Source organism: Mustela erminea, chromosome 5, assembly GCF_009829155.1.
Source record: "Mustela erminea isolate mMusErm1 chromosome 5, mMusErm1.Pri, whole genome shotgun sequence".
Classification (NCBI taxonomy): Eukaryota; Metazoa; Chordata; class Mammalia; order Carnivora; family Mustelidae; genus Mustela; species Mustela erminea.
The window spans coordinates 145,564,505-145,631,762 of NC_045618.1; the positions used below are offsets into that span (position 1 = coordinate 145,564,505).

Consider the following 67,258-nt stretch of genomic DNA (forward strand, 5'->3'; position numbering starts at 1 on the left):
TTTTACACTAGCGTATGAGAGGATTCAATTTTCCCTTGGAGCCACTTTGGCTCGGACCGCCAGCATGGCGATGGGTCCAGGTCGGTCGCTCTCCCTGTAATGCCCGCTGGGATTTTCTCTGCCATCATTCGGAAGTATATTTTTCCTTTTATCTACCTTTCTGAATTAAACAAATCATTTTTAGGAAACTGGAATGTAAACACATATATAATTGAAGACGTCAAACAGTAATTACGAGGCTCGTGGAGAAACACAGGAGCCTCCGCGCTCCGCTCGCCCGCCCCGTGCGGGCGTTTGCTGTGTTCGCCGCGATTGTACTCTGATGTGCTCTGCTTCCGCTTCTGGATTTTTTGAAAAAATAATTACCTCGTTTGAAAAATTTGCATAGTTTTCTATGTAATTGTGAGTAACTCCACGCTCTTTGATGTTTAAACCTTTGAAGTTTAAATGTTCCCTAATGTGTTCAAATACAGTAAATAATTTATTTTCTTCTTTCCTTCCCCCCTCCCTTGCTCATTCCCCGAGGGCCTCCCCTTAATGTGTTCTGAGCGCCCGCTCCCCTCTGCACCCCACAGGACCTGCTGACGCCCTTAAGCTCCTGTCACCACTGCTCCAAGATGTCCTTTGTCCCCTTCGCGGTTGGGCCACTTCCTTCCTCTCACAGCCTCTCCTTCCTTGGGTCAGGTCCTTGTCTGGGGGGGTCTGTCTGCGGAAACTTTGAGAAAGGAAAAAAAAAATCAAAGGTCAAGTTGTGTGTCTTTATGGCACTTTCCTGCTGGGTGATGGTGATGGGCCAGGCCAGGCCAGGTGCCGCGTTCCCGGTAAAGAGGCATTTCCCTCCGAGGGCCGCAGACTCCCAGCTTCCCGGGGGGGCCTGCTGGGACGGCCTCCGATGCCGACGTGCTTCTGGCTGGACGCGTGACTCCTGCCCCTACCCGCCTTGATTGTGCCAGGCATGGGAGATCCCTAGTCCTCAGTTCTGGCATTGTTGTCTGCTTGTTTGTCTTAAATTATTATTTCCTCACTCCGACTTCGTCTGTTCTCTCGTCCTATTACTTGGACTTCGCACTCGTGGCTTGAATCCTGTCCTGTCTCCCTCCTCCTCGTCTCTTTTCTCTGCTTTCTGTGAGATCTTCTGGACTTTGGCCTCCAACCCTTCTCTGGGGTTTTATTGCTGTTGCTGTATTTTTGTTTTCCAAGTGCTTCCTCACTGTTTTCTGGATCGTGTCTGTGCTTAAGTTCTGGGCTCCGGCCCGGATACCCTCTCCTCTTCCCCTGCCCACCGCGTCCCACCCCCTGCAGCCATGGCAACCAGGGTCAGCGGTGCAGGGGCCCCAGGTCTGGAGGGAGGGAGTGGCTCCCTCAGCGCCTCCCCCCCAGTCATTCAGTTCACGCTGTTCTTGCCAGGGCTGTGCACTCTTGCTAAAACTATGACACACGCGCACACAGGCACACCCAGAGAGCTTACATTCACGAGGCCGCCTTTGTGCCCAGCCTGGGTCCCAGAGCTGTGCTGCACCTTGCCCCTCCCCTGGAGAGGTGTTGGCAGTGTTTTGGATGAGCTCCTGGGGGGCAGTGAGGCCCATTCTGCCCTGCATTTTCCAGGACCCCCCCCCGCCACGTGGACCTCCGCCCATCATCGCCTGTGCCTGGAGGGAGAGACAGCAAGAGCGCCAGGGGCGAAGGGACTCAGCGGTGTGGGACAGGCGGGCTGAAGGTGTGGGGCGCGGTGGCAGGAACCCAGGAGGCCCCGAGAGGAGGCTCGTGAGGCCACAGGACGTCTTAGCGCACTCCTCACCCGCAGGGGTCTAGCGCAAGCCCCGGCCTCTCTCAGGCCTCAGTTTCTCTATCTGCATAAGTATCTTCGTTTGGTTCTTGGTGTTGATTTGAAATTTCAAAAAAAGGTGATGTCTTACTTTTCCTTCCACCAGAGACCGTGGCCAAGATGCGCCATCTGCTGGCCTCAGGCGGCAGTGCCCAGTCCTAGAGGCGGCAGTGTGGCTCCCCAGGCCTGCCTGTTCTGTGAGCCCGGGGAGCCTGGGGTCCGGGGAGGCGGGCGTCTGCTTCTGCTACCTGTCAATGCTTGGCCTGAGCAGGGCTCTGGGTGCCCAGACACGAGTCTAATTCCTGCTCTGCAGGGGCACGGGCACACGGCCGGTGCAGCGGGAGTATCAGGGCTTGGAGACGGCAGCTGTCTGGGGCTGGGAGCTTTCCTGCAAGGGAGGGCATCTGATGAGACCTGAAGGCGCAGTCGGCCAGCCCTGCGGGAGAAGTCCAGATGAAAAGGACAGAGCTACAGGGTTTGGCTCCTGGGGGCGTGAGAGTCGGAGGGAGAGGGGCTGAGCCGGGAGAGGAGGAGGTCCAAGCTGGCTGAGGGACAGCCATTTCTGGCTCAGATTTCTACTAGGGCTGGAAGGCCTGCCAGGCTGGGTGGGAGGGCCAGTGCTCTACTGTCACAGTGAGGGCACTGGTTGTGGTCTTTGGGGGCCACTTGGTGCTGCCTTGGGAAGGCCCAGATCAGGAATGCTTCCATCTGGGCCCGAAAGTGTCGTCAGGGTCGTCACCCTGGCTGAGCTGGAGGGGGCTGTTGGGTGGGCCTGGTCAAGTCATCCTAGGGATAGTGGGGTAGGGGAGGAGGAGTCAGTATGAGGCAGCGAGGAGGGGCAGAGATCCCAACCGGGGGTCCGGGGGGCTGGGCCAAGGTGAGGGATGGGGAGACAGGAGCCTTTCTGCAATGGGAAATCATGTGGGAACTGGCCACAAACACTGTACCCCGGATTCACTCATGCCTTTATTTCTTCAACAGGTGTCAAGAGGTATCTACAGTGTGCCAGGGACGTGGGGGACCGTTGATATTCTAATGGGACTGATGGACAATGAAAAAGACAGGGAGGAAACAGTTGTAGTAATTCACCATGGGAGCTAAGGAGGAAAAAGGTGAGCACGACCGGGAGGCGTTGGGAGGGGCTGGAGTTGCAGGTGTGGTGGGCAGGGAAGGCTTTGCTGAGGGACCTACCCAAAGACTCCTGAAGCGGGAGAGAGAGAGCCCCGTGGCTGTGTAGGGAGCAGCACCCCTGTAGTCACCCCAGCATCGGTGGGCCCTGAGTTTAGGAGCAGTGAGGAGGTCGGTGAGGGCTTGCGGGACACAAGGGCTCACAGGGAAAGAAGCGGGAAGTTGGGCTTTTGAGCAGAGAGGTGGTGTGGTCTCACCCACTTCTTAAAGGCTCCCCTGGTGGGGGCTGCTGCAGGATAGGAGGTTGGCAGACACAGGCGGTGGGAAGTGGGGTTTGACTCTGGACATGCTGCCAAAGTAGCAGGGACTGGAGGTCCTGGTGCATAGGACGTGAGGGCAGTGAGGGCATTCGGGAGTCAAGGCCGACTCTAGGTTGATTGCATGGAGTGAATGAGCAGATGAATGATGGAGAACCCCTCCCCCGCAGCGGGTCCCCCTTCCTGGAGCCCACCCCCACCGAGCGGAGGCGAGGTCTGCGGGCCCTGGAGCAGCCCCGCCCCTCTGCGGGCGCTGGCCGAGGTGCTGAAGCCGTAGCGCCTGCTGCGGTCTGAGTGCCCTGGGGCTGAGGCCCCTCCTGGCCTCTGGGTGCCAGGCAGGGGCGGGCACACAGCAGGAGGAGCAGTGGGACTGGCACAGTGAGGGTCCCCGTTCTTCTGGGAGTCGGCCGGACTGCCAGTTTCCCTCTCTACCTGACAGACCCTGATCCTGCGGAAGGCTGTGGGGCTGACCGCCTTGGGCTCCTGCATCTGCCCCCGGCTGGGAACTCCCCGGTGAGGGCCCCGTCCATTCGGCGCCTCCACAGCGGCACTCCGGAGGCCACGTAGGCCAGGCCCTGGGGGCGAAGGGGGCAAAGAGGCAGCAGGACAGAAGGGTTCTTGATCATGGAGGCCTGGCCTGGGACAAATTCTGGCCGGTTTCTTTGCCACTCGGTGCCTATTCCCTCGCTTCAAAACAGGGATCCCAAGAAGACGGTCAAGGGGGTCACGCAGAGTGTGGTCCACGCTGATGCCAGCAGAGCGGACTGCCTTCCCCCCAGCGCGCAGCGCCCCGAAGGAGGGCTGGGCCAAGTGGCCTTCTTCTCCCAACCCGAAGGTGCCCTCAGGGCTGAGGGGCTTCCCTCGTGGACACGGCTGGGTGGTCGTCCCTGGCTGCTCTCCTGGGGCATCCTTCCTCCACTGCGGACGCCAGCCCAGCCTCAGCAGGGGTGCCGAGGGGACCCTGGTGAGCCGACCGGCCCCCCGCGGAAGCGTGGGAGGGTCCCGAGGCTCCCTTGAGACGAGGGGGAAATTTCCTTCTCTCCCCCTCGTGGAGGAGATGAGTGCATCTCTAGGGCATGCCCTCAGATCCTCTGACCTCAGGCCCTCTGACGCTTCCCTGTCTCTTTATTAGATACTCACAGCCGCGGTTACGGTCCCGCAGGAGGTAAAACCACGCGAAGGGACGTGATGGGTAAGTGTAAGCTTCTCCCTGCCTGCACCATCTCCTCTTCTCGGAGGCAATGACTCTTCCCCAAAGGGTCCAGGCCTTTAGTGGCAGAAATCTCTAGAAAGATAAACCCGCCCCTACCCTACGTGTGTCTGGGGCTTCTTTCTAAGAGCTCTGGGTTTTGATCTGTGTGCGCTGTCACGGTGGGTCAAGTGTTAGGCTTTGGGTCCAGTTTTCCTCCACCGCAGAGACTGCTAGTTCTCCCGAGGGCACCGTGGGGCGTGTCAGGGTGCGAGGGGCTGCCCAGCCCTCCCACTGCTGACCGAGAGGACTGGCCCCTTCTTTTCAAGCCTGCTGTGGGGTTGAGCTGGAGGTCACCACAGGGCGTTGGGCCCAGGAGGGACTAGTCTGTGAGTAGAGGGGCAGGAAGGACTCCTACTGTCCCTGCGGTCCTGGGGAGATGCTGGTATGCTGGGCTCAGGGCTCCCCACACCTGATGCCGGAATCTGGCCACGCCAGGCCAGTGTCCTTCTGCCTCCCTGAAATAGATCGGAAGCTGAGTCCAGCAATTAATCCCATCAGAAGTCTGCGCGATTGCAGGGGGTTTTCTGTTTTGCTCCCTTGGCCTAGATTTCCCCAGGGACAGTTCTGACCCGTGCCTCGTGCTTGGTAAATTAAACATTAAAAAAAAATCTACACGATGACTTTAATCAATTCGTTGAGATGGCGGGCAGCCTCCTCCCAGAAGAGCTGGGTCCACTGCAGGGACCCCACCCCCAGGCTTGGGGTCTTAGAAGGGGGGGCCAGGACAGTTCTCCCCAGTGCCTGCCTCTGGGGGGGGAGGGGAGAAGGTGGGAGTTCCCCAGGGTGGCCTGTTGGAGCTCAGTGCCCCCTAAATCCAGACTTTAGGAACCCAGAGGAGGGGGCTGGAGATGGGGAGCTGGAGGGGCGGGACTCAGGCCCCTCCTACAGCTTGTCCTGATCTCTATCCCAGGCCCAGGGTGGCGATGGGGGTGGAGAGGGGACAGCTCCTCCTGGGGTGTCTCCCCTGACCTGAAGCCTGGGTTGGGGCAGGGTGCTGGCTGTCGCTGGCCTTGAGGCCCACAGATAAGATGTTGACCATGTGTTTGTTGGGTGCAGTCAGGTGGAAACTGTCTCCTTCAGCGGCCATCTATGGGGGTCAGGGGAGTAACCTGGGGAGCACCAGGGTCTCCTGGGCCACAGGGAATTTGGGGGGGGGTGGGAAGAGTCCATGGTCCTTCCATGGGGCCGAGGGGATGGCCTGGCTGGCCCAGTGATAGCACCCTAGCCAAGCTGTTGGGTCCTTCCATCTGCATAACAGGGCTTCTGGAAGGGCCAGCATGCTGACCCCCAGCCCCGACTGCTCTCCAATCTTTTCCCGGTTGGTGCTTACCTTCCAGGTCCTGTTCAAGGCCCACCCTCCTAGCACCATTCTGGACACCACCTCCCCTTAGCACTTGAAGACCTTCCCCAGGGACCCAGGTTATGTAGGCAACCTTGTCTGCCTGCCCAATGCCCCCCACCCCCAAGCAGGTGTCCCGCTGACCCCTTCTGTCCGCTCCTCCTGGGGACCGCACACAATAGGAGCCACGCATGGCTTGGTGTTGTTATCTGGGCAGATCTACCCCTGATCCATCCCCAGCTCCGACCATAATTTGGCCTGGCCAGGAGACCAGCAAGAGTCTTCCAGCCCATGGGGAGTCACCGGAGCAGCCAGAGGGGTCTGGTAGGGGCAGAGAAGCTGCTCGTGGTGGCGGAATTGGCGTTCTGTCCACAGGCGGAGGCTGGGGCTTGGGATGTGGGCTTCTGTGCAGCCACCCTAGACAGGGGCGTTCCCGGGCATGGCCAGAGTGGGGAGCACAAAGCCGCTGGGCTCCCTACGCATCTCCAGGGACTGAGACTCCCCGGGACGGACTCGAGAGGGGAAGAGCGGAGACGTGTCCCCTGTCCACAGAGGTTTCCAGAAGTCCTGCTCAGCGCCGCCTCCCCGAGCCCTGAGCTCCCGGGCCAGGCACCTGGCAGGGGCCCACGAGGCAGGGAGTGCGGCCCCAGGCCGGGTCCTGGTCCCCCGCCGTCCCCCGCCGCACAGCAACTGGGCCTACGGTTCCCTGCGCCCCCACTCCTCCTCCGGCCCGCACGGCCGGGCGTCTGGCTGGTCTGCCCGGCGGAGGGGGCGCTGTGGGCGCGGGCGGGCGGGGCCGGAGCGCGGGGGCGCGCGGCGCGGCGCGAGCGCGGGGGCCGCGGGCGCGGACCGCGGAGGACTGGGGGCCTGGCGGGCGGCCCTGCGCGGTGCGGGGCGCGGCGGCGGCGGCGGCGGCGGGCGCGCGTCCAGTGAGCGCGCGAGCGGGGAGGCGGTGGCGGTGGCGGTGGTGGCGGTGCTGGCGGTGGTGGCGGCGGCGGCGGGAGGAGCTCCCGGCCGCTCTTCGCGCTCCGCTCCCCGCGCTCCGCTCCTCCATGGCGCTGCCCGGGCCGCCCGAGCCGCCCCGCGGCGCGCCCCGCAAGGCGCCCAGCCTGCTGGAGATGGGGGCGCTCTGTCTGGACTCGGAGATCATCCTGGGCTTCACCAGCCACCTCCTGCGGCGGCGAGCCAAGGTGAGGGCCGAGCGGCGGGACCCGCGGGCGGCAGAGGCGCTGTCCCGCCACTTTGCCGCGCGCGGCCCCCGCGGCCGAGGAGGCGGCGCCGGGAAGGAGGCAGCAGGTCCGGCGGCGTCCCGCAGGCCGCGCTAGGCACCCGCGGCCACTCTTTCCCTGTCAGCGCTGCCCGCGTCTCCCTCTCCCCCGAGGCTGTGCTGGGGAGCCGAGGCGGTCAGCTGGCGCCGAGAGAGCAGCGCGGGGACTCCGGTCCCACTGCGCGCCTTGCCGGGGGCCAGGGGTCTCGCGGCAGACCCGGGGTCCCCGAGGTGACTCCAGGTCCTGCGTGCACCTGCGGGTTCTGCCCGGCTGTGTGCGGGCTCCCGGAGCGCGGGTGTGGGGTGTGCGTACGTGTGCTTCCCCGAGCGCGGCGGCGGTGCCGACCCGCGGAAGTTGCGGGCGAGACCGGCCCCGGGGGGCGTCGGCAACAGGGCGTTTCTGCGGGCGCCTGTGTGGGTTGTGTGCGTGGCTCAGAGCCGCACGCCCCGGGCCCGTGTGTGTGCGCGCGCGTGTGTCCCAGACTAACTGAAGGGCGGGGACCGGTGCTGTCTGAAGGCCATGCGGCGCGGGACGGCCCCGCGGCACCCAGACGCGGACGGGGCTGACGCCCGTTTCCCCCCCACGGCCGAGACGAGATAGGACACGGCCCGAGCTTCCGGGCCCCGGCTGGGGCGGGGGGGAAAGGCGCTGGAGGCCGTGGGACTGCGGAGACAGAGTGGGGAGCCCCTGCCCACTTTATTCCCCGCACCCCATCACTGGCGGACCACAAGAGACTCGGAAAGCAGGGCGGGAAGGTGTTACGAGCCACTGTTCATTTTGGGGGAGTGCGTGCGTGGACGGGGAGGACATTCCAAGTAAAAGGGTGCGGGGCAAGACGTAATTGGGGGGCGCAGGCCAGTCAAGGAGCAGTGCGAACTGCGTGAGGGTTTGCCTGCGCGGGGAGCCGCGGGCCGGGGTCTCCGACCGGACCACCGCCCGCCCGCGGCCCCTTCTCTGGCTGGGCCCTTCCTGGGCCCCGGACCGTCTTGCCGGGACTCGCGGCGCCGGGTCTCCCCGGAGCCGCGGGACGGAGAGCGCGGCGGGCGGCAGGGGGCGCTCGCGCCACGGGAAGCTCGCGGCCGCGCCCTGAGAGCGGGACCCGGGCTGTCGGGCTGACCCGGAGCCTGGACCCGGAGCGGCCTGCGCCTCGGGGAGCGGCGCCTCTTCGGGCCGGGCTGGAGCGGGAGCAACCGGTCGCCGAGAAGGGGGGCGACCTCTCAGCCGGAGACAAACAGGCAATTAATTCCGGAGCTAAGTCCCATCTGCCAGGCCGGCGACAACAGGTCCCCCGCGCATCCCCCGGGCCCGCCGCGCCGCCGCCTCCGGCCTCCCGGGCGCGCAGCGCGCACCCACTTTCCTGCACACGCGAGGCTGCCCCGTACGCGTGCCCCTCGCAGACTCGCCGAGAAGCAGACTCGGACGCAGGCGCTGCACGTTCCGAGGCGCACCCCGCGGCGACGAGCACCTACGTGCGATTGTTAGACCCCAAGGGTGGTCCGCGACCCGCGGAGCGCGCGGGATTTGCGGGGAAAAGCGAGGGGGAGTCGGGGTCGGGGTTCAGCTCCTTCCTCGTCCTCCCTAGCTGTGTGACCTTGGGCCCTTTCTCTCTGCCGCCTCAGTGTCCTCGCGCGTAAAGTGAGGCGCGGGTTGGGGCGTCCCCGGGGACGCGCGGACCCCACTGTCCCGGGAGAGGAGCAGGGAAGCGCATGCGCGCCAGTGCGCCGGCTATCTCCCGGAGGCCCTCCTGCGCCCCTCCCTCCGGCTGGGACTCGCCTAACAGGTTGGGGTCCTGGGAGTGGGAGGGGCCGCGTGTCGAGGAGGGCCCCCTCCCCCACGCGCCGCCGAGCGCCGGGCTGGGGCGGGGCGGGCCGGCCTTCCCGGAGCCCGGCTCCCCCGGCCCCGCCCCCGGAGCCCCGCCCCCACCCTGCCCCGCCCTCGCCTCCCTGGCACTCCCGCCGCCGCGGCCGCCGCGCGCTCTCCCGCACTCGCCGGCGCCGCCAACTTCGGAGCGGCCGGCCGGACCATGGGGGCTCCCCCGGGCCGGATCACGTAGCCGCGGCGGCCCCGAGAGCCCGCGCCGCCCGAAGCGCCCGCGCGGCCCTTCCCGCGCGCAGGCCATGGGCGGCCGCGGCTCCCCCCTGTGCGCGGCGGCACCCGCGGTACGCACGGCCGGGCCACGAGAGGGAGGCGGCGGCGGGCGCCCCGAGCCGGAGTCCCGGACGCCGAGGATGCTCGCTCGCGGGGTGCAATGCGCCCCCTGGGGGCCGCGCCTGGAGCGGAGCGGGGGGGGGGGGGACGCCGGGCCTCCTGCTGGGAGGGACCCCGATCCCGACCTCGCGGCTGCGCGCGGAGGGTGGGCGGCCGGCTGGCGGCCCGCGCTCCGAACTTTGCCGAGTGCCGCACTCTGCGTCCCGGACGCGCTGCGTCCTGCAGTCCGCGGGGCTGGGTCCCGGGGCGGCGCTGCTCGGGGGCCCAGGCTCACGTCCCCTTCTGCCCCCACCCCCGCAGGTGGCCGAGGGCGGCCCGGCCCGCGAGCCGCTGCAGCTGCTGGAGGTGTCCTCCCGCAAGAGGCTGCCCAGCGGGCCCGAGCAGGACCCATGCGGCAGCCGCCCTGCGCCCGAGGGCGCCGGTGCGGGCGCCGAGCAGGGCCACTCGGCGGGCGGAGGTGGCTGGTGCCGCCACTGCCACACGAAGCTCGCCGAGCTCAAGCGACAGGCGTGGAAGCTGGTCAGCGGGTCCGGGACGCCCCTCCGGGTAAGTGGACCTTCCTCGGACCGTCTTCTCCCGGGCTGCCACTTGGGAGACCCAGGGTCCCGGAGGGAGCGACGTTGCACCGAGCGTTTTTCGACTAGTTCTTCTGCTCCCTGGGCCTCGGTTTCCCCTTCTGTGACGCGCTGTGCGTGAGTTGCAGCAGTTCTAAGAGGCTCCGCGGTGGGATCGGAGGGGGGCTGGGCGGGCGTTTCTCCCCGGAGCCACAGATGTCCCACAGCTGGAATCCCAGTGTGTGTCTGGGAGGGGGAAGGGAGTCGGGGATGGCGTGGACTCCACCCTGGGCGGGACGGCTCCTGTCCTGCCAGCAGCAAGAGGTTACTCCGCGCCTTGTTGCCCTTGGGGCTCCTGGGCCCCCAGCCAGGTGTCTGAAAATTGCACACCTGGGGCCAGAGGGCTTGGAGGACCAGAGGGGGGCCTGGCGCTGTGAGGGGGGCCCTGCCTTCCCCCTTTCCCTGGGTCATGAATAAGAATTGTGTGTGGGACACAGCCTGGGGCTTTGCCACCTTAGGTGGTGGCCACCCATTTGGGAACGGAGGGGCTGGGCCCCAACAGCCTAGGTGTTTGCCGGTGAAGGGGGCTCTGCCAGATTCTCCAGCCAATGGGTTCGCCCTGGTCTTGGAAGGAGCTGGGACCATTGTTCAAGGAACAATGAGCCCTGGAAGTTTGCAAAGCCTGGGAAGGTGGGGGTCTCCAGAGGAAGCCCTTCCCGCCGGACCTTCAGTCTTTGAAAGCCTTCTTGGGAAGTCTGCATAATCCCCATTGAAGCTAAATATAGTTCTCCCAGCCGGCGCCGGCGGGATGGGGCGAGCGCCGGGGTTCCAGGGGGTCCCACGGTGTTCCTGTCTTGGGCAGGGCGGGGAAGGGAGGTGAGTCTGGTTTCTATGGCCTGGAGGGGGGGACCTGCGGCCTGCCCCGGGTGGGGGAGGGGGCTGCACCCTCCAGATCTGCAGTTCTGAGTGGGATGCAGCCTTCCCAAGCTCTGTGCCCCCAGATGGCCTGAATCTGGTTGAGAGGCAGCAGAGGACCCGCAGGCTCCCATGAGAGGGTGTGGGACAGACTTCCTGGGGGCCTGTCAGAGCTCCTGGGCGGTCTTATTACCTAGTAGGGGAAACAGGCCCCGGAGAGGAGGGGCTTCAGGGACTGAGCTGGGTTTTGCCGGTGGTGCTGGGCGTGAGGCCAGCTGGTTTGGGGGAGTGGGGTCCTGGTGGGGAGAGCCCCTCATGGGGGCGGGGGCGGGGCTTTGTGGTCTCCTCCTGCCCACACTGATCAGGGAAGCCTCCTGACCACCCAGAGTGCTCTCCTGCACCTGCACCTGCCTTAGCCTATTCTGAGTTCGGCAGTACCCCTCGGTGCCAGGTGGGGGCTCACCCCATTTCCTGGCTGCCCCTCGTACCCAGCAGCATGCTCACCCAGCAGACGGGGTCCCGTGCTTTGTTCCTGGTCTGCAGCCCCTCCCATGCTGCGTTTCCTCCTTTGTCAGATGGGTGTAGCCTCCTGGGGCCCTTCTGGGAGTGGGATCCAACCTGGAGGGTGCTTTGCCCAAGCATTTTCATTGTTTTCCCTGTGAGGGTCGAAGCAGATCTTGGGGGGCTCGAGGCCCTAGGGCTGAGCCACCCAGGCCAAGGGACATGGGGGTTTGGGCCTGAGACCCTGGGACCTTGGTAGGTGTCACTGACCTGGGCAACCCAGGCTTTCCCCGCATCCCGGCTGACTCTCAGCTGGGGCCTGGTCCACCTGCCCCAGAATTCCCTTCAGGGAGGGCTGCGAGGTGTGCTCTGGGACATGTGCAGGGACCTGCTTCTGCTTTTGGTTAGGGAGGTAGCTGGGGGGACCTGTGTGTGACCGGCTTTGGGTGAGCCCGGTGCTCCTTTGAGCCTGGCCCACGTCCAGGAGCCCTAGGCTCTGTTCTGAGGCCAGCACGGCACTGGAGCACGGAGCTGGTGTTCTAGGATTTTCCGCAGGGCCGTTCCTGGTGTTCGTCAGGCAGAGATGAATGTCATAAGGACGGCACTTCAGACTCCGGGTGGGGGCCTTGCTGGGCTCCCGTGATGGGACTGGAGCCAGACCCCACCCTGGCTATTGGAGGCGCTCCCCTTAGGGGTTCCGGCTTGATCTCAGGTGGAGAGGGAGGCTTTCGAGGGTAGAGGGACAGTGGATGTTAGCTAGCCCCAGGTCACCCCATCCTGTGCCCCTGGAGTCCCAGCCAGGGCTCTGCCCAGCTGGCTCCTTGCCCTCCCTCTTTACTGGCAGAAGCTGTCTGTTCTGGGGCCTGGGGCAGGTTTGTGGAGCCCCGGGACCGTTTCGTACCCATTTCGTGGGCAGGTAGAGCAGTGCCCGCACACGGCGGCTCGGACAGCCCAGCCCTCACTGCTTTGCTTGGGTGTGGGCTCGAGGGTCATTCTGTGCCTGGGTCTTGGCCCCCCTGGGATCGAATGGGGGCAGTTGGAACCCTGCGCAGGCTTTAGGTGGCCTGCCTCTCCCTTGCCTCTGTCCTCTCTTCAATCTGTGCCTGCCTCAGTTTCCCCATGGGGGAAGTGAGAGTGACTGTGGTCCCCAATGAGGGAGGTCTTCTGTGGGGAGTGGATAACACTGTGCCCTGATGCTGCTGGGGGTCACGGGCAGGGAACGTGCTCTGCCTGCCCAAGTGTAGCCTGGGAGGGTGTCCTACCCGTGCCTGGAAGGGCAGTGGGCCTGGGTGTGCAGAGACACCCAGACGGGGGCCTTCAGGCTGGACAGTCCCCGCTGATCCACCCCTCCCCCCCCCCGCCGCCCCAGTGCGCCCTCGTCTTCTCTTACCAGGTTCCCCAGGCCTTGTGTTCAGGTGACCCTTCAGGACCCTTCCATGTCCTGGAGCCATGGCCTCTGGACTGTTCCGCAGCCTCCCGGGGCCCTGCCCACTGTGGGCCTTGCTACAGACACCCTTCTCCTCCCCGGAGCCCCAGCGTCCCCAGACCACCCTGCCAGTTCCGTGCTCTGAGCTCCCTGTGCCCCCTCTGCAGGGGGCCCTGCCTCTGAGAAGTTGGCTAGGGGCTACCCCATGAGCTTCCGCCTACCCCGTGAGCTTCCCCTTCCCCTTCCCCCATCTCTGGGAGGCCACCACTGCTGCCCCCTGACCTGGTCCTTTCTCAGCCCCTTTACACCCCTTGACCACTGTGTGGCTTCTGTGCCCTCTGGGCTGCCCCGAGGCCGGGAGCTCTGTCAGGGCAGGCATGGGGTCCAGGTAACCCGGAGACGTTTGTTGAATGACTAAGTGACCAGGCTTTTCCTCCCTCACCCCTGCGGATTTCAGCCCCACCGCTGCCTGGCTGGATTCCTGCCTTCCCCTCCCCGACCCCGGGTGACAGCCCCCGTGGAGGATGGCGACCCTTACCCTCCTTGGTGTGGCGGAGGCCCGGAACCCCCCCCACCCCTCCCCACCCTGCCCTGCCATCAGACGGGCCATCAGACGGGTCCTGCGGAGGTGGTGGCTCTCCCAGAGACCAGTGACGTTGGCCGTGTCATTACTGCTGCTGAAGGGATTAGTGCCCCTGGGGGAGGCAGGGATCAATTCTCATTCAGCCCTTGCAGGCTCTTCCTCACCCTGGCAGGGGGTCTCCTCGTCTTAGCCCACCCCCTCCCCCCGTGGGCTCCAGGACCACTGCTGCTGGTCCCTGACTGCTCTAGCAGCCCCCAGGCGTTGGCTTTGCACTGAGCTGGACCCCAAGTCTGAAGGCTCCTGGGGAGGGGCACCGGCTGCCGTCCTAACCTAACCAGGCTCCTACCTCACCAGGCTCCTACGGCTGGTGTCCTGGAGACCCTCCTGCTTGTCTCTGTGGTTCCTGGGGAGGGGGTGGCACTTCCGCCAGCTCAGCATTCCCCTGTCACTCCCCCCTCCAGGAAGCCTTCCAGGCTCTGTCCATGGCCTTCAGCTCTGCTTGCACTGACATGCAAGAGTGGGATCCTGGGTCTGCTGTCCCACTGGCCTCTGGTCCCGGGAGAGCAGGGCAGAGCCTGGCCCACCCGGTGTGGGACATTTGCTGCCTGCTCTGGGTCCCTGAATCCTTGTTCTGTGCACTGTTTTGAGTCTGGCCTGAGCTCTGCCGGTTTCTGGGACTGCCTCTGAGCCAGGGCTGCCCTGTCTGCCTTGGGGCTCCACAGACCGGGACCCTGGCATGCGCAGTGTGCCCCAGGAGCAGCCGAGGAGGTGTTTGAGGGGCGGGAGCTCCTGGGGCTGCTGGCTGGGCGGTCTCCCAGCTGGCAGGGGGCTCGGACGACTCGTCTGGGAAGGCATCTGTCTGTGCGGCTCGGAGGCTCCCAGGCCACCGCAGGGGACCAAGCCTGGGCAGGGTGAAGGAGCTGGCCGGGTGTGGGCCCTGCAGTCCCAGCCCTCATGCCTCTCGGGAGGGAGTTTGCTTGAGGGGCTCTGGGTGCTCTCGGAGGTAGGGCTGAGCCAGGGGTGTGTGCGGTGGTGACCGGCCTCGCTGCCTCTCTGTGGAGAGGAGCAGGGTCAGGAGGGCTGAGTCCCTTGCTCCCCCTGGGTTAAAAGGGGGGAGTTTCACTTTTGGTGTCACGTTTTGTGGCTGGGGGACCCCCATGGGGCTATGTGCAGGGTCCTTGGCCCTCCATGGGAGGGGCTTCTTGGCCTCATCTGGTCTGGTCTTGGACCAGTTCCCCAACCCCCAGCAGCACCCAGGCTTCAGCTCTTGTGGCTGGGCTGGGGCAGGGATGGGTGGGCTCTGCCAGGCGCCTGGAGCTGGCAGATGTATAGTTCCACGTGGCCCAGGGCCAGGGGCTCTGTGTTCCCCTCCGACCTTGTGTGATGGATGCTGGCCTGCGCTGCTGCCCGTTTCCAGGTGGAACCTGCCGGTCGTGGGCCTGCCCAATACCCTGCTGGGGATAGGGCGGCAGGGTCGGCCTGTCCCTAAAAGTCACTGTCCCCCCTTCACAGCTACAGCGCAAGGCCAGAGCCCAGCCGCACAGACTTGGCCTGTCTAAAACCCAAGGGATTGTCTGGAAGCCATTTCTGTGTGGCTTGTTTGGTGGTTGCCCTTAATGTGGCCATGGGTCTCCGGATCTCGTCCCTGGGGTCCCCTTCCCTGGGCCCCATTCCTTCTCAAACCTTCCACACTTTGATCCCCAGCCTTGTTGCCCAAGCTCGCTGGTCCGAGGGCCTCAGGCTCAGGCTCAGCGTAGCAGGGGGAGTGACGTGGTTCCCAGCGGCGTGGGTGTGTGTGGACATGGGTCCATGGCCCCTGGGCTCTGGCTCTGATCCAGCCCGCGCAGTGGCCCGGCTGGAGGCCGGGGGCTGCCTGGCGGTGGTGTGTCTGCGTGCTGGATCCCGAGATGACCGTGGGGTCCGTTCTGCCTCGCGTCCATCTTCTCCGCCGGGGGATCAGCGAATAGGGTTGGCTGGGTTCGTGCTGTGGGAGGGGCTGCCCCCGTGGGGAGGGGGACCCCTCATCTCTCCGAACGCCCTGAGGCCTCGTGGGGAGAGAAGCCTCAGGGCGGACACCCGGGGTACCTGGCCGGTGGGGCTTCGGAGAGCGGGCAGGGAGCTGGGCCGATGGGAAGGCCGCAGGCCTCTGAGGAAAGCACACTGAGCCCGACCACCCTACGTGGTGAGGGAGGCAATAGCAGGCGGAGGGGCGCCCACGGAGCCCAAGACCCTCGCCCTGGCTGCCCTCCCTCCAGGGTTTGTGGGGTAACTGAAGTGCTGTGGGCCTGGGAGAGAGGGCTCTGCGGCGGGGCATCTGGGAGGGCCTCCTGGAGGAAGTGGCATTTGATCTCGGTTGGAATTACACCCACAGAGAGGGGGTGGAGGTCCCTGGGGGAGGGAACACGAGGAGCTCCAAGATGGGGGTGGCTGGAGCACGCATGGAGACTGTCCCAGGGTGCCAGGTAGACACAGGGGAAACCAGGATGGGGTCAAGGGTCAGGGTGTGGTGGACGGGAGTCAGACTCCAGCCCGGGAGCAGAGGCTGCGGCCTGGAGTGTCCGGGGGCATGCTTTGATTCAACAGCTGCAGCCAGGGGCTGTGTGCCGAGGTTCCCAGCAGGAGAGCGCGAGGGCCCGGCTCGGGGGCAGGTTCCTCTTCCGCATCTGTACCTGCCCTTGGCTGGCCCTCCCAGCCTCCCTGGGGTTCCGAGCCCTGCTGAGTGGCATCGGGAGCCCTGGGCACGGCCTGGCTTGTAGGGCACAGCGTGGGCCCCACCCTCGTGGTGAGACTCTGCTGTGCCCGTTGCTTGGATGAGAATGAGGTCCCTGGGGGCTGCAGCCACACCTGCAGACTCGGACTGAGAGCCACGTCTGGGTGAGCCCCAGGCTCCCGGAAGTGCGTGCAGCCCCTCCTCTGAGTGGCGGCGTCCTGGGACGCCGGGCTCCGTCCCCTTCCCCTGGTCGAGGCCATCCTGCTGATCTTGCCTTCGGCCGCCACGGTCCCCACCATGCTTGTGTGGCGTTGGGTGGAGGACAGGGGAGGCCATTGAAGGGTCTCAATGAACTAGTGTGTGTCCTGAGCTGCCCAGCTGGCTGGTGCCTGGCACGGGGCCTCGGGGCCAGGTGCCAGTCCGCGCTGGGTGGGCCTGGCTGCACCCCTCCCCCGCTCTCCCCACCCTGGCCTCTGGCAGAGGAGGGAGCTGGAGGCTTCTCTGGGGCTTTCGGAACTGCAGACTCAGGGGCCTGGAGGGCTCTCCAGGATTCTGGCCGGCAGATGGGTGACGGTCTGGCTCAGGGGTCCCAGGTCTTCCTGCCACACTCAGGGGACATGGGTGGGCAGGGCCTCTGGCTGACCGTTGGGGCCTTGGTGAGGGGTCTGGCTGGTGGGAGGGGCCAGGGAAGGGCACCCCCAGGCCTCAGGGCGCTCCTCGAGGCATGGTGTCTGGGTCTCTTAGTTCCCCTAGAGGGTCTGCCAGTGGGCCCCCTTTCTAAAGACAGGGTGACCGGCCCAGGGAGAGTCGTCTTGTAGCTCTGAGGTCTGGGGGTTTCTCCCAACCGGGGAGCAGAGCCCCTTCCTTCCTCCCGTGTTGGCCTCAGCTTGGGGCTCTGGTCAGCTCCTGTCCCGCCCTGTGGGTGGGCTCCGCTGGGCCTGGGCGGGAGAGGCCTCTCCCGGCGGCTCATCCCCGGAGAAGTCCCTCTGGCCTCCGATGCGGGAGAAAATGAAAAGATTACTTAAAGCAACTTGGAGAACCCGGAAAGGAGATGAAACATGGCAAGTCGTTACTTTAAGGGGGGGTGGGCTCCCTAAAACCCCAGCGGCGTGATGGGTGGGTGGTGCGCAATGCTAAATTGAATCAAATTAAGAAAAACATTTTCCAAATGCAAGTAAAATATCTGTTTAATTAGACTGTGGAGAGGAAATGAAAAGTAATATTTTGCGGTGGGGTAATCACTGTCTTTCTGAAGGGGCTGGGCTCAGAGAAGGGGTAGGGAATGAGTCGTGTGGCCGCTGGTGTTCTCGGGGGTCAAAATTCCTGAAAATGGGCCAGCATCCCCTCTGGGGCTCGGGCCTGTGGACACTGGGAGCTGCCCGGAGGCCCCGTGTCTGGAAGAGGAGAAGGCTGCCCCACCAGCCTTCCCAGTTCATCTGAGCAGCGAGCGCTCCTTGCCTTGCCCTGCCCAGAGCCGGCCCAGCCTCCGTCCGAGGGGCTTGGGGTCGGGTGGGGTCTCTGTGTGGTCACCCAGGGCAGAGCTCTGTGTCTCTGTCTCGTGCGTATGACATGAGACAAAGGTTTTAGAGATGCCCCTGCCCTTGTGCCAAGAGGTCCCTGTGGCCCTGGGGTGTCAGCTGGGCCTTCCCCAGTGATGGGGGCCCCCTGGCTACCAGGGTGGGGGAGGGGTGGGTGGCCCCATGGTGGGCTTTGGCCTGGGACGGCCCCAGGTGTGTCTGGGTTGGGCCTCCTGGGGGCTTGTGAAGCAGGACCTGGGTTTGATGTGGGCTCTCCCTCCCCACCCCCCACCGAAGCAGACCTCCTCGGTGCCCTCCTGGGGCTTCGATGCCCAGAGCCTGAGGCCTTGGCGGGCCTGGGGCCTCCCTGCCAGCTGCCATCTGAATTCCTGATGACACAGCTGGGAGGGGGGTTTGCTCTGGCTTCCTGTCGCCTTGCCGCCAGCGCCCCCTCCCCCCCCCCACCCAGGTGCTGGTGGGGGGCCGGGGCGGGCTTAGGTCAGTGAACTCCCCCACCCCCTGCCCTGCCTTTCCTTCCTGCCTCCTCTGTGCTGGCCACGCAGGGGGTGCCACGGGGCTCCCCCAGAGGCCTGAGGTCCCCAGGCCAGGCAGAGGCACTGGAACAATGGGCAGCTGGGTCTGGCTTGGAGGGGGTTTGGCGGTGGGGGGGGGCTGGGTGGAGCTGGGCTGCCTTTCAAGTCGCTAATGGCTTTAGCAGGCCTTCCTTCCCTGCACCGGCCACATTAGCAGCCTCCCGCCGAGTGGAAAAGCTGGAGTAATCAGAGCCGGGCCCTGGAAAACAGGCAGGGCAGTGACATGGACGAGCCTGGCCTGTGGCTGGGGGACTGGCGTCTGGGTTACATCTGTGGCCCCACGTGCCAGCGCCGGTGGGGGCTCTGGCCGAGCTTCCCTGGGCCTCCGCAGCTCGCAGGGAAGCTGGGCGGCAGGGCGGCTCGGGGCGTCCGCTCATGGGGACCGGACGCGGGGCACTCCGGACCTCGCCGGAGAGAATCCAGACCTTCCCGCAAGTCAGGTGGCTGGTGTGGCGGGCCTGGCCGGGGGCCACCCTTTCATGGGAACTGATCTACTTGGGGCGCGTGGGGACAGCTGTGGTCTGAGGCCGAGGCCATGCGGGGCTTCAAGGGAGCGCGAGTGGTCCTGTGGAAGGGATGGCAGAGCCGGCGCCCCTTCTCAGCAAGGCCACCCCCCATAGCTGGTCCCCAGGGTCTGTGCGTGGGGTTGGGCGGGCCACAGTTCAGGGCTGGGGAGCCTGGCTGGGGTGAATGAGATGCACCTGGTGGGATGGTGGCCTCAGTTTCCTCTTCTGAGTAATGGGTGTATTGGGGGAAGCTGTAGGGAGCGGCCTGGGGCCAGGTAGGGGAAGGCTCCAGCCCTGGGAAGTTGTCGCAGGCCCCTGCTGGGGTCAGGGAGGGGGCAGCTTGAGGTCCAGCCGAGTGGCCCAGCTGGCCACAGTGAAGACGTAGGCCTGCATTTGAGGTTGGTTCTCTGGAGAGCCCTGGGAAAGTCCTGGGTGGTCATGGCCACCGCTGGGCTGGGCCAGTGCTTTGTCAAGGGGCTGCCCTGGGCAGGCACCTGTGGCTGGGCCTTACCTCCCAGGGGAGGGGAGGAGCTGGCCTTGGCTTAGAGCCTGATCCCCACGGGGCTGCCCCAGGGAGGCGCCCCGTCAGAGCCTGGTGGGGTGGTCGAGGGACAGGGCATGAGCCCTGGGACTAGGACTCTTGATAACGTTTTTCCAGTGAGGTTCCTTCTGAGGATTGGCTCTCTCTTCCTCTTCCTTCCAGAGGTGTCACCTCTTCCCGGAAGCCCTCCCTGACCTCCAGGCTCTGGGCTGCCCTGGCTCCTGTCCTTCACCCTTTCTGGGCATCAGGCTCACAGAGACAGCCATGTGTGCCCCTCGTGCAGTGCACAGCGGGGGGAACAGGGCCGCAGTGGCAGCCACCATGCCACACAGGCCCCGGGGACCACGTCCCTGCCTGTGGTCGAGCGGGCTGGGCACGGAGCCTCCTGCCTCCTTGCCAGCTAGCCCCGGTGTGTCCGTCCTCACCCCTCCCGGTGTCCTTGGTGACTTCTGTGGGAGGGGTGAGCCTGGGACTGCACTTCTCTTTCCAGCAGGGAAAGAGCAGGGCTGGAGCAGAGCTGTAAGCCAGGGCCCTTGTGGCTCTGGACGGACGTCGCTCTCACTTGCGGGGGCCCCGGGGTGCCAACTGCACACATCAAGTCTGTGGGGGGTGGTCTGGCGCTGCTTTCTGCTGGCCTCCTGGCTGCTTTTTAACCCCCTGGCCCGGGCTCCCGGTGGCCTGGCTCTTGGACGGGGGCAGCGTGCCGAAGCCTCGTTCTCCGGGAGCGAGTGTGGTAATGAGGGCGGGGGAGGCCGGGAGCTGTCGGGGCGCCGCTGGCCTCCCTGTGAAGCTCCGATAATTATTTTCCTGCTGGGCTCGTGCAGACGAATCCGTTGGGGGCTCATTCATCAGTTGGGGTGATGCAGCGGCCCCAGCTGTGCCCAGGGTGGCACAGCAGCCTGTGCTGTGGAGGGTGAGGCCCCAGGGGCAGGGTCCTGGGGCCCGGGCACTGACCGCTTTGTTCCTTGCTCCCTCCCCCAGGACCCTTGCCTCTCTGCGTTGCTCCTCGACAAGCTGCCGGCCCCCGGGGTCCTGCCCGCCTGCCGCCCGGAGGCCGAGCGCCGCTGTGACGTCTGCGCCACGCATCTGACCCAGCTGACGCGGGAGGCCCTGCGGCTGCTGCAGGCTCCCGCCAGCCGTGACGCCCCCGACGCCCCCCATGGAGGCCCAGGCCTTGTGCCCTCCAGCCCCGGCTCCGGGACCAGCCTGCGGGATGCGTCCGTGCTTGCGGGCCCGCCGGCGAGGCAGCTGGGCCGGGCGGGGCCGGACAAGAGGAAGGGGCTGGCCTGGCCTTCTGGGCCCAGCGTCCAGGTGTCGGTGGCCCCGGCCGGCCTGGGCGGAGCCCTGAGCACAGTCACCATCCAGGCTCAGCAGTGCCTGGAGGGCATGTGGAGCGTCTCGAGGGTCAACAGCTTCCTGCCGCCATCCTGCCTGGTGAGTCCACGCGGCTGGGTGGGTGGCTGGCCTCCTGAGGCCACCGGGCCACGGGGTCCGACTCTGGGTTCCCTCCTGGGGGTCCCGTCCACGTCTCTGCATGGCCCGTACTGTGCAGGCTCAGCGGCTCCCCGCTTCGTCAAGGAGCCGAGCACATGGGGGGAGGACGCATCCAGCCGGCCGGCGGGGTCCCCGCGGGCAGAGTCCTCCCGTGCCCCCGGTGCCCTCCCTTCGTGAGGCCCCTGCGGGCATGGCCGGGACGGGTATGGGCTGCCCCTGCTTCTGAGGGCACGTGTGGTGCCGTGGGCTGGCGGGAGGGCTCCCGGGACAGGTCAGACCCTCCTTCTCAGGGTGAGTGGCAGGGGAGCATCTCCTTGTGAGGGGGGCTCTCCAGCAGCTGCCATGCCAGGTGCCCCCGAGGCTGTGGCTCAGCGGGCAGAGCTTGGAGTGTAGGTGGTGGGGGAGGTCTGTGTCTGCTCCCGTGGCCTCTCAGGAGACACCTCTTTTCAGTTGGCTGCAGAGTGGCCCCCACAGAGGCTCTCAGGTGCACCAGATCGCTGCCCACACCAGGGGGCATGGCCTCCGTGGGACCAGCTCTGGGCACCAGTGGGTGCTGTGGTTGCCGTGGACTCGGACCATGTGTCCTCCGGCAAAGCTCTGGGCTGGTGTCACTTGCGTGGGTTGGGATGAAGCTGGCCGGCCTTGGAGGGCGGAGCTGGGGCCGGCCGCATTCCCACCGGTCACAGGGCTGGGCTTCTGGTGGTTTCTCCCAGTGTCTGCCATGCCCCCAGTTTTTCATCAAGCAGAAACTATCCAGGATAGGAGTTGGGAGGGGGATTCTCCTGGGGCACTGGGGGAGCTGGTTTGGGTCATACGTGAGCTCACTGTCTTGGGGGCCGCCCTGGGAAGGCTGCTCTGCCCGAGCCTCAGGGGATACCTTCTCCTGAAGGTCTGTGCCTTCGGCGGTTCCCACCCTTTTAGCGGACTGGGACTGACAGCCCAGCACAGGGTTCATCAGGCAAACAAGTAGGAAGGACCTTCTAAGCAGAAGGAACCCTCTGTGTGGAGGCCCAGAGGTGTGAAGCCTGAGGCCTCCCTGGAGGTGTGAGCCTTGTCAGGAGGGAGGGCTGTGACAGGGAGCAGGGAAGGTGGAAGAGAGGTTGGGGGCCTGGGACAGGCTGCGATGGTGTGTGCGGATACATGGAGAAGCACCCCGACTTCCACCGGTGTCGCCCTCCTCTGGAGCCAGAGGCCGAGACCGTGGCTGAGTATGAAAGCAAGTCGTTCTCCAGTCACAGCAGAGCTGGCTGCACAGGCTGCCCAGTGAGTGTCTCCGAAGTAGAGCAGCGGTAAGCCTTCCCTATGGGCCCTGTGCCCCATGGGGCTGGGCAGATGGAGGCATAGGGAGGGTCCCCAGCTGCTGGGGTAAGGTCACATACAGTCCTGAAGCAGGACAGACCCTGCCCTGTCCCCGCCCTGGGCTCGTGGGCCCTTTTAAGTCCAGGGCCAGGTCAACATCAGTACATCCAGCACAGCCTTCGGAGAGATCTTGCCCTTGCTGGAAGCTGGATCCTGCGGCCCATTGCTGGGGCCAGTCCTCCAGAGGGCACTGTGTCCTTGGGGCCTCTCTAGCCCTTGGCAGCTTGGGGATGGGGGGCACAGGGGCTCAGGGAAGAACTTCGGGTCTTGAACCAGCTTCTGGTTGGTGTGCAGATGGCCCCTGGGTGTGGTCTGGCTGCTTCTGACTCCTCCTTTGTTGAGTCCTGGGGTGAGGGAGGAAGAGGCAGCCAGCCCCCACCAAGCGCGCACGGTGCCTCCTGGCCTGAGAGCTGAGCTGCCTGGGGGGCAGCACTGAGCTGACGGGGAAGCTCAGGAGAGCCGGGTGGCTTCCTGGAGGAAGTGACGTTGAGCTGGGCCCAGTGGGAAGCCTCAGAGATGGCGGGCCCAGCATGAGGTGTTGGGTCAGGTGCCTAGGGACTGTGGTGGCCACTGGCAATAGCCGGAGGAATCCTTACCCGGGGAGGGAGCCGAATGCTTGTCTTACTGGGGCCTGGAGTGCTGGGCGGAGAGGGCGGTTGGTCTTCCCGGGGAGCGTGCCCAGGAGGGAGAGGAGGGACAGGAGCTGCCGGTGGGAGCAAGGAGGGTCTGTGCGGCCGGCGTGGGCCGGCTTTATGCCTCCTTGGGCCCCGGAGGCGGGTGTCGCTGGCCTCTGGCCGGGCAGCCCCGCCAGCAGCCAGCACGTTGTAAAACGTGGCCATTGAAGCTTCTCTCTGTTTCACGTCCACATCGATCGCGTTCGGGGCGGGCGAGAATGGATTTATCCTTAGACGACCGTGCTGGCGATCAGTGGGGAGATTATTAGACGCGTAATAGAACTTTAGGATTCAGATGAGGAGATTTCCCCGGAACTGGGGCATCGATTGCTAGAGGTGGCTCTGGAATGTTCAGCCGTCGCGAGGAAATGCTCCTGGAGGGTGTGCGGTGAGGGTCTCCCATGGCCCATCCGCAGCCCGGGGCGCGACACCGGTCGGGCTAGCTGGGAGGGCCGGGCAGCAGCCCTCCGATCTAGTGTGTGGGGAGGAGGCAGATTGTGGCAGGGATGGTCTTTGGAGGGGGGCAGGGAAGCAAGGCTCTGAGGGCCTGGAACATTCTGGGTGCTGTGGCTGGGAGGAGCCTGCCCTGTGGCCTGTGTGGGGTCAGGTCGGGGGCGTGGCCATCTGGGCTCGTCTGGGAGCCCAGAGCTTGGCCCTTTCTGGCTCATTCCACCTCCCCAGTGTCCAGTGGTGCTCCGTGGATGTGGGGCAGTGGAGGCCCGGCCTGGGTAGGGAAGCTAGAGGGCTTCCTGGAGGAGGTGCTGCACATGTCTTTGATGTACAGACAGGAGGTGAGGTCATTTTGGCGGGGCCCTGGGAGGGGTGTCGCTGACCCCTGTAGCAGCCTGCTCGCCTCCCCTCGTCCCTGCCGTCCCCGGCGGGTCTCAGGCGGGTGTCCACCCGGCCTCAGGAGTGTGTCTGGCAGAGGTGGAGGGCTCTGGCCTGTCTCTCTGATCTGGCCCATTGCTGGTCCCTCGCTCTGGGCCGCAGTTTACCCACCTGTAGAATGGACGTCGACCCGACAGCCTCCTCCTCCACGTGCTGCGGGGAAACTGCTTCTGTGACGGGAGGTGGGGGGTGGGACAAGGCGCTTGCTGGGGTCAGGACGTCCTTGGCCTGAGGCCCTGTCTGTGATCAGGCGAGGCTCTGAGAGGCAGCTGGGCTCGCCCAGTGCACCGCCAGTGCCCCGCGCGGGGTTGAGAGCGTCTGCACGACCCCGGCCTCGCTGTTCCTGGCCCCCTGCCCCCTTGGCTGTCCCCACCGCCCGGCTTGAGATGGCCCCCAGTGAGGTGTTCGTCCCGAGGGTCAGGCAAATGTGGTCCTTCAGGTGCCAGAGCTCGGGCCCAGATGGTTCCTGAGCAGGGTTAGTCTGGTGCTTCCCAGACGGTGCTCCCCGGAACCCCGGCACGCCCGGCCGGTGCTGGCGGGAGTTGGGGGCCTCCGGGGGCCCGTGGCACGGCGCGGCCTGCCTCGCGCTCTCCTGTCCTCGTGCTTCTCTCTCGTGGCTTCCCCGCCGCCCCCATCTTGTTTTGTTCGGCGTCCGCCCCCGCCCCCCACACCGCACCCCTCTCTTCCGTCCTCCTGTTGTGGTCGCCCCTCCCGCCCCCTCCCTCCCGCCGCCTCCGGCGTCTTTTGGCATGCCCGGCTTCTGCTTCTGGCAGAATCGGCAGGGGCCAGCCCGGTGGCCGGAGCCATGTCTCGGCAGCTCGTGGGACGGTGGAGCCGAGGCGCCTGTGGGACTCCCGAGACAGGTCAGTGCGGGCGGCCTGCGCCCTCGCCGGGTGCGGTCAGAGCGTTCTGGCTGGAGGCGGACAGGCTGCATGTGACGGTGGGCTGGCCCGGACGTGGACGGAGTGGCCGTGGACGGCCATGGTGCGGCGGCTCTGTCCCCTCTGTGACCCTACCCCTGCTTCGGTCCCCTGCTGTCCAGGGTGCCTCACTGAACAGAGTGACCCGGCCTGGCCTGGGCTGCTGGGCCTGGGCACCATGGCAGACACCCCGGGGGCTGGATGGAGCCAGGGTGGGCACGGGGTGGGCGAGCCTCTGAACCCAGCCCCGCTCTGAGGAGCGCCCGCCCCAGCGGTCCCTGTGGATGTGGCAGAATGTCCCAGACCCTTCCCTCTGCTCTGCTCGTTCGAGTCCGCTCTTTCTCAGGGAGCAGGTGCTTCTGGGGGTGCGGGAGGAACCCACGTTTGAGGCCAGGGTGTGTGTGTGTGTGAGACGGGCGCAGGGGCGCAGGCAGACGGCGGGGCCGGCGGTGTGTCCGTGAGGCTGGCTGCCGCGTTACTCGTGCAGCTCCCTGGAGGAGAAGCAGCTTCTGGTTCTTGATGGCTGGGTCTAGGCCTGGCTTACCCTCCTTCTGGAAGGTTCCCTGTGAGCTGGTATCCCCTCTGTCCCAGCAGCCCCGACTCCCTCAGGTACAGGGGTCGCCTCCCAGCTGTGGGCTAGGTCTGTCCTGTGTCTGCGTCCCCGCTAGGCTGTGTGCTCCTGGGAGACACATTTACGGGGCACTTACAACGGGCGGCAGGGTGTTAGCGCAAGGACATAGGAGGCCAGGTACGTGCGAGAGGACATGAAAGGTGCTCGTGAAAGCCATCGGCAGGGAAACCGTGACGCTGAGCATGGCCCCATGACTCCCGGGGCTGGGGTGCAGGAAGCACTAGACAGGCTGAAGGAAGCCGAGGCGGGGTCAGTGGGCCAGAGAGGCCTGGACAGGGCACACGAGGCAGGTGCAGGGAGGGGCCTGGGGAAGGAGAGGGCCGGCTGGGCTGGGTTCTGAGGGCTGCATAGGAGTTCCTGCTCTCTAGGCAGAGGCAAGGCAGGGGACAGGGTGTGGTGGGTGAGGGCCTGAGCTGTTTCAGGTTCACCCTTCTCAGCTGGGGAGGGTGTTGTGTGCCTTTCCTCCAGCTGAAAGTAAGGGGCACTCTGTGACCTTCCTTTGCAGACATGGTTTTACTGTGTCCCAGGAGGGGTTTGGAAGCTGGTGCTGACCGTGGGCCGGGCAGGGTGAGACCCTCCGCCGTGGCGGCAGGACCGCCTTCGGAATGTTCCTCCTGGGGATATGGTGGCTTGTCCTGTAGCCCCACCCTGGGCTCTGGCCGTGCCACTTGGGAGACCCCCAAGGACGTTGAGCCTTCCAGATGTGACTGCTGCCTGGGCTCCTCACCCTCAGGGTCACCAGGCAGGCCCATGTCTGGTCAGCATGGGGACCCCTGTCCTCCCCAGTGGGCCTAGAGGACAGTGCTTGTCCACAATTCCTGGGGCTGAGTGGAACCTCGGAGGCCTGGGGACGAGGCGTGGTTCCCCGGGGAGCCTTGAGGTGGGGCAGGGTGGCCTAGGGGCAGTGGATGGTGCTGGGGGTGGCCAGGCCGAGGCCGGCTGCTTCCCTCCTGCCCTGCCAGGGGCCAGGTCTGGCCTGGGGGTCCAGGGCCCAACAAGCGCCCATGAACGCAATACTCAGTGTAGCCAGACCTCGGGTTCGTCGGCGCCGACTTAGGGATCATTCAGTTACGTTTCTGCTTCGTTACGGGGCTGTCTCCCTTTCTAGAATTTATTTTAGCTAATTAGTCGGAAATGCCAGAGTAGCATTGCTGATGACGGGAACATCGTACATTATCATACACGGGGCAGTTAGTGCTTGTGACGAATATTTATTGTGGCTTCTTCCCGGCCCGTGCCTCTGGGCGCTTGCAGGTGGCTGGCCCGGGGCTGAGGGCGTGGGCCTCCCCGTCCATCTGTCCCCACCACTGTGCCCACAGCGTTTCTGGAACCCGATGTGGGAGGGGCTGGCAAGTCTGGCCCTGGGGTGGGCGTGCATGTCCATGTCTGCTGCAGGGGCCCTGCTGGCCGGCAGGTCGCGTGAGCGCGGGGCCCTGGGGCGCCTGCCGGGGCTCCGGGGCATGCGGCTCGGGCTCCCCAGCGCACGTGCGCTCCTCAGCGGGTTCCCTCCCTCCCGCCAGGCGGAAGCGGCGGTGGCTGCCGTGGCGGTGGCGGACTCTGTCCGGGACGGTGCCCCCAGCTTGGGCTCTGACGGTGTGTCGAAGACGTGGGGCCTCAGTGGGGCCTGCAGGACGGCGCTCGTCACCCCGGCCCCGGGCACCCCGGCGGGGGGCTCCCCGGGCCCGTCAGCGGCAGCCTCCTTCTTCATTAGGTACGTCCTCTGCGGCTTCTCGGGGGGGCCTGGGTCTGGCTCGGGGCCCCCGAGCGCTGTGGGCGGGGACCTCGGCTGCCAGCCCCTGTGGCCCACGGGCCTTCCCCGTGAGAAGGGCGGCCTGGCTGCTGCCCGGTGGGGCAGATGGGGGCGGACGGGGGGACCGCTGCCACCGGGCACTGTGTCAGCGGCTGTGGGCAGCGGACACCTCTCGGCCCGGGGGTGGGATGCCACCACAGACAGGGTGCGGATCGAGTCCCTGCCCCTCCTGAGCTGGGTGACCGCGGGCAAGTCTCACAACCCGTCTGTGCCTCAGTTTACTCCGCTGTCAGACAGTGCTTTCTTCAGAGTTACGGCAAAGGGCAGCGACTTGATGTCTGAGGAGGTTCAGCCCTGGGTGTCCTGGGGTGTGGGCTGGGGCTGCAGATTTCAGTCCGGGAGCACGGGGGCGGGACAGGGCTTGCGGGAGGGTCCTGGGATGATGGAGGACTTTGGGGAGAGCTAGGGAGGGTGTCCTGGAGGGCGGGGTCCTGGAGTGTTCCGGGGGGCAGGGTGCTGGCGGCCGGCAGGGTTGCTGTGGTTAGAATCAGCTCCAGGAGCCGAGTCGTCCTGTCCGGCCCAAGCGCTGGTGGGTGCATGGGACGGGAGCCCCCGGTGTGGTTTCCCGGGGCCCCAGCTCCAGGGGATGTGGGCTGGGGCGGCCCAGGCCCGGCAGGCCCGGCAGCGGCGGGGGAGGGAAGTGCGGTGGGAGCAGGGCTCTCTTCCCCGCCCGCTGTCCCCGGCGACGTCACCCCTCCCGGCAGGGCGCAGGGGTTCTGCAGACAGGAGGCCGAGCTCTCACCCTGCGTGGAGGCCCGCGGCTTACAGGATATAATGGTGGTAATGAACGGTAATGGCAGGACCAGCCGCGGGTCACTGTCCCATTAGCAGCCCTGGCGGGCACTGATAAACTTGTCCATGAATCATGTGCGGCGGCGGGAGCCGGGCACCTTATCAGCACGGGCTGTGGGTTTGCCTGGGGGGTGGGTGGTGCTGTGTCTCCGGCTGGTGAGTGCTCTGGCTGTGGGCTGGCGGGGGTTCTGCCCTGCAGCTTGGGGGTCCCTGTGAAGGGACGAAGGACCCTCCGGGGTTCGCCTCCGTCTCCAGGGCTGTCCGTGGTGGCCACGCTCTGCGCTCCCACCGGCCGGAGGCTCTTCCGCCTTCTGGGAAGGAAGACCGGGCCTGGCGGTCCCGGTTCTGGGGGCCACACTGGCTCATTAGTAACCCCGAGCCTGCCAAGCAGGTGCTGGCTGCCTTTTGTCTCCCTGGGAGCAAGGCTGCTGCTGACCTTGGGAAGTTACCATAGAAACAAGTGCTGGGGACAGCGGGAGGCAAGTTTCCCGAAGGGGCGGGAGGCGTGCGCAGTGCCGGCTGCCATTACTTCCAGCCTGTTGGACGGCCCTGAATCTAGCCGCTTCTAGAAGAGTCCTGGGCCCAGCTGGGGGCGGGAGGCGTGTCTGGTGGGGAACGCCATCCGGAGCGTTCGCCGGACCCGGGTCAGAGACCGCCTGCGCGCGGGGGTCACAGGACCCTTAAGCCGGTGTGGGGGGGAGGCTGCGGCTCAGAGAAGGGGCTAGTCCAGGGTCCCCAAGAGATTGCACCCGTGGGGGCCTCCGGCATGCGTGGGGCTGCGTGCTCTGTGCTCCCGCCTCTGCCCCTCGCCAGGCTCCTTAGGGACGGAGCTGAGCCCAGCCCACACCCTGCCCCTTGGCCAGCCGGCATGGGTGCGTATGGAGACAGCTTGGACCGCAGCGCGGCGTGGGCAGGGACAGAGCCGAGTGCTGTCCATGCTGCTGGGGACAGTCCACGGAGGTGGACTTGGAGGGCTGAGTAGGAGCCCGGCATTTGCGGAGGTTGGGCGTGTGGGTTCCCTTTGTTCCTGGAGCACCACCTGCGGGTCCCGACCTGGCCTCCGGCCTTCCCATGACCTCTGAGCTCCTCGCCCCGGTGTGGGGAAAGCGAGGTGGAGTATGGTTGCATGGGGGCCGGGTGTCCGGGACCTCGTTCCTGCTCATGAGCCACCGAGCGGGGCTGAGGCTGGGCGCCCCGCACCCCTCACCCGCATCCCTCAGTGGGGCCTGCCGGGCCGTTCGGGCATGGTGGCCACGGCTGTGGTAGGAGCGCGGTGTGCCGATCCGACCAGAGTTCTGAGAACGCCAGGCTACATGGCGCGGGCGGCCAGAATTACATTTTTTCTGGAGGATTTCGTCACCTTGACCCCTTCCTGAGCCCTCCGGCTCCCAACTCGCAGGCTGTCCTCCTCCAAGATGTCTCCATTAGTGGTTGCTTGGACCTTTCTGGGGACCCCCTCCCAAATTCCTGAATGTAGAGGCTTTGGAAGAATGGCTGGGGTCTCCTGGGGAGGGGCCGGAGGGGGAGGGGTGAGGTTTCCTTCAGGTGCCGGGACCGCCCGCTGCACTCACAGCTGCTCCCCCACCCCAAGTGCAGCCCCTGTGGAGCCCCCTCCGTGGTGTCTGCCTGGACCCCTGGCCCACGGAATGGCCGACCCGGCACCCAGCAGAGGTGGGGAACCAGAGGGGTGCTGCCCGGGGCCCGCAGAGCGGGAGGGCTCAGGTGGAGGAAGCCTCAGTCTCTGGGTGAGGTTCCCAGGGTTTGCGAGAAACGCCAGCCATGGTAGGAGGGGTCTGGCTACGGGGACCTTGGTCCATGGTGTCAGCAGTCTAGGTCCTCTTGGCAGCCCTGCACCTCTGGGCCCCCCGCGGGCAGATCTGGGGGCTCTTGGCACCTGTGGGTGGCAGTTCCCCATGGGGTGGATGCTGGGGGGTGGGGCGTGGCCGGGGCCACCAGCCTCCTCCCCAGTTAAGCAGCTCTGGGTTGGCCACGCCCAGCGCTCTCCGAGTCAGAAGAGTCCCCAGACCCTCCCACCAGACCCTCCCGCGGGTAAGGGCCTGGCCATCAAGGCTGCCCCAGAAACCACCTTCTGGTTGGGAAGAGGCACTTCTTGTTTGTAACAAGGCAAATTACTCCCTGGGGGGCGTGGGAGGTGCCCGGCCCCCAGCCTCTCTCATTCATTCCTCCATTCGCTCACCGCACACCAGTTCATCTGTTCACCGCACACCGCCTCTCCCTGCACCCGCTCACCCGCGCCCCTGCTCCGTGCACCCGCTCACCCGCGCCCCTGCTCCGTGCACCCGTTCACCCGCGCCCCTGCTCCGTGCACCCGCTCACCCGCGCCCCTGCTCCGTGCACCCGTTCACCCGCGCCCCTGCTCCTTGCACCCGCTCACCCGCGCCCCTGCTCTGTGCACCCACTCACCCGCACCCCTGCTCCTTGCACCCGCTCACCCGCACCCCTGCTCCTCCATGCACCTGCTCACCCGCACGCACCCCTGCTCCTCCTCGCACCCGCTCACCCACGCCCCTGCTCCGTGCACCTGCTCACCCGCACCCCTGCTCCGTGCACCCGCTCACCCGCGCCCCTGCTCCTCCGTGCACCTGCTCACCCGCACGCACCCCTGCTCCTCCTCGCACCCGCTCACCCGCACCCCTGCTCCATGCACTCGCTCACCCGCGCCCCTGCTCCTTGCACCCGCTCACCCGCGCCCCTGCTCCGTGCACCCGCTCACCGGCGCCCCTGCTCCGTGCACCCGTTCACCCGCGCCCCTGCTCTTTGCACCTGCTCACCTGCTCCCCTGCTCCGTGCACCCGTTCACCCGCACCCCTGCTCCGTGCACCCGCTTACCCGCACCCCTGCTCCTTGCACCCGCTCACCCACACCCCTGCTCCTCCATGCACCTGCTCACCTGCACGCACCCCTGCTCCTCCTCGCACCCGCTCACCCACGCCCCTGCTCCGTGCACCCGCTCACCCGCGTCCCCGCTCTTTGCACCCGCTCACCCGCGCCCCTGCTCCTCCATGCACCTGCTCACCCGCACGCACCCCTGCTCCTCCTCGCACCCGTTCACCCGCGCCCCTGCTCCGTGCACCCGCTCACCCGCGCCCCTGCTCTTTGCACATGCTCACCCGCACCCCTGCTCCTCCATGCAACCCCACATCCACTGACCCACATACCTGCTGAGCCAGGCACCCACTGACCTGTGTTCCCATGCACTCGCTTACGCATTCACTGGCCCACTGACTCACCCTCTCGCTCACCCACACCCCCAGGCCATGTCAGGGCATCCTGAGCTCCCCGTGTTGCCTTGGGCTTGTCAAACTCCTGCCCTTGGGAGACCCTGCCTGGTGGATGGACACAGCCACAGGAACTTGTGTCTTGTGTCACAGAACAGGGACTGGTTCCTGTAGTAGCAGGAGGCAGAGGTTCTGCCGAAGCCCAGCGTGGGGGCATCAGGGCCGGCTTCCTGGAAGAGGGTCTTCTGAGGGGTGAAGTTGCTGTTTGTCTGGCTTCTTTTCCGGCCACTCAGACTTGCCTCCACTCCCCTGCCAGTCTCGCCTCCTGCTCCTCCTCCCCCTGCAGGTCCCACCCTGGGCCCCCAGGCTGTCCTGGGCCTGGGTGTGGTGCTCTGTGAGGCCCCAAATCACCACCCCCTGTTCCCTGTGACTTCACTGCTCAGAAACCAGGTCTGGGCCTCCAGAAGACTGCAGGCCCAGAGGTGCAAGGGCCGGCCTGACCCCCAGAGGCCCCCTCCCTTGCCTGTCCAGACCTATGGACTGAGATGCAGCCGCTGGGATTGTACCAGTAGTTACCAGGGGCCTGGATTCCATCAAAGGGGAGTGCGCAGTCCGGGGCCCTTGTTAACGCAGCCGCACGCCTTTGAGTCATGCCTGCTGGGACGAGCCTGTGAGAGCAGGACCCGGAGGGCCGGGCGGGCCAGGACACAGCTCCTTAGCTCCCTCGGGGGCTGACCACAGGGCTGGGGAGGGAGGAGGGGGTGCCCTGGGTTAGATCAGACTGCAGGGTGGAGACACCTGGCCCATAACATTCCAGACTCTCAGGGCTGGCGGGTCCTCAGAGGTGCCAGGCCCCACCTCTGTCCAGGCATGATTGGGATGTGTCCAGTGGGGAAGGACATGTCCCCACGCTGCAGTGCTAGGGCCCTGAGGGTGGCCTGCATGTGCCGAGGTCTGTGCTGCAGACCCCTGGCTCTTGAGAGGGTCACAGAAGGGGCAGAGCCCTCGTGGCCTGCTGTGGGACCCACTAGGCAAAGCTCTGCCCTTTGGTCTTGGCCTTTGCAGACTGGAGGCTCCAGCCGAAGTTGCTCTGGCCTCTCCCAGTCCCTAGCCTATCAGCCACAGGTCTGCATCCCCTGGAGGCTTCGGGTTGTGCGTTCACACCGCTGCAGGGCCCAGGCTGACCCTGCACGACCCGGGGGGTGGGGGAGCTTTCGGGGGTGGGGGGTCATGCCTTAGCCGAGGCCGTCTGCTGGTCTGTCCAATCAGCTTGAGGACCTGACTGACGCCCTCCCATGCATGCTGGGGTTGGGCGGCCCCTTGGTGCTGCCCTTTCCCCAAATCCTGGGAACAGGCCCAGGCTGAGCACTTCCATTTACAGAAGACGAAGTGAGTCCCTGGGTCCTGGTTGACCTTCGCAGGCTCAGCTTAGTTCCCCGGGCCGCGCTTGCACCTGTGGACTTCCACCCTCCTGGGCAGTCCTACCCCCGGGGGCAGTGCGAGGCAGGGGGGCTGGGATGCCTGTTGAGGGCTCATTCTCCGGGTCGGGGCTACAGCTCCTTCCCATGTGGCATAGCTCAGGGTGTTTGGAGTCCAGGACGGGTGTCGAGGCTGGGCGGCAGTCAGGGTGGAGGAGCCCTAGGCTCCCACAGCCCCCTGCCCAGCCCTCACGGCCCCCAGGGTCGGTCCCATGGCCGTTTGGGTTGTGGCCGCTCCTGTGGCCCTCCTGGAGCTGCTCCTGCCGTCCGCTCACTCCCACTCACTCATTCCGCGCCGGGGACTGTCTCCGCCGCCGCTCGGCCGCTGGTCTGCCGGGTGACTCTCCGGCAGGCGGAGGAGCGAGGGTTTCCTCCTTGCAGGCGGTTGTGAGGTTTACAAGTAGGTGGGAATCGGGCTCACGCGGGCTTGTGGTCCGAGAGACCAAGCACCCCAGCTCAGGGCTCCCGCACCCCGAGTTGCTGGGGCTCCTCCTGGGGTGGGCCCCACCTGCAGACCCCCACCCCAGGCGCCCACCGGCGCCCCGCCCCCGCTCTGTTACGGGTCCGCCCTGTCAGAAATTACTTTTATTTCCCGCCACGATGCCCAGCTCGGAGGAAAGCCGTCCCCGGGGGCTCTTGGAAGACAGCTCCTAGTTAAGCTGAGCAAGACCGAGGAGCGGGAGCCTTGCTGAGGGCTGGGCGGCTCCGCGTGGGCAGGCCCTGCTGTGGGCGTGCTTAGGAGGTAGGGCTCTGGGGTGGCAGTGGGTCCTGCAGGGAGCCGGGCGGAGGTGCAGGTGGGTGTTGGTGGGGGCGTCAGCCGGGGGCTCGGATCGCATCCCAATCTCTCTCTTGGGCCCCCGCCCGCGGGAACGGGGCGACGGAGGCCAGGCCCTCCGGGCGGTGGGAGTGGCGTGCGAATATGGCCCCGGCCCATCTGTGCCCCTGCTGTACCCCGCGCAAGGGGCCGCCCTTGGTGGAGGGTGGGTGCTCCGACGCCAGGCCAGCTCTCCCTTGGGGCCCCGGGAGAGATGGCTGGCCGGCTGCAGGAGCCGCGGTGGGGAGAGCCTGGCAGGAGGGTCCGTGGGAGCCACGGCCCCGGGTGTGGTGGGCCTGTGGTGGGCACGCGTGTGTGGGAGGGCGCCCTGGGACTCCGGAACCGTGCCTCTCACAGGTGCGCCGGGAGCCTCTCTGGGGTCAAGGAAGACCCTGGGGTCTGGGGAGGACTGTGGGTCCCCTGGGGACACTGTGGGGCTGGCGGGTTCCAGTGCCAGGCTGAGTGTGGGGCCGGAGGATTGTGGGCAGAACCCAGAGGGCCGCAGAGGAGAGGGTGGTGGGTCGGGGCCTGGGGGCCACGGGATCAGGGGAAGGGGGCTTCGTGGAGCTTCTCCTGGCCACCGGCACGGCCTAGGGTTCCTTGGTTGCCTTGGCTTCTCAGGGCTGCACACAGGCGCCTGCGCTGGTCGTGTCAGCATGTGCTAGCAGTGGGGAGACTGAGGCACAGAGAACAGGTCACCATGCCCGGGTCGCACAGCCTGGGAGGAGCTGACCCTCGCACGCTCCAGCCAGCCCCCCACCCCGCAGCAGCTGCCGGGTTACGCCCAAGGGCCGATTGAGGTTGGTGGGAGGAAGGTGCGCTCAGGGCAGGGTGGGGGGAGGGGAGGGGTGTCTCCCGCCTGGCCTGGCAGGGACGTGGCCGTGGGGCCGACCTGGGGCAGGGCAGGCGCCCAGGACAGTGCTGAGAGCCCCACCTGGTCCCTCTCCTCCCTCCTCAGGGCTGCCCAGAAGCTCAGCCTGGCCTCCAAGCGCAAGAAACCTCATCCGCCGCCGGCCCCTGCTGCCCGCAGTGCCTCCCCGTACCCCACGGACTTCAGCGGGGTCCTGCAGCTGTGGCCGCCCCCCACACCCCCCTGCTTGCTCAGGGCCGCCTCCAAGGTTAAGGACAATCCCGGCAGCATCGGAAAGGTAGACCCACCGCTGATGTGGGGGTGACCCCTGGGGCTTGGGGGTGGGATGAAGCTAGGGGGGTCCGAGGAGGTGCTGGGAGGGGTGCTGGGTGTGGCGGGATCCTGCGTCCTTCTCCCAGCTTGGACGAGGTGGGGTGCAGGCAGGGAGACCGAGGCCCAGGCCCACCTTGGAAGCTCGGGTCCTGACAGGAGCCTCAGAGACTGTGGTGGGGCTTCAGGAAATGGGTGGGGGTTCCAGGGGCTCGTGCTGGTCTCATTGGGGTGGGACAGCCAGGGCTCCCCGGGACTGGGGTTGGGCTCTGACCCCTGGGGACCCCCATACTCTGTGTCTGTTGGCATGCTGCCCTGAGGTGGGGCTCCAGGGAAGGGATGGGCCTCCAGGCCACCGTGTGATCATCTGCTCAGGTGGGGAAACTGGGTCTGGGGGGTGCAGGGAAGGGCCTTGCCTTGGAACAGGCTGGCTGGCCCCTGGCTCCGACCCCTGGCTCCCGTGGCCTTTAGCCCAGACTAGGCTTTTGTCTGGGCCCCGTCCGGTTGCTTGTAACTGCACCCTGGCCTCACTCAGGGTCCCGCGGGCGTGGGTTGTGTGAGCGTGTTTTGAGGTGCGTTCTCTGTGCCCATGGGGGGCGGGGGGCCGAGGCACGCCCCACAGCTCTGGGCAGGAGGATGGGCCCCGCCCGAAAGCACACCCTGAGCTTTTTCCTGACTTTCTGCCCACGCTGCTCCCGTGGGCCACTCCAAGGTACACCCCTGAGGGTGGTTGGGGGTTGGGGTGGGCCCACTGTGGGCCCACACCCTGGCACCCCGGCACCCCACACCCCCAGCCTCTCCAGCGCCCAGAGGCTAACCCCCCGCAGAGGTGGTTGGCTGGGTTCAGGCTCTCCCCAGCAGGCCCGCCCTACCCTGCCTGGGAATGGCCTTCAGGGCCTTGGGCTCCTGGTGACCCTGAGGGGCCCCAGGCCTGAGCCACACCCCCGAGTCTCATGGTGACTCTGCCAGGCTGCTCCTTCTGGAAGCCTTTTCTCACCCTGTCACCCCCAAGCCCTCACGAGATTCAGAGCCTACATGGCCAAGCCTCATGGCGTCGGTGTCCCTGGAGCTAGAGGAGGGACTCTCCGCCCCACCGCTGGGCCGGGGAAGTGCCTGGGCGGTGGTGGGCACACTCAGCTGGACAGGGCAGAGTGGCTGCAGGGGAAGGGCTCCAGCAGCTCCGGGGCCTGGCTCTGACCTTGGCCTGCTCACTTGGCAGGTCTGGACCATCTGTCTGAAAGCAGGGGTGGGTAGGGGTGGGCTGCGCTTCTCCAGCACTGGGCCACCTCCTCCTGGGGCCCGGTCTCCACCTAAGTATTCTGGGGCTGGGAGCTCCTCCCTTTTCTACGTGGTAGACTAGCCCCCTCCCCTCCCCCCGCCCCAGTCCCTCCATACAGGGAGCCCCTGGCCACCAGCCCACCCGCTGCCCACCCCCCTCCAGCCTGTCCCCCCCTCTCTCTGCCTCCCTGGATGTTATTTGCACGAATGTCACAGTCAGAAATGCCTCCTGAAAGGCATTTCATATTGTCACAGAAAAGAAGTTAGATTACGCTCGATTTCTGACATTAATGTGCTACTTAAGATAATTCATCATCTCGCAGTATTAAAAAAGACATCCTTTCTGTGGGTGCGGAGCCGCGCCCCTCCCCCCTCGCTGCCTGGGCCACCTCTTAGGAGTGGAAGCCCTTTTTTATGCAAAACGTGTTTTTTCCCTACCTGGCAGCCATTCAGCGCTGCTTTGTAATATCTGAACATTTGGGGGAGAGACTCAGCCGCCCTTGTCTCCTGCGAAGACGCTGTCATTTCCTGAACGAGAGGATCCTTACAGACAATGGCCCGTGCGTTCAGCTAGGATGGGGTGGCCTGCCGGGGGCCGCCTGTCCCCTCCCCGCAGGGTGGGGTCCCTGCGTGGGGACTCCCACGTGGCTGGCTCCTGGCACCACCGGGGCCGTTTCTGCGCTGCAAGAGCCCCTCCTCAGCCCCCCAGGAACCCCCTCCAGCCCGCACAACCCATTTGGCTCTGGAAGTGGTGGGGAGTTCATGCTGAAAAAAAATCGCCAGAAATTACCGGGAAGTGCACATTTCTGCCTGCTTGGCGGCAGCCTTTGGAAATGAAGTAGTTTTGTTCTTGTCGTCGGAATAAAAGAATCGATTCTCGCCCGGGTTCGGGGAGTGCGGCGGGAAAGCGTTTCTTAGGCTTCTCCCCCGAGAGCGCGTCCCCTCCTTCCTGGAGCGATTTTGCACGTCAGTTTGCCACGTGCTGAAGGGGAGGAGATGGGCCTCGTGCGCACCACCCACAGTAAACCAATTCCGCCGCGTTATGTATCTGTCACTTACAATTAAACCCGTGAAAAATATTGGCTCTGAAATGAGTCGGGTAATTTGATTTATGCCGTAGTGGAGAAATCGAAGGTTTCATCGGGGAGCGGAAGGTGGTGTCCTTCAGCAGAACGTCGCATCTGGTGTCCCTCCCCACAGGGGCCCTAGAGCCCTGGGGCTCCTCTGGGTCAGGGGGTGCCCCCAGGGCCGGGAAGAAGATGCAGCTCGGGCTGGTTCTTCTCCATGCGGGTTTCGGGGTGTCTCTAGCACAGTGTGCCAGGCGCTTGTGTCTAGGTTCCAGCCCCCCTCCCTGCTGAGCCTCTGTTCCCTTGAGGGTGTCGGGGCTGGTGGCCCAGCCATGGGGACGCCTGTCTTCTGCAGACCTGGCACGGGGTGGGGGGTCGGGGGCACACTTTTGTGTCTGTTTTTGTATTTTAGGGTCACACGAGAGCAGAGGCTGCTTGGCCCCTGACCAGGGCCCCAAGCTAAGGCCCTGTTCTGTCCCCTGTGCTCCCCGACCTGTGCCCCCTCGCCATGCCTCAGTGTCTCCAGCTCTCCCCGTCAGAGCTGAGCTCTCCCTCCGGGAGGACCACCATGTGTGTCCTTCCTGCCGGCCCCTGGATGCCGCCGTGCCTGGGGTTTGAGTTGGGCTCCCTAGCTGGCTCTGGGGTCAGAGCCCTGGTGCCCTAGGCCATCCCCCTTGTGTGCCTTTGTTCCTCCGGTCAGGCGTTGCTGTCAGGGTGTCAGGGCGGGGAGATGCACTCAGGGCTCCCGATTGGCCTGGGGAGTGGCTGGGGGGCTCTGTGGAGGAGGCAGAGGCCCGACTGGGGGCAGGAGCTGCCAGCTGAGGTTGGGAGATGGGGGTGCAGGGAGGGCCAGGGGGTGGGAAATGCACCCCTGGGGAGCACTCCTATTGGCTGGGACTAGGGGCTGTGTTGTGGGGCCTGTTCTGCTTGCCCCTCTGGCTTCCCGTCTCCCTCTGCCCTCGGTTTGGGATCTGGGATTGGAGGAGAACCACTCTCAGGCTGTATGACCTGGTGTCACAGTCGACTTGTCCGCATGTTTCCTCCCTCCTTGAGCCTCAGTGGGCCTGGGCTGGGGGTGGCCGGGCTGGCCGGTGGCTAGGGAAGCCGGAAGAGCTGCGCCCTGGGTGTGGGGCTGCTTCTGGTCCCCAAAGCTCTGTGCCTCCGGGTTGAGCTCACTTAGCTTCCAGCTCTGCCTCGGACACCGCGGAGGGTGTGGAGGAACCCCAGGTCAAGGGCAGGTGGGGTGCCCTTGGATACCATCTCCCACTTTCGTCCCTCTGTTCACTGAGGTGCCAGGAGCCTTTTTCACTTTGGTTGCACCACCATCCCCCAGCACTGTCCAGTCCGCCCAGCCCAGTGCTCCTGTGGACCCTCCCCGCCCTCCCCGACCTGTGCTCCCCCGTCCTGCGTCATCACGTCCTCCCCCGTCCTCCCCCACCCCTGCTCCTGTATGCACTGCCCCCCCACCACACCCTTGTGCTCCCCTGTCCTGGCCCCTCCTTCTCTGCTGACCGCCCCGCACCAGGCTAGCGCCGCCTCCCAATGAGCCTTGCTTTCTGCCTGCCTGGCTGATCTCATAAGGGACCTGCCGTGGCCAGAGCTGGGACGTAGGCACCCGCATTCCTGCGGTGGGGATCCCCGTGCCGAGGCCTGGCCCGCTGTCTCAGCTCGCGCGAGCTCTTCCCGGCCTATAATTAGCGGCCGCTGGGCCGGTGGGCGGTGGCTCAGGCGCTCGCTCCCGCCCGCCTCCTGCAGGTGAAGGTCATGCTGCGGGTCTGGCCTGCACAGGGGGCGCAGCCCTCGGCCGAGTCCGCGTCCTTCCTGAAGGTGGACCCACGCAAGAAGCAGGTGATCCTGTACGACCAGGCTGCTGGGCCCCCCGGCAGCTCGGGCCCCCGACGAGCCTCCGCCGCGGCTCCCAAGATGTTTGCCTTCGACGCCGTCTTCCCCCAGGACTCGGAGCAGGTGAGGGGCCGGCGCCAGGCCTGCCCTTGCTTCTGGTGCCCAGGGAGGAAAAGGAGGGGTAAGAGCGAGGCCCAGTGGTCCGGGCCCGGCCTGCGGTGTGTTTCCCTCCTTGGCTCGGGCCTGGGGGCCTCCTCCCCTTCTGGTGCTGTTGTCGGGCCGTTTGCAGAAGTGCTGGATTTTCTGTGGGCTCCGGGGAAGCTTTGGGAGCAGGGTTTGCTGTCTGCCGGGTGCACGTGAGCATCGGGGGTGCGGTGAGGTCCGTGTCCCAGGTTGCCCCACGAGGGCGGTGTGAGCTGTGCGCCCGACTGGCCCACGCCGTGTGTGTCGTGCGAGTGCGTGGAGAGCTCCGAGAGCTGGGGCCTGTGTGTGCCAGCCTGCCCGCCTTCTGAGCTGCCGGCCTGCGTGGGATGGGGACAGGCAGGCGTGGCGGGAGGCTGGGTGTCGGCCCCGTGACCCCCGTGCCAGCCTGGTGCCCTGTGCCCCTCTCTCAGGCTGAGGTCTGCTCGGGGACTGTGGCTGATGTGCTCCAGTCAGTGGTCAGTGGGGCTGATGGCTGCATTTTTTCCTTCGGCCACGCGAGCCTTGGTAAGCGTTCCCCACCTTTCCTGTCCGCAGTCTCTGGGCCTCATTTTGCAGGAAGGACGGGGGAAATGGGTTGTCCCGTGCGGGCAGGGGGTGGGCCCAGGACCAGGGGGTGGGGGCACGTGGAGAGAAAGCCCCCTGCCATCCTAGGCAGCAGGGGGACCCTGGTCTCGGTGTTCCCAGGTTGGACGTGGGAGCAGCTGGGCGTGGCTGGGCTCTGAGGGCGTGTCAGGGTGAATGTGGGGGCCTGACACGTCCGTGCGCCCCCCAGGCAAGTCCTACACCATGATCGGGAAGGACAGCTCGCCCCAGAGCCTGGGCGTTGTGCCCTGTGCGATTTCCTGGCTCTTCAGGCTCATCGAGGAGCGTAGGGAGAGGACGGGCACCCGCTTCTCAGTGCGCGTGTCTGCGGCGGAGGTGTGCGGCCCCGACGAGAGCCTGCGGGACCTGCTGGCCGAGGCGGCCTCCGACAGCCTCCAGGACGCCCAGTCCCCGGGCGTGTACCTGCGGGAGGACCCTGGGTGTGGGGTTCAGGTACGTCACCGGCTCCGCGGCCACGGGGTGGGCGGGCAGGGCCCCGGGTCCTGGGGGACAGTGAGGACAGCCTCCGGGAGGCAGGCCCGAGTTCCAGCTTGCGCACTGCCCTCCCCAGCTGCCAAACCAGAGCGAGCTTCGGGCTCCCACGGCGGAGAAGGCCGGCCTGTACCTGGATGCGGCGCTGGCGGCCCGTGGCTCCCGCCGGCCGGGCTGTGGCTCACACCTGGTCTTCACGCTGCACGTCTACCAGTACCGCGTGGAGAAGTGCGGCCGCGGCGGGAGTAGGTGTCGGCTCGCGCGCCCCCGCCTGCCCTCCCCGCGGTGCCTGGGGTTGGGGGAGCCCAGGGGTCCGGGGGATCTGGGGGTCCGGGGGCCTGGGGGTCTGGGATCAGGGGGTCTGGGGCCGCTCCCCCACCTTCCCGCCCTGTGCTTTCAGTGTCTGGAGGCCGCAGCCGCCTGCACCTCATCGACCTGGGCGGGTGTGAGGGGGCGCCTGGCCGGGGCGGGGAGGCCCCCGGGGGACCCTCGTGTCTGCCTCTGTCCGCCTTGGGCAGTGTCATCCTGGCCCTGGTCAGCGGAGCCAAGCACGTGCCCTATAGGTGAGTGGCAGGCTCCTTGGCGGGTAGTGGCGAGGTGGCCCCCTAGGAGCTAGCCAAGGGCGTGGCAGGTGCACCCAGGGTGCCTGGACGCCTGAGCTCCTGGGGCCTGGCTGCCCGAGGGCCGGATGCCAGAGCTGGGCCTGGGCTCCAGGCATGACCCCGTCCCGGGGAGAGGACTGCCTCCTTCCTTCCCCTCCGCCCCGCCGCACCCCCATGCCCAGCCTCCCGCCCTGACCTCCCCTCCCCAGGCCTGCAGCCTCTGAGCGCCCCTCGCCCCCAGGGAGCACAGGCTCACCCTGCTGCTGCGTGAGTGCCTGGCGGCCCCCAGCTGCCGGACCACCATGATCGCCCACGTCTCGGACGCACCCGCTCGCCACGCCGAGACGCTCAGCACCGTGCAGCTCGCTGCCCGCATCCACCGGCTACGCAGGAAGAAAGTCAAGGTTGGCTCTGTCTCTCCTGCCTGCTCCTCCCGCCCCCGAGAGCCCTGTGAGGGCCCCTGCCCAGCATGGCGAGGGACCTGCTGCCCATCCCTGGCTGGGCTCCCCATGTGCCCCTGGACAAGGCAGGGGGCTGTGCCCCAAATCACCTGGCACCCAGGGCTGCACTGGAACCGCTCCCAAGGGGGGCCTGCGGTTGCCGTGTCCCCGCTGGGGGTGGCCCGTGTCCCTCCGGAGCCAGCCAGCAGGGCACTCCCTGGGCAGCCCTCGGCGGGAGCATGTCCTTCCCCCGGCTGGGATGCGTGGATGGGGCGGTGGGGAAGGTGGCCGCTCACGCAGGCCTGCTCTGTCCCCAGTACGCGTCCAGCTCCTCCGGCGGGGACAGCTCCTGCGAGGAGGGCCGTGCCCGCCGCCCCCCGCACCTGCGGCCCTTCCACCCCCGCTCCATGGCCTCGGAGCCCGGCCGCCTGGCTCCCAGCTCGCCCGGAGACCCCGACTACTCCTCCAGCAGCGAGCAGTCCTGCGACACGGTCATCTACGTGGGGCCCGGCGGGCTGGCCCTGTCCGACCGCGAGCTCACCGACGACGAAGGGCCGCCCGAGTTCGTCCCCATCATCCCCGCGCTCCGCCGCCGCCGGCCCTCCGAGGGCCCGAGGGACGCCGACCACTTCCGCTGTAGCACCTTCGCGGAGCTGCAGGAGCGGCTGGAGGGCATCGACGGCAGCGAGGGTGTCCCCGGGGGCAGGAGGCCCTCACCGCCCGAGGCCGGCGCTCCCAGGAAGGCGGCAGGCTCCTCGCTGGCGGCCGGCACGCCTCGAGGCAGCCCCGCCCCAGACGCCTGCCGGGGTGCCCTGGAACCCTCTAAGGCTGGTGCCGACCGGAGGGATCTGCTGGTGCCGGACAAGGCCGCTGGGGTCGGGGGTAGGAGGCCACTGCCCAGCCCGGCCCCTCCACCTCCTCGGCAGCTGGAAGCCAGCAGAGCGCCTGAGGACCCAGGGGGAGGGAGCGCGGACGGCGTGCTGCGGACGCCCCCCGTGGGCAGGAGCGGGCAGGCGGGCAGCCCCCGGCCCCCCGCACACGGCCGCCGTCTGGAGCGGAGCCTGCTGACCACCACGGTGACACTGCAGCAGCCCGTGGAGCTCAATGGCGAGGACGAGCTGGTGTTCACGGTGGTGGAGGAGCTGTCCCTGGGGGCGCTGGCCGGCTCCGGCCGCCCCAGCAGCCTGGCCAGCTTCGGCAGCAACTGCTCTCTGCAGGCCGTAGCCTCGGGGTCCAGGCCGGTCAGCATCATCAGCAGCATCAGTGATGAGCTCGAGGCTTACAGCGCACAGGCTGCGGGCGCGCCCTCGGAGGGGGCGGGCCGGGCTGGGAGCAGCCAGGGCACCTCGGTCAGTTCCTGGCTCAGCGAGGTCAGCATCTGCATGGACGACCGCCACAGCCCCGTGCCCCCGCCTACCTTCCGGGCTGGCCGGGACTCGCCAGCAGGGCCCGACCCCCTGGGCACCCCTGTCCCGGGCGGCTCCCCGGACGAGGGCAGCTGTCGGTTCCCAGAGCACAGCAGACCGGACGGTCCTGGCCCGGCCCAGAGTCCTCGCCCTGGGGACGTGGCTTCTGCGGCCCCCGCCCGACCTGGTAGGGAGTCCCCAGCCGCATCCCCGTGGGGGGCGGCCCCCGCACAGACGATCCACTCCAGCCTCCCCCGGAAACCGAGGACTTCCTCAGCGGCCGGTCGTGCAGGCTGCACTCGCCTGGCCGCGAGCCCACCTGGCCCCGGAGGCCTCTTCGAGGACCCCTGGCTGCTCCGGGCAGACGAATGTGGCCCGTGCCAGGGGCCCTCGGCCGGCAGGGTCCCCAGCCCAGGCCCAGTGCTGGCTTGTGCCCGGAGGGTGGTGGACGGCTGTGAAGTGGCAGCCGGGGCGGCCCCGAGGCCAGAGGCTGTAGCCCAGATACCCCCGCTGCGGAGGGGGGCCACCACGCTGGGTGTGACCACACCCGCCGCATCCTGCAGGGATGTCCTGGCGGCTGCGGCCGCCTCTCTGGGCAACCCGAAGGCTGCCCCCAACAGCAAGCGGAGCGTGGCTCCCAAGGGAAGCCTCTTCACGAGGCCTGGCGGGGCAGCCCCCCCGGCCCCTCCTGTGCGCAAGTCCAGCCTGGAACAGAAGAGTAGCCCAGCGCTGACTGCTCCCCAGGGCGGGGGCCCTACCCGGGCTGCGGCTGCTGCCCTTCCCCGAGGAGAGGAGGAGGCCAGGGCTGGGAGCCGGGCTGACCACTCTGTCACCAGGGCCACGTCCAGCCTGAAGGCCCGGGCGGGCAAGGTGGAAGCCGCGAGCCGGCCCAGCGCCCATGGCTCTCTCGAGCGGTGCGAGGGACCGGCGCACGGCAAGGCCAGGGAGGCTCCCGGGAGGGCCCGGGCTGTGCCCAGGTTGGGTGTTCCGTCCCCCAGCCCCGTGCCTGGGCCTGCTCCAGCCTGTAGGGGCAGCCCGGCCAAAGGCGTGGGGGCCCCCAAGCCCCCAGCTGGCGGGAGCAAGGGCCGCAGTCCAGCAGTGGGTGGGTCGAGGGCCTTGTGTGCTCCCGTGAAGCCACTGACCCCAGCGGTGGGCAGGACCCCCAGTGGCCCCGTGATGGCTCCCCGGGTGGCCCCGCGGGCTGTGCCTGGTGTCGGGGCCAAGGCCAGCCGGGGCACCATCATGGGCACCAGGCAGGCGCTCCGGGCCGCCCACAGCCGCGTCAACGAGCTGGCGGCCAGTGGTGCCCCCAGCAGAGGTGGTCCCTCCTGGGGCTCGGCGGACTCGGACAGCGGCAGCGACAGTGGCGTGAATGTGGGCGAGGAGCGGCTACCCGCTGTCCCCGCGCTGCCCTCCCCCTACAGCAAGGTCACGGCCCCGCGGCGGCCCCAGCGCTGCAGCAGCGGCCACGGCAGTGACAACAGCAGCGTGCTGAGCGGCGAGCTCCCGCCCGCCATGGGCCGCACCGCGCTCTTCTACCACAGCGGCGGCAGCAGCGGCTATGAGAGCGTGCTGCGTGACAGCGAGGCCACCGGCAGCGCCTCGTCCGCGCCCGACTCCATGAGTGACAGCGGGGCCGCCTCGCCCGGGGCCCGCTCCCGCAGCCTCAGGTCCCCCAAGAAGAGGGCCACAGGTGGGTGTGGGTGCGACCCCCACTGGGCCCCCTTCTGCCCCCGCGCTGTCCCCGAGGTTTGGGCCATCCCTGTCGGAGCGAGCTGCTGAGGGCCGGCGTCGCAGGTCACCCCGGTGGGGCATAGGGGGTCAGGGGAGGCCTTGGGTGTAGGGCACTCGGCCTGGGGTCTCTTGGGCTCGGGCCCAGCTGCCTGGGAGTCCCACAGCCAGTGTGGGGGGGGGACCCGGTGGGTTGGGCCATCTTCTTGCTATGCACGTGGTGGAGGAAGTGGGCCAGCGGCTGGGGCGGGGAGCAGGGGGGGACATCCTGGGAGACGTGGCAGGGGTACCACTTGGGCCTGGGGGACTGGCGGGAGGGCTGAGGACCCGGTCCGGGGTGGCAGTGGGAGTAGGGGTTGTTGAGCAGGGCCTCGGCGTGACTGGGGTGTTGAGGGCTGTCTCCAGGAGAGGCCAGCCAAGAGGCTGCCCCCGTGTGGGCCGCTGGGACAGCTGTCCAGGCGAGAGGGGGCTTGTAAGGGCTGGGGATTTCTGGACGAGCCCCTGGCCAGGCACCGAGTCCTGGGAGCGGGCCCCAGCCCCCGCTCACCCAGCACCCCGGCCCTCTGCTTCAGGTCCACAGCGGAGACGGCTGATCCCGGCGCCCATGCCGGACACTGCTGCCTTGGGCCGCAAGCCCGGCCTCCCTGGGCAGTGGGTGGACCTGCCGCCGCCCCTGGCCGGCTCCCTGAAGGAGCCCTTCGAGATCAAGGTCTATGAGATTGACGACGTGGAGCGCCTGCAGCGGCACCGGCCGCCCCCGAGGGAGGACCCGGCTGAGGTCAGGGCCGGAGGGACCTGGGGCCTGGGGTGGGGGGCTGGTGCGGAGAGGCCCTGGGATGGCGGGGTGGGCCCCCTGGGGGTTGGCGCAGCAGCTGAGCTTGCCTTCCTCTCCTGCCCGCAGCCCTCCCAGGACGTGGAGAAGGTAGGAACCAGCCCTCCCAGCCCTGAAGCCGTGGTGGCCACCGATGCCCACCTTGGGCCAAGTGGGTGGCCGGAAGGGTCCTGAGGTCACCACGGTTGTCCCGTGGAGCTGCCCTGCTGAAGGGTCTCTCACAGCTGGGCCCCTTCGTCCTGGGCCTGGGTCCCAGGCAGGCCTTGGCAGGCTACTCTAAGAGCGTCTGGCCTGAACCTCACCTGTGGGGGGCCCGGGGCTGACCCTGCCCTCCTTTGAGGCCGCACTGTAGGTTTGCCCGGGCCCAGAGGCTGGAGGAGGGTGCCACGGCCAAAGCCGGGAGACCCCGTCGTCCTATAGGCCTGAGCCTCCTGCCTGCCCCTTGCCCCCCAGGGTCTGGTGTGCGCCAGCGCCCGGCTTCGGCTGGCGGAGCGCAGGCAGCAGCGGCTGCGGGAGGTACAGGCCAAGCACGAGCAGCTGTGCGGGGAGCTGGCGGAGACCCAGGGCCGGCTGATGCTGGAGCCCGGCCGCTGGCTGGAGCAGTGTGAGTCCCCCGGCCCCGGGGAGGCAAGGCTTGCAGGACCCTCATCCCTGCCCTCTGCCCTGGTTCGCCTCGCCTGCTGTCCATCCCCAAGCCAGGCGCTTCCCTCGAGAGCTCCGGCCGCCCTCCTTCACCTTGGCCCAGACAGGGACCCAGACGCTGGGCGGGGAGCGATGCCTGTCCTTGGCCCCTGACCCGCTGCTCACTGTCCCTCCCCAGTCGAGGTGGACCCGGAGCTGGAGCCCGAGTCGGCAGAGTACTTGGTGGCCCTGGAGCACGCCACGGCCGCCTTGGAGCAGTGCGTGAATGTGTGCAAGGCCCACGTCATGATGGTCACCTGCTTCGACATCAGCGTGGCCTCCCCCGCCGGCCCGCCGGCGCTGCAGGAGGTGGACGTCTGAGGCTGGGCCCCGGGACGCCGGGAGGGCACGTGGGACGGAGCGAGCACGTGGCGGGGGTCAGAGGGATGAGGGTGTGGAGGGCCGGGGCCGGCCCAGCGCGGGGGGCTCGGAGGCGATGAGCAGGAGGGAGGGGTTGGCCAGGCGGAGCGGACGGTGGCGGGGAGTGAGCGCGTGTGCGGGAGACGGGACGGTCACCACCCAGACAGCAACGCAAGTGCCTTTAACCTTGAATCGACTTCTCTCTTTTTGTGTTTGGTGCTAAGGACTCAAGACACCAGCAGACGGTGTGCTCAGGCTGTGGCCGTCCGGGGCCAGGCCGAGCCCCTTCCCAGCCAAGCAGTTTCATGTAGCAGGACTGCTCTGGGCCCCGCCGGCCCAAGGGTCAGGATGCAGGACTCTTCCTTTACAGCTGTTTCCTCTCGGCAGAACTGGCCCCGGGGGTCACCAGACCACGGTCTGCGTCCTTGCTGTGGATCGCGTGGGGTCCTCCGGGGGGGACGGCCTCGTTTTTCCTTCCCCCCCCGGGACCTGCTCTGTCCAGAGGATACAGAGAGGGCAGCGCCCACAAGGCGCCTTCTTCTACGGCAGGAATTCTTACCAAAACCACAAGCAAAAAACAAACCCAACACACACACACACACAAACAATGGGGGGTTAGGGTTTTGTAAAGGTTCTGTTAGGTTCATATTTTTATATCATTTTGCCTATAAATGCAGTATTTGCAGTGGGAATTTGGAGACAAATGATCTATGTTTTTATGGTTTTCTATGGAAGGTATCCCTCAGGCCAGGCTCTTTCTGGGGGGGCGCCCGGTGGGGGCAGGGGTCCGTGGGGGGCTCTTCTTGCCAAATGCAGACCGGGAGGGCGCCTGCCGACGTATGTGTGTCCCCGTCACAATGGGCTCTGTTTTCTGACCCTTGTGCATTTTCTAGGGGCTCCCAGACCTTTGTACAAATGTGTAGATAACCTCTTGCTACGGCTTTTATTTGTGAATAAAAGACACATCCGTTGTTAAAATGGCTCCTGAGCTCACTGGGTGCGCTGCCCTCCGAGGGTCCTGGGGCGACGGGGCCTCAGACCACTGGGGACGTGTCTTCAGGACAGCAGGAGACCTGCCTTCTGCCTGCCGGCCCTGCGGGGACCAGCCTTGCAGGCGAGCGGGGGCAGAGCCGTGATGGACAGACGGCAGGAAGGGCGCCCAGCCCGGCTGGGACTCTCACCCCACTCCTCCCCGACCCCTTCCTGAGCTCCTCCGGCTGAACAGCTCTTGGGGTCCCCAGGCTGAGGCAGGGATCCCGGGGCCAGGCTGGTGGGCTCCCAGGCCCTTCCCAGGGGTTGTGCTCACTGAGGAAACTGAGGCAGGTACCGGAGGGCGCCCGGAGAGCCCCACCTCCTTCCCTCGGCCCCGCCTGTCTTTCCACGAGACGGGTGAGCAGACACACTGGACGTACCGGGCGCAGGACCCCCGGAGCTGGCAGGAGCCCGCGCTGGGCGTGGCTACCCCGCCCAGCCCCCACCTCCCTGCCGGCCTCGGTTGCTCCAGCTGGTGCTCGAACCGGGGTCCTGCACAAGCCCGGCTGCTGTCCCCACCCCATCTGGGGGCCCCCCAGACTCTGGGGCGGGCACCGTGGCCCCTCGCAGCTGGCGGGGCCCTTCCTAGTGAGGTCTGGGACTCCCCTTCCGGGACATCACACCGTGTGTGGCCTCTGCCTGCATTCCCGACCTCCACGGGGCCTTGAGAGTGTGGGGTACGGTCTGAGTCATTGCTGCTCCCCACCGTCAGGCGCAGGGCTGGGCCTCCGTGGGGCCTCGGGGGATACTTGCTGGAGGAAAGAATGAATGAATGAGCAAGTGAGTGAAGTTTCTCTTCAAGGGGGAGGTCCAGCCGGGGGCAGAGGCCGGTCCAAGACCCCACAGTGTCTGACCGTTGCAAAGTGCTTCCTTAGACCACCCCCCCTCCCGTCCTTGGAGTCTAACACATAGGGCCCCCTGCCCCAGACCGCCTTCCTGCTCCCTGCTGCCAACGGCACTCGACCCTCACGCCTGTGATCAGCGTCCCGTGTCCACTGGGGCATCAGAAGGCCCAGACCAGCCCTGGGGGTCTCCCTTTCTCTTCTGAGGCTGGGTCTGGCCCCCAGCAGGAGCCCAGCCCCACACCACGGCCACCGAGTCTGCTTCTCCGCCTCTGAACTTGGGAGGGTCTGAGGGGTTGAGGCGGGTGTGGCAGGCGTGTGTGGGGAGATAGAGCCTTTGGGACCGGATATCCATCCGAGGAGGGGCTGAGAAGCCCAACCTGGTTGAGGCACCCGTGGGCCTGGTCCCGCTCACTGTGACCCATGGTCTGACCTTGGTCTGTGGAGGTGGTGGCCTGGCCTGGGGACCCCCTCCATCCTGAGAACCAGGGCCATGCTGGGGTGTGGGGGGCCGGTCACCCAGGAAGCTGGGGAGACCGGCCACGTTGCCTGGACCGCCGTGCCGGAGCTGTCGTGGGGGATGCCGCGGGGTCCCTTCCTCCTGCGGGTAAGGTCCCTGCTCCTCCTCCCACCCCTCCATTCCTGGAGGAGCCCCTTCTGCCCTTGACCTCTAACTCCCCACCCCAGGCCCTGTCCTGGCTGGGGGGCCTCTGTGGAGCAGGCCCAGGCTGGAGATGGCTGACCTTGGGGGCCAGCCGCTGGAGCCGACTTCCCACAGTCCAGGGGAGGCTCTGCGAGGGCGGTGCCTGCTCTCTGGGCCGGGAACCCCCTGTCCTGGGGGCAGCCTGGGAGCGCCTTTCATCTGGGACATCAAAGCCCTCAGCCCTGTCATTACAGGCTGGGAACCCCGCTCGGTGCCCATTTTATGGATGGGAAAGCTGCTGCCGCCCGGGACCCAGCTCTGACGAAGCCGAGGCAGCCCTGTGTCCGGGCCCCTGTCAGGGGTCCGTGGGCATCTCGCTCGGAGCCCCAGTGTGGGCGCGGCCACCTCCAGCTCCCATTTTTGTGTGCGTTCTTCTTAGCGGGGGTGGGGGGTGGGGTGCAGAGTCCTCAGGGTCGGACAGAGAGGGTTCTCTGTGGGGCGAGGGTCAGCCCACCGTGGAGGGGGCGTGCTGCCCAGGGGAGGCCGAAGTGCCCGCCTGGGCCATCTGGGGACAAGGACCGGAGCAGCCCAGGTGGCATCTCTCCTGGCCTCTGAGGCCAGCCTGGCGCCCCGCCAGCCTGCTCCCCGGGGTGAGGTGCCCGCCTGACTCACTCTGCGGGTCCAGGCCTGCTCTGCCCGCCCTGCCCACCCCGGCCCCGGGCACTGGGAGGCCACCTAGGAAGGTGGGGCCAGGTGGAGGTCAGGCAGGACTGGATGACCGTGGCCGGGGGCTCAGGGACCGACCAGGAGTGGCTGGGAACAGGCCAGAGCCAAAGTGGGGGCGGGCAGCTGGGGCAGGCACAGGGTGCCTGGCCTGCAGCCCCCAGGCAGTGGCTCCCCCGGGGTCCAGAGCCTGCCCCCTCCTTCCTGGGCCTTACTCTGGGCAAAGGGGCACCATGACCTCCCTGACAGGGGACCTGGAGCTTCCAGAGTAAGTGTTTGGCTGTGCGCCCCCTCTTCTGACCCCTGGATCACAGCCAAGGCCATGGGGAGGGGCCCTGGCCCTGCAGCCTGGTGGCAGTGGCTCGAGGTGCTGTGTCCTAAATCAACAGTAGGGTCCCATCCAGGGCCTGTGCCCCTGTCCGTCAGGGCACTGGGTGCTTTGCTGAGTGAGGTCTGGGGCTGGGAAGGCGCCGAGGGCAGGGCGCCTCAGTCTCCTCCGCACACTTGGAGAGCGGGTTCATGGCGGGGGTCTCTCCAGCCCTGGGTCTCCCCCAGTGCCAACCCGCACCTGCCTCCAGCTGCCTGGTGCCATCCGGGGCACATGGGCTGCCTGGGGGTGCACCGTCCACCCCACCTTGGGGCCTCCCTGCAGCCCTGGGTGGGGGAGGGCTGGTCTCAGGGCTGCAGACAGGAGCTGGGGGACAGAGCGGGCTCCTCCCCAGCAGGGCTCCCGAGGGTCCTGGGGGGGTGCTGGGCTTGGCCCTGGGGGGCTGGGCTGGGCCCTGGCGTCTGCTGTGGCAAACAGGAAGCGCGGAGGGTGACTTCCCCCTCCTGGTAATATGTTTACCGGCGGGATCCAGGCCCCATTTCCACACAGGAAGCCTGGGAGGCTGGGAGGGGGCTGGGAAGGAATTCCTTGGGCCAGCCAAGGAGCAACTTCCCGTGGGCTGGGTCTTCGGGGTGTGCGCGCATATGTGTGTGTGTGTGTGCGGGCGCGCGCGTGCGGGGGAGCCCGGCCAAGAGAGAAGCCTCCCCACCCACAACTCAAGGCTGGGGGCCCTCAAGTCCTGTGACCCCCACCCCGTGTTGTGGTTGGGGATACTGAGGCCCTGTAAGACCGGGACGTGGCCGAGGGTCACGGAGTCTAGGGTGGCCTGGCCCAGGGGTCAAGTGGGGGCACAGGGACACTTGAGGTCTGGGGGAAGGGCCTTCTGGGAGGTCTGTGCCTGGAGCCCGTCCTGTGGCCCCCCCCTCCCTGCCCACAGTCCTGTCCAGGGCCACCAGGCTCGTGGTCCAGCTGTAGCCTGGGCACCAGAGCCCTTCCGGCCTGGTCACCCCATTAGAGACTCCTCCCCCTCCCTCCTACCCCCTCCCCTCCCTCTTCCCCCCTCCCCCCTCCCTCCTCCCCCCTCCCTCCTCCCCCCTCCCTTCTCTCCTCCCCTCCCTCACCTTGTGCAACAGCCCCCGGGGCAAGGAAGAGCGTCCACACACCCACCAGCCCGCCCCAGCAAACCTCAGCCTTCTGCTTTTATGTGTTTTCGAATCACCTCCTAACATAAATGTTCTCCCGGATTCACAGAAGAGTCTGAGGGCAGCACGGGAGTTGGCACGGGTTCCCTGGACCGCACACTCCACCTCCCTGATGCCGTCGTCCTGCGGGGTGTGGCCGAGCTGGTAGTGGTGGCTTGTCAGCCACCAAAAACCAGTTTTTACGCAGAGTTCGCCTCATGTCCCTCTGGTCGAGGGTTCCCGGACAGCGCACGGCCGGGGGCACCTCCCGGGTTAATGGGGCCCCCACAAGAGGCCAGCTCCTCTCTCTTCATCCCCCCTCGATGCCTTCCGTGAGCGTGGACACTGAGGCCAGGCTTCGGCTTAGAGTCCTACACCGCTTCCTGTTGCTACAGAGTTGCTCCAGCTCGGGCCCCCGGGGGCCCTTGTCGCTGGCCAGCACCGTGTTTCAGGTCCTTGAAGATTGTGGGGGGACCCCGTGCCCTCCAGGGGGGCCCAGCACGGAGCAGGGGTCCTACAACTGGGCCTGTGGCGCGCAGGGTCCCTGCCGGGCCTGGTCTCTCTGCAGGTCCTCCCCGGAGCCCGCAGGCCCCGCTTCTCTGATGTGCCCGCTGTGAGGCCCTGGGCGGCAGGGGGCTGCGGTCTCCGAGTGTCCAGGTGGAGGGCAGCGCAGGCGGCCTGGGCCCTCCCTGGGGCTCCCTGACCATGTGGGGAGGCAGGGAGGCACCCAGGGCTGTGAGGAGGATGCTCCCTCCTGACCTCTGAGCAGCCCGGGAGCCCTGGGAGTCTGGAGTGGGCGATGGGGTCCCTGGGGGCTGCCTGAGGCCAGGTTGGGCCCTTCCATGGTCACAGCTGGGTGGCCAGGCTCCAGCCTCCAGGGGACTCAGGCTCTGCCGGGGAGGAAGGGGTGTGTGAGAGGCGGCCTGCTGGCTGGTTGGTGCAGGGCCGCATAAGTGCAGGGGTGAGGCCACCGTGCCCCACGTAGCTGACATCTCTGAGAACCCGCAGGGCGGCACCAGGTGAGGTCACCCCATCCCTGCCTTGACGCTGTCATCCCTTGGGAAGTATGAGGTCAGCTGGGATGTGCCACCCGCCCCAGGACAGCCAGGCCCCTGCTTCCTCAGCAGGTCTGCCCTGCTCCCCCCAGGCTCCGGGCACAGCCGTCCCGGACGCCACGGTCTAGGTGGAGGAAAGGACTTCACCTGCCCCCTGAAGAAGACACGTGTGCCCCGCCGAGAGAAAGCCCCCGAGTTGGGGGTCTTTGAAGGGAGCCCCGCACAGCTGGGCGGCGGGGGCCAGGGTCCCCAGGGGAAGGCTTCACAGGCTGGACCCCTGAGGATGGCGCCCAGAATGGTCGGTGCCCTCTGGGTCCGGGTCCTCCCCTTCTGTGCCTCGCTTTCCCCTCCTGCAGAAGGGGCTGCCTGGCCGTGCCGAGTCAGCGCAGACACTGAACACAGGTCTCCGGAGCTTGGACAAAATCCCTCCTGGTTCTCCGGCCGCAGAAACATGGGGCCGCATTTCTTGCAGCCCTCGGTGGCCGGCCGGGGAAGCTGAGGGGCTGGCAGAGCGGGGGTGTTCTAAATCCAGTGCCCGGCCCCGCTCTGTGGGCCTGTCTATGCTGGCGCAGGGCAAGCTGGCATCGTTATGAGACAGGAGGAGCCTTGGCTGAGCGCGCGTTGGGTCAGGGGAGAGGTGGGGGTCCGGGTGGGGAGGGGGCGCGGGGAGGGGGTTGGTCTGCAGCCTGAGCCGCCTCCACCTTCTGGCTGCCGCGCACACCCGTGCCCCCAAGAAAGCTCTCACCCTTGCCTCCCACAACGGCTTTTGGCCTCGGTTTCTGGAGGTTTCTGGGGCTTTCCAGGGCTTTCTGGAGGTTGAGCAGGACTGGTTGCTTCAGAAACGCGGTGCCTACATGTTCCTAGGTCTCCAGCCAGTGCCCTTAAGCCCCTGGCCACCCCCATGGGTCCACTCCGAGGGGCACAGCAGCAGCGAAATCCCCAGGACTTCCCAAGGACGAATGTTCTGGGCCCAGTCAAGTGCCTGGCCAACTCCCGCTGGGGTCACTCCTCCTCCGGACCCTTTGGGCCTGGAGCCTCCAGCCTGAGGGAGGCCCCCCAAAGGCGCACCCTGGTCCACAGGCTCTGGAGGGCCTCAGGGCAGCAGACTGAGGAAGACTGAGCTGGCCGGCCCGGGGGGGGGGGGGTGGCCCTTCTCGGAGTCCCAGATGTCAGGGAGCACCCTGTGCTCTGGTGTCCCTGCTGGGCTGCTGGGCTCCTGCTGGCAGCGGAGAGGACAGTCGTCCTGTCACATCAGATGGGGAGGCACTGGGGATCTGGGAGGTGAGCTGGGTGTCCTGGCACGAGGGGGTGGGGGCCTCTGCCTGGGCTGGGGAGCAGGTGCGCTGGTGCAGCTGTCTCCGGGACTCCCGGCATAGAGGGTCTCCGTGAGCAGCGGGCGGGGCCTTTCTGAGTTCACTATTTCCTTACAAACCCTCAGCGATCCCCAGGGCCACCCCTGAAGCCCCCCAGTTAGCCGTACCCATGGGGCAGGGGTGGCTGGGGGTCTTGCTGGGGGCAGGTCCCAGGTCTGGCAGCTGTGTGAGGGAACACACGGGAGTTCCTGGGGACAGTCTGGGGAGAGACAGCTTGGGCAGGGAGCCTGGCTTGCTCTGAGCCCTCCGGGGGTGGGGGCGTGGAGGGGGAGGAGACTCGGTCCCACGGCAGGACCCAGGGGACCAGGCAGGAGCATGGGGTCAGGGTGAAGAGGGGGCCAGCTGGGGAAGTGGGGGCTTCTTTACTCATTTCCCGCCCTGCTGAGCTGCGGGGGGATGGAGTCCCGGGGGGAAATGTGTGTTGGGCCATGCGATTTGTTAATAATCCGTAGAGGAAAACAGATCCCGACGGGAAGCACGCCTGCCCCAGAAGGCCAGATTTATGAGTCGAGTGTATTCATGGCCACGTGCGAGTGCACACATGCGCACACGTGTGTGCGGGACCGGCGGCCCCCGTGCTCCGGGCTCGTCATGTCGAAGTCCTGGGACTCCTGGTGCCGGGGGAGGGTCCTTTTTTTTTTTTTTTTTAAAGATTTTATTTATTTATTTGACAGACAGAGATCACAAGTAGGCAGAGAGAGAGGCTGAGCAGAGAGCCCAATGCGGGGCTCGATCCCTGGACCCTGGGATCATGACCTGAGTCCAAGGCAGTGGTTTAATCCGCTGAGCCACCCAGGCGCCCCCAGGGGAGGGTTCTGTTCCACCTCCAGTTCTTCGGGGAGGACCCTGGTGTTGGTCCCCACACATTTGGGCTCCCAGAGAAAACCTGCTCCCTGAGCTCTGGGGGCCCTGGGTGGGGCGGCTCCCTGCTGCCCCGAGGGGATGTGGAGCCAAGAGCCCCTGTCCTGGCCTCTTCCCCAACCTCCCCTGGTCCTGGTGGGACCCCCCACCCTGGGGCCCAGTGACAGACGTGCCGAGTTTCGGAGCAGGGAGCATGTCACAGGGGAGCAGAGCAGGTGCGCTGGACATCCCGACCTCAGCACCGCTGGACACCTGCGGCCGTCTGGACGCAATTCCAGATTCCAGACCAACCTGAGCTGTGGGCAGCAGGAGGAGGGGTCCTTAAGCATCACTGAAGAGTCTACGCGATGGGCAGCCCAGGCTGATGGCATCCGAGCTGGTCCCACCGCCGGCCAGGAGCCCAGCTTCCCTCTACCGGGGGGGTGGGCACAGTCCCTTGGCAGGAGGGGGTCTAGGCTCCTGGAGGCCTGGGTGGGGTGAGCTGTCCTTTCCCAGAGGCCCCTGAGAGCAGGGGGTGGCCCCTGCCCCCAGGCTGGGAGGAGGGGGCTAGGGTGCCTGCAGGAGGAGGGCGTGGGAGGCGGCAGGTGTGGGACCGACCGGAGTGAGGGCGTCCAGCTGGCGGGCTGGGTGCTGATTTGGAAACATGATTTGAAAACATGATTCTTCCCACATTCTTTCTCCTGGTTTGTTTGTTTCTGTAGAAATGCTCCTTCCCAAAGCCCCCATGGCTCTCCGGGCAGAGGGGTGCCGGGGTCTGGAGTGGGTGGGGTGCGGCTGGTCTTGGGGGTTCGGCCCGTCCCCGTGCCCTGACCGGCAGCACCCCCAGGTCAGCCCTCATCCGGGTGAGGCCGGATCTGCCTTCCTTGAGGCCTGAGCTCGCTATGGAGAAACGAAAGCCCGTCTCGGCGCAGGCCGTCCGCCTCTCCTTCATCCTGTGGGCCTGCGGTGCGCCCGGCCCTGGGAGCCACAGCAGGGTAGCCGCCTTCATCAAGGAGGGGGAAACTGAGGCGCAGAAGGGTGGGCACTGCTGAGGCCTCCTGGGCAGCCTGAGGGGCCAGCCCTGGACCCCAGCATCCCCAGGCCTCCATCGCCAGCTTTTCCTGTCCGAGCCCCCCTTCCCCGTGTCTGCTTCCTCTGTCTCTGTCCCTCACTGACTGGCTCTGTCCCCAGCCTGTTCGGAAGCCGCGGTCACTTCCCCTAGTGCGCGGCCGTGGGTGAGAACCAGGGACGCCCACGAGTCTGATTTCTTGGCCTGGTCCTGGCATTGTGATCACAAGGTGGTTTCTCCCCGGAGGGGCGGGAGGGGGGCGCCGTGGGGACGGCTCCGGCTCGGTCTCCCCACCTCCCCCAGAACCAGCCTCCTTCTGCCATGGCTGTCTGGGGGCCCTGGCCTCCCCAGCCCTCTGGACCCTCATCAGAGACCCTCCTGAACTGGGGCTCAGGCTGCAGGGGAGTGTCTCTTGCCCTCGGGCCAGCGGGGCTGCTGTGTCCCCCATCCCAGGGCTGGGCCAGGACTGGCTGCCTCCGCAGGAGGAGGGTGGTAGGTCTGAGGGAGGCCTGAGGGAGGGGGCTGTTCCTTTGGGTGGCGGCAGAATCTTCTAGAAGCTTTCCTTCTGCTCTAGACTTTTCACTCTGAGCTCTGTTCAAGCCCTCAGCTCCTATGCCAGCTGACTTGGGAGTCGGCAGAGCTGTTCCTCTGGGGGCCTTGGGGACCTGGCTCTGACCGGTGCACTGACCCCACCCCGTGGGGGGGTCTGTGCCGCTGAGGGTCTGGGGGCCTGAGACAAAGAGGGTGTACGGATTCCAGGGTCTGTGATCCGAGGCAGGAGGGTTTAGGGAACCGAGAGTCTGGGGATCTGTGGGTCTAGTTCAGGGCCTTGGAAACCTGGAGCTCGGTACAAATATTTCCTTTCAGAAGCTTCCACTGGCCGTGACTGTCCACGAGCTAGCACCAGCCAGGCCATGCAAGGGGCAGGTGGGCCCCGGGTGGCCTGTGGATTCATCTAGAATCCCGGGCAGCCTGGCCCAGACCCTCGACAGCCTCCCCAGACGCGGTGGGGGCTGGAGGCACCGTGGAGGCAGAGGGGGGAGGGGGCATCGGGGGAGGGACAGGGAGGCTTCAGGGGTGGGATGTGGTGGAGCTGGAGGGATGGGGGGAGGGGCGGGCCTGAGGCCCCCACTCGAGTTCGTGCTCCACTGTGGCCCCCTGGCAATTCTCAGTTCCTGGCCCTGGGGGAGTCGGGCCCCACCTGCTCTCCGCCGGGAGCTGGCTGCCCCGGGGGCCGGGCAGCGAACCGCAGTCTTCTCCCCTCTCCCACCAGTGAGCCGGACCCAGAGGTCACGGATCAGATGTTGGGGTTCTGGCAGGGGCGGGGGGACCGGCTCCCCGTTCCAGGGTGTCACCAAAAGCTGCTGTGACCTAGGCAAGCTCCTGACTGTCTCTGGTCATCACTGTTCTCCATGGGGAAAGGCCGACCGCTGACCCTTGATCTTTCTGCTTTGGAGCTGGCTCTGGTCTGTGACCTTAGCCCTCCAGGGCTTGGTTTCCCCCTCAGGGGCCCCAGATTGAGAAAGCAGAAGAGGTCTGTGGGCGGACGGGGCTGGGCGGGTGAGGGACTGGGCGGGGGAGATGCAGGGAACCTCGTCCCTGAAGGAGGGGCCCTGAGCGGAGGCTTCTCCACGTCTCCTCTGGGGGAGGCCCTGCGGAATTCCCAGGGTCAGTGCCCCAGTGGGGCCGCCGCGAGGCCGAGAGCTGTTTGTAAACCGCACGGCTGCCGACTCCACCACAGGCGCGGAGGGAGGCACTGCAGGTGCCGACCTGCTGGGTCTGACAGGCCTGTCCCCGAGTCGGAGAGGGGCCTCTGAGACTCGTCCAGGGTCACGGGGAAGATGAGGCCAGTGACTAGTCCAGTGCCTAGCCTAGCCAGACTGACAGAGTCCAAAACCCTGCCGGCTGTGTGACCTCAGGCTGCTGCTGAACTTCTCCGGGCCTGTTTGTTCCTCTGGCGGATGAGGACACAGGGTCTCACCTGCCCCCAGGGCTCCGGAAGGAACCTAGCCTTGGTGAAGGGCACGGGCCTGCATGTGTCTGCGTGCCACACGGGCGGTGCGTGCTGTCCCGTGTGCAAGCAGCTCCGACCCTGGGCTGGGAGGCCTGCCATGGATGAGGGAGTCTGGGGGGGTCCCCCGGCGGTGCCCCCTCTGGGGTGACTGTGGGTGATGGTAAGGGCCCTGGAATCAGGCTTTCGTCCCTGGGGTGTACAGGGTGGAGAGGTGCCGGCCCCTAGGACGGGAAGGCCGAGGGCCGCCCTGACACCTGTCAGTCCTGACGGGCTTCCCCTGGAGGCTGGTTTCCTGTCTCTTCTGTGATCCTTGGGGCCTTGTGTCCCCAGAGCAGCTCAGCATCTGGGGCTGGGCCGGCCAGAGGACTGTGGCGGGGGCACACGGCTGCAGGAAGGGGTGAGGGGTGGGGGCGGCAGGCAGGGGCTGACCACTGGTGGCGTGTCGGGGGGCTGAGGAGGAGCTGGCGGACGGAGGCTGGGGGAGAAGGAAGGGGCTGAGATTTGGAGGGTGGGGTCCCCCCCTTGGCAGTGTGAGGGGACGCGCCCGCTGCCATCGGTGAGACTAGAGAAGTGGAGGTGGGGACAGAGCCCTGCCCCTGTATGTTCCCAGCCCCCTCCTCCAGGAAGCCCCCTGGGCCCCAGCCCTGCCTAGGCCCTCTCCCCCTGCCTTCCTGCCTGAGCCCTGGGGTCTCATTCTGAGCGAGGGGCAGGAGCAAGGGCAGGCGTGGGGCCTGGGATGACCCCCCGCTCCCGCCGGCGGTCTGCAGCTCACCATCCAGGCCCCGGGGCTCTCGGGCTGCCGATATACGGGTGTGAACCGGCGCCGAAACAGGGTGATTCGACTTGCAAATGGGCCCACAGCCCGAACGGACCCGGGGTGAGACCCCAGCCCTGCTCACAGGGCTGTCGTCCCAGCGCAAGAGGGGAACCAAGCCTGGGTGGGGGTACCTGGCCCAGGCCTGCCAGCCCTTCCCCCACCCTCCCGACCGAGTCCTGACAGGCCTGCCTGGGCGCAGCTGGAGGGGAAGGGGCTGCTCCCCACAGCCTCTGGGACCCTCCACCCCTGTGAGGTGTGTCTTCTCTCTGCCTCCAGACACTGGGGCCCCCAAACCCCGCATCTGTGATTCTGCTGTCCCCCACCCTGGCATCTGCCCTGCGACCCTCTGATTTCCCCAGACCCGCAGGGTTCAAATCTGTGCTCCCCCAAATCCACCTCTCATGCGCACCCCCCATCTGGGTGTGAGCGGGGCTCCTGATGCCTCCTGGTCCATCCCCGTCACCGCACTCAGGCCTCCTGTCCCGGCAGAAGGAGGGACCCAAGGGGCGTCTCACCAGCGCTCAGGCTAGAAGGTCCTCCTGCTCACGACTCAGCATTTCACTCAGCGACGGGACGGAGAGGGCGCCTGGCGGGCTCAGTCGGAGTCCGCCTTGGAGTCTGGTCCCGGGGTCCTGGGATCGAGCCCCGCATCAGGTGCCCTGCTCAGCGGGGAGCCTGCTTCCCCCTCTCCCACCGCCAGCCGCTCCCCCTGCTTGTGCTCACTTTCTCTCTCCCTTTCTCTCCCTCAAATAAAATCTTTTAAAAAAAAACCCAAACCGGAACAAGACGAGGAATATTTATTTCCTGTGGAACCTGGTCCATTCCTTTCAGTCTGTTCTGGTCTGTTTGCCAACTTGCTTCCCGACAAGGACCGCATTCCGTGGCCCATCGGATGCCTTCCTCAGGGATGTACCGAGCACCTTCTGTCTTTGTAGGGAAACACGGGGTGGCACAGGGCTCTCTGTCGCTCAGCTCCCGGCCCGGAGCGCTGGAGGACCAGTGAAGGTGTGGGGTGGCGGGGGGCCCACCGTCACTGAACCCAGCCTCTGCCCCACAAACCTGATGAGCGTGGGAATGAGAGGATGCCGACCCCGGGGCAGGAGGCTGTCCCACTGCGGACCTGGCTTCGAGCCTGCGGGTCCCCACGGCAGGACTTGCCTTCTGGCCAGTGACCTACAGTCTGGCAGGGGACGGGGGCTAAAGTGTGTGGGCGGCTCCGAGGAAAGGAGGTCCTCTCCCCGGGGCCAGGGGTGCTGCAGGAAGGCTTCCTGGGTCCCTGGAAGGCAGACAGGAGCAGACAGGCAGAAGGGACAGCCCGTCGTTGCTGGGGACTTGCTGGCTGAGGCCGGGAGTTCAGTCAGTGTCTGGGCTGCCTTGGCTGCAGGGCTGGGGCAGGGGGGTGCCCTTATCAAGCCCCCAAACCTCATTCCCTCCTGGGGGCGGGCCTGCCCCGTGGCTCCGGCTCTCTCCGTCTGCCGGGGCACAGGGCCCTGTGCTGAGCTCACACCCAGCGGGCCGCACCTGGGGCCACGGCTGTGCCCACCCCTGTCCGTTCAGGAGCCTGGCGCGTGTGAGGCCCGGGACGGCGGGACTGCCGCGCACAGAGTTTGCTTGTTCCTCCGCGGGCTTGGGTTGGTTCTTCCTTTGTTCATGTGGGAGTGCGGGGCGGAGGTGGAGACCGTGCTGGGAGCCGGAGTCCTGGCCAGGCTTGTGGGACCTCGTGAGGTGGTTGGTCAGCAGAGTCGTCACTAAGTAGGAGGACATGTGCTCCAGCCCCTGGGATGACAGGGGACGTGAGCCAGCGGTCCGCCCAGCGCGGTCCTAGCCCCGAGCCCAAAGTGGTCCCCGTGGAATGAATGACATTTGCACAACCAGAGACCGTCCGCGGTGGGGACGGCCCTTCCTTCGTTGGCTCCCAAGCCGCCGCGTGGGGACCGCATGGGAACCGCCGCGGGCCGGACGTCGCCGTTGGGGTGCCGCTCATTCACTTGTCATCTGTAAGTTGTGGGAACGCATTCTCATAGCGGTGACGTGTGTAACACACAGGACCCCTGCGTGTGTCGTGGCTCCTTAGAGCCCCTCGTTGGCCACTGACGGTGCAGCTGCGGGGCAGGCTGGAGGACGGGGCTTCTCAGCGCCAGAGAGGGCATATTTGGGGGGCGTCCGGGTTGAGAAGGAGATGGTGAGGACGGGTGGGTGGTGGCTGTCAGGTGTCGGAGGCAGGCCCCTGGCCAGGGCGGCCTCTGCCATTAAAAGATGGCGCCTGGCGAGTTGCCAGGTTAGGATTGCCTCGTGAGGCTCAGCGGAACGCCCAAAGAGGAGGTAAACAGCATTGGTTGCTAGCGAAGTTGTTCGTTTAGGTGCACAGCCTGATTCGCTCCCTCCTGTACCCTGCTCGCTGACTGGTCATGTAAGCGTATATAAGTGTGAAGACTTGCGGAAATAAAGAGAGAGGAGAGAGAGCAGATGCATCCGAACCAGGGTTCTTGTCGTCCTTGCGGGGCGAGGGCGATAGTCAGGGACATGGTTTGCCAAGGAGAGGGGCCAAGACCTGGGGGTAGACATCTGTGGTGCACATCCAGCCGCGAGGGGACATCGACGTGCTTGTCAGTCGGGGCAGTTGGCAGTGCACTCCACGGGGCAGCCCGACGATGGCTCCAGACACCAGACAGCTCCTGCTTGGAGCAGGGGACCCACAGGAAGAGTGTGGACGGGGTTGGTGCCTCCAGCTGACCCCAGAAGCTTTGTTGCACACATGGAGACCTGGGCCACAGGAGCACGGTCAAACAGAGAGGGGGGACCTCTGTGTGAAGCAAGGGCAGGGTATGGACACGTCGTCCCACTGGATGAGATGGAGACAGGGGTACCGGCCCTGGGTCTGTCCCAGCTTTGCTCTCCACGATGCTCGGAGGAGACGCAAGCTCAGAGCCTTGGCCTCCTGGCGTCCTTCCAGCACGGAGAGAGGGTGAAATTGCGACCCCAGTGACCTACTGTCACATGTCCAGTCATTCGTCCATTAGAGAAATGTCTACCGAACACCAGGAACTGGCCCAGGTACGGTTCTTCCCCTCCTGGGGCCACCTACTTCCCATACGCCCACCTGCCCATCCACTCAGCGGTCTTCCCCGTCTCTCATTCTGTGCACCACCGTTTACCCCCTCCTGCCTCTGCTGTCTCTTAGGTCCTCAACACCTGGCCATGTGTCCAGCTGTCTACTATCTGCTATATCCCCACCAGTCCGGCCGGCCATCCGCTCGTCCGTCTGCTGGTCTGTCCATCCATTCACTCACCTATTCGTCCATCCATCCACCTGTCCATTCACTCACCCAACCATCCACTCCTCTGTCTATCCGTCCGTCCATCCGTCCACCCATCCATCTGTCCACCCAACCTCTCATCCATCCATCTGTCCATCCAACCGTCCATCCATCCGTCCATCCAACCGTCCACTGATCCATCCATCCGTCCTTCCGTCCACTCATCTATGCGCCCACCCATCACCCATCCATCCAACCATCCATTTGTCCATCCATCCGTCCGTCCGTCCATCCACGCATCCACACGTCCGTCCATCCAACCATCCTCTCACACACTCATCCAACAGGAATGCGTAATTAGGGCTACTTGACGCCGGACTCGGGGCTGGGATGGGGCACAGATATGAGGTAGACATAGTCGCTGCTCTTGGAGATTCCTCAGCTTGCAGGAGAAGCATCTGTGGTGAATGTGTTTGCAGGGTCTACACAGACCTTAAATTGTTCAAGCCGCTCTGTGGAGCTAAGGCCAGACTCTGGCTAACCTGTACTCCAGGGGAGATGCTGGGACAGACACTGCCGCCCCCGCCAGGGCACCAACTCTGGGGATTCTTGTGTTGTCATTTGAGGCTGCCTGTGAGAGGGTAGATCCCCGCAGCCCGCCTCTCTATTGCCCTCTCTGTTTCTACGGGTTCGGAGAAACCTTAGGGAGACCATGCCCAGGGTCATCAGTGAGCCCAGGCCGCTGGAAACACCCCCTGGCCATAAGGTCAATAGCTTTCCATTCGGAGCAGATATCCCTGACTCCCAAAGGACCCAGAGGGGTGGCTGTGTCCTGAGCTTCCTGCCGGGCCCGGGGGGCTGCGGTATCGTGTCTGTCTCATCCTGCCCCCACTTAGAGCCCCGCATGGAGCCAGGCTCATCTGAAGTGGGAGACTGGCGTCGGGCAGACCCAGGCCCCCCTCTGCCACCTGACCTCAGGCAAGTCCCTCAACCTTCCTGAGCCTGTTTTGTTAGCTAGGAACTGGGGCAGCTATCCCGAACCTACGTGCACATAGCCCCGGGCTCCTGCAGCTGACCCCACAGGTGGGCGGGTATCATGGGTCACACAGGGGCCCCTGGATGGCTCAGGGAAGCTCCAGGGCCATGCGCGAAGCCTGGGGACTGTGGCTCAGGGAGTCTCTCTGCTCCTCCCAGACAAGCGGGACCGAAGCCAGAGATTTTCCCGATGATGACGTGGGCTGCGGTGCCTTCCACACGTGCCTGTGCACATCACAGGACAGGTGTCTGAGGCGAATATGTCAAGTCAGGAAACTCTGCGGGTAGAGGCAGACGGGGTCAGGCACAGCCACGGACGCAGAACCGGGGGCTCCCTGTCCTTCCAGACACAGAGGCAGGGGCGTCCGTCTGTGCGCCTGGGGAGGATACCGAGGTTCCTGGCCAACGGGACGAGCCCAGGGTCCCACGGCTCCGGTGGCTGAGCCTCCGGTCCATGCTTCTCATGGCCGGGCACACTGTTCCCTCGAGCTGCCTTCTGTGGGCAGGTGGCCTGGCAGACGAGCTGGCCAGGGTGCCGTCTTCGGGGACACATCAAGGCATGGCGCAGAGGAAAGGGGCGGGAACTCTGTGCTGTTTGTCTCCAGGTGATTTGTAGGGAAACCGACGTGTGCGTGCGTCCTGAATCATGTCTGGTTGTTACACACGTATTGCGAGCAGACTTGTTCCTAAATTATCTTTTATGGTCACCAGCAAATCCGCGGGTGGCGGGCATTTGTACCCAAACCAGCTGTTATTTGTGGCGGCAGACCCCGCATAAATTATCGATGCTTCTGCCCGCCTCCAGCCACCCCGGCTCACACTCACGGTCCAGGCGCTCTGCAAATATTGATTCTGAGCCAAGTTGGTGTTTTCCCCTTAACATTATTATAATGAGGGATCAAAATCCAATTGCCCGCGCTGAAGCTCGATCATTCTTCTGTGCCATTCCTCATCGACCTTTCTTTCCCCAGGTTGTACCATAAATTATTCTATTCAATTAAGTAAACTCACACATAATGGCATTTTGCAAACTGAATAATTTATGGACTGTGTTTGGCAAAAGGCTGGTTTGGGGCGAGCAGGGAAGGGAGGGATTTGGTCCCCCGCGTCGGGAGCTGCTGGGGCTGGGCTTGTGGAGGCCGGTCCGGACCGCATGGCAGGGTGCGGGGGTCGCGTCTGTGTCCCCCAGGGACCCAGCCTGTGGGGAGGGCGGGCGGGGAGCAGGGCAGAGAGGGCGGGGCCCTGGGGGTGCTCCGAGGAGGAGCAGCAGAGCCACGCACTGGGGTTGGGGCACGAGAGAGGGAGAGGGTGCGTCCAGGCTCAGGGTGTGGTCCTGCCAGCCAGGGTGAGGCGTGGAGAGCTGTGCCCCTGCCCGCCTGCCCATCCTGGCCTTGACCTCAGCCCTGCTTCCAGGAGGTTGTTCAGGGCCGGAATGAAGCACCAGAGCCCGGAGCGAGGGCTTCAACGGCAGATGCGTTCCCTTCCTGGACGCTGCCAGCCGACGGAAGGGCTGGCTTCCCCTGACGCCTCTCTCCTTGGCTTGTAGACGGACGGTCCTCTGTCCGTGGATCCCTGGGGTGTCTGTGTGTCCAGATCTCTTCTTCTCCAAGGACACCAGTCAGAGGCCCAAGGACACACTCTGAACGCCTCCTTTTAAAGTAATCCCCTCCGTAAAGGCCCCGTCTCCAAATACAGTCAGCACCCCAGGACGGGGGGTCAAGGCATCACAGGGGCACCCGGGGCACTCGGCGGAGCACATCCCAGCCTCCCTGTGGCCAGTGCCGCCCTGTGACGCCCTTCAGTGCCCAGCTGGTCTCCTCCAGCCTCCTCGCTGGCCTCTGCCAGGAAGATTGGGGTGAGGCCCCCCCATGTGCCCAGGGGCCTGGCTGACCCGTCCTCCCCCGTTCCCCAGCCTCACCCCCCGCCCCCAGCGTCCCCTGCTCCCCAGGTCTCGGCTAGGGAGAAGGACCCAGGTGCAGGTGTGGCCAAACCCTGGGATGCTCCCGGGTGAAGGAGGAACAGGGGGCTCAGAGCCCGGCTCAGCACGGGTCGGGGGGCTGGGTCAGCAGCTCCACAGCCGGCACACCCACCCCGACGGTTCTCCTGGTGGGAGGAGGTCCCGGCTGCCCCTCCCCCTGCTCAGCCCGATTGGGGGAACCCCGGGTGCGGCAGCCTCACCTGTCCTCCGCCCCTCTTGTCTCCGTGCCGGGCACCGGCACCCTTTCCTTCGGCTGGGCCCACTGCTTAAACTCCAGACCCGGCGGCCAAATCCCTTCACATGTGCCCTGGACACCCCTGGGGCCTCGGTTTCAACACATCCCAAAGAGAGCTCACGGCTGCCCCCAGCACGCCCCGCCCTGCTCCCTGGGTCGCAGGGGTGAGCAGTTACCTGTTGTCCCGGCCAGGGGCCGCACCCCTCTCCCTGACCCCATCAGCCCCAGGGCCCCCAGGTGGCTGGTCAGGTGGCTGCCCCTCCAGTCAGGGGCAGGGCTGAGCGCCGAGACCCACTGCTGGGTCAGCCCTGATGCCACCTGGCCAGGGGCCAGCTCCTAGCTCTGCCACCCTGGGACTCTCGCTGCCTGTGTCTGGTCCTTGAGACACATAGGGGCCTCTCAGAAGTCCAAGGCCAGAGAGGTGGCAGGCCAACCCCCACAGCCGCACAGGGTGCTGTGGTTTGGGGAGGGGCTGGCCCCTGGGGGTGGGGGGCTGGGGCTGTTCTCTGTGTGGGGGAGGGGAGGGCAGCAGGGACCAGCTCCAGCCCTTCAGAGGGACAGACTTCCGCCCCTTCCTCACCCGGGCTCCAGCCCCCACTGGACGGGTGATCTGAGGCCAGACGTGGGCCCCGCTCTAGCCCATTTCCCTCCCGTGGCTGGGGGGCTGGGCGTGGGGACTGGGACAGGCAGGGTTGCTGTGCCCTGGAGAGCTGTTGGCGCCGTCACAGCCAGAGAGTCTGTGCTCTGCCAGCGTCCTGGGGCCCCAGAGCCTGGGCAGAGAGCAGCCTCCTCCGAGGGGCCCCGGTGCGGCTGGGAAGGCGAGTGATGCTGGCGGGGACTTGAGGAAGGTCCCACGGAGTCACGGGGTCACAGGCGCAGAGGGGCCTGCCCCTTGCTGAGGACAGACCTCAAGTGCTCGGGCACCGAGGCGAGACCCCAGAGGCCTGACCTCCCCATCGTCCAGGGCCCTTCCTTCTGACACTGAAGCCATGGAAGCTGGTGGGCGTCGGAAGGAGGGGCCTCCCCCCTGCGGGAGGGGGTGCCGGGAGGGAGCAGGCAGGGGCTCCCCACAGTGTGGACGGGGCTGGCCCCCAGCCCTCAGTCTCGGGCTCTGCTGGGCGTGGAGCTCAGGCAGCCGAGGAGGCTCAGGGCTTGGGAGCCCTTCCTGCGTGTACGCGTGTGGGGCATCGCGCAGCACAGCCGCTCGGCAAAGTGTCTGCACCGTTAGCTACGCGCACCCCGGGCCTGCTGCAGCCACGCTTCTCCAGAGTGGCCAGCCCTGGGATTGAGAGAGAAGCTGCCCCCTCCGGCGGCGGTGGCCCAGGGGGCAGGGGCGGGGACAGGGCCTGGCAGGTGCATTCCTTGACAGCTCGGAGCTGCGTGCTGGCTCCCTGCCTGGCCTCGCCTTCCTCATCCCCTCCTGACTGGTCTGGGGCTGAGCAGAGGACCTGCTTGTCACCAGCGACGCTGATGGGACTGAGGGGCGGGGGGAGGTGTGCAGTGGGGCTGGGCGTGCGTGTGGCCTTGTCACTCTCAGCCACCTTGTGGCCCATCCTGGGGGCTACTGTGTGGGGGAACGCAGAGGGGTCCCCCACTGTCCTTTGTAGTGCCAGGCTCCAGGCCCGGTGAGAGGCTCCGTGGCCCTGGCTTTGAGGCGGGTGGCGACCCGCTGTCCCTTCAAGCTTGGCGAGGGCCAGGGTGAAGCTGCCTGCCCCGTGCCCTCCACCGTCTGCAGATGTCTGTGTAGGACCGTTCTCAGTCCTGTGCCCAGACAGCCAGGTGCTGGGGATTATTTCCTATCTTTGTTTAAGGCACCCAGCAAGGGCCGTGTAGATGCTGCTCCAGTGCAGAGCAGCGGCCTCCTGGGCTCGCCCTGGGGTAGGAGCCAGAGGAAAGCCCCAGGAGGGGGCACTTAGCTGCTCCGGGCCCGAGTCTGGAGGGCACAAGGACCATAGGGGCATCGGAGGGATGCGGGGCCCCAGCCCGAAGGTCCAGCCGGGCACGGCGGTGACCTGCCTTCTTTTCTGTGTTGTTGGGATTTTCCACAACGACCTTGAGTTGTTTTGAAGCAGATGATGAAAATTAAAAAAATTTAAGTGTAAAGGATAAATGTTTGATTTCCAAAAAAAAAAGTTTCTTTTATTTGAGAGAGGGAAAGCCAGGAGGGGCCCCTGCTGGGGGAGGGGCAGCTGGAAAGGTGAGGCCCCTGCGGAGCAGGGAGCCCGATGCGGGGCTCGATCCTATGGGACCCAGGCCCCAGGATCGTGACCCGAGCTGCAGGCAGACGCTTAACCACCCAGGAGTCCCAATAATTGATTTTTAAGATAAGATTTCATTTTTAAGATCCATGAACACTTTATATGCTCAGGGCCCGGGCAGAGGCAGCCTGACCGCTCAGGTCGCAGGCCAGCGCTCGGACCTGTCGCTGGAACCCAGTCCCAGCCAGTGGCAGCCTCTGGTTCCTGACCCAGGGCAGCAGGGGGGCAGCCGGTGGGGGGTGGGGCCCTGGATGTCAGGGGCTGGACTGGGGACACGGTTGGGAGGGACGGCTGGCGTCTTGGGCTTGCGAGGTGGCCCAGGCAAGCGCCGGTCAGCGGGAAGCAGCCTGACCAGCGGCCTCCGAGCCGTGGCCCTTCCGAGCGCCCCCACAGGTGCTGGGACTTCTGCTCGAAGGTCGGTACACCCGTCGCTCTCTGTTCCAGCTGAATGGCAGCGCAGTTCCCGAGAGTCTCCTTCCCAACCAAGACGCAACGCTAGAGCCAGGCGCTGGCATGTCCTGGGAAAATCGGCGTTTGGAGAGCATCTCCGCGAGCGTGTGCCCGAGGGGGGCGGGTAGCGAGCTCCGAGGCCTCAGTCT

The 67,258-nt window shown here is 66.3% G+C and overlaps 1 protein-coding gene across 5 annotated transcripts; it reads left to right on the plus strand.

Moving 5' to 3' along the window:
* Positions 1–6,888: 6,888 nt before the first annotated feature.
* Positions 6,889–46,957, plus strand: KIF26A (kinesin family member 26A). 5 transcript variants are annotated; one of them, XM_032345460.1, is made up of 16 exons: positions 6,889–7,051; positions 9,638–9,883; positions 20,165–20,617; positions 26,670–26,860; positions 34,241–34,430; positions 38,563–38,772; positions 39,264–39,357; positions 39,626–39,888; positions 40,007–40,172; positions 40,328–40,490; positions 40,771–40,933; positions 41,287–44,068; positions 44,679–44,884; positions 45,008–45,028; positions 45,392–45,542; positions 45,759–46,957. In XM_032345460.1, exons 1-16 carry the CDS (start codon positions 6,914–6,916, stop codon positions 45,938–45,940), a joined length of 5,619 nt encoding a protein of 1,872 aa, XP_032201351.1. In that variant the 5' UTR covers positions 6,889–6,913; the 3' UTR covers positions 45,941–46,957. The 5 variants fall into 5 exon arrangements, with proteins under 5 accessions (XP_032201351.1, XP_032201352.1, XP_032201355.1 ...); XM_032345462.1 differs by lacking the exon at positions 6,889–7,051 and adding an exon at positions 9,085–9,288; XM_032345461.1 differs by lacking the exon at positions 45,008–45,028.
* Positions 46,958–67,258: the final 20,301 nt, after the last annotated feature.

Bases quoted from the DNA above. Each gene is read 5' to 3' on its own strand.
- KIF26A (XM_032345460.1), top strand. From the start codon at position 6,914: ATGGCGCTGCCCGGGCCGCCCGAGCCGCCCCGCGGCGCGCCCCGCAAG. The intron at 9,884-20,164 runs GTAAGTGGACCT...TCCCTCCCCCAG, and splicing joins GGTCCGGGACGCCCCTCCGG to GACCCTTGCCTCTCTGCGTT. The intron at 44,069-44,678 runs GTGGGTGTGGGT...CCTCTGCTTCAG, and splicing joins CCCCAAGAAGAGGGCCACAG to GTCCACAGCGGAGACGGCTG.